At 40.8% G+C, this 59927-nt stretch overlaps 3 protein-coding genes and 2 long non-coding RNA genes across 9 annotated transcripts in view; all 5 read left to right on the top strand.

Moving 5' to 3' along the window:
- The first annotated feature begins 4306 nt into the window (after positions 1–4306).
- LOC113007040 (uncharacterized) lies at positions 4307–24614 on the top strand. 2 transcript variants are annotated; one of them, XM_026143365.2, is made up of 12 exons: positions 4307–4524; positions 5093–5274; positions 5433–5534; positions 5612–5640; positions 13205–13252; positions 14755–15063; positions 15506–15787; positions 15926–16039; positions 22488–22516; positions 22710–22751; positions 23981–24052; positions 24332–24614. In XM_026143365.2, exons 6-12 carry the CDS (start codon positions 14811–14813, stop codon positions 24416–24418), a joined length of 879 nt encoding a protein of 292 aa, XP_025999150.2. In that variant the 5' UTR covers positions 4307–4524; positions 5093–5274; positions 5433–5534; positions 5612–5640; positions 13205–13252; positions 14755–14810; the 3' UTR covers positions 24419–24614. The 2 variants fall into 2 exon arrangements, with proteins under 2 accessions (XP_025999150.2, XP_080145808.1); XM_080289682.1 differs by lacking the exons at positions 4307–4524; positions 5093–5274; positions 5433–5534; positions 5612–5640; positions 13205–13252 and adding an exon at positions 13700–14407.
- A 1286-nt stretch (positions 24615–25900) lies between these two features.
- Positions 25901–29564, top strand: LOC113037583 (uncharacterized). Its single transcript, XM_080290071.1, has 5 exons — positions 25901–26621; positions 26696–26706; positions 26953–27231; positions 28324–28543; positions 28965–29564. Exons 1-4 carry the CDS (start codon positions 26281–26283, stop codon positions 28473–28475), a joined length of 783 nt encoding a protein of 260 aa, XP_080146197.1. The 5' UTR covers positions 25901–26280; the 3' UTR covers positions 28476–28543; positions 28965–29564.
- A 1363-nt stretch (positions 29565–30927) lies between these two features.
- Positions 30928–36702, top strand: LOC113006569 (uncharacterized). Of its 2 annotated transcripts, none has more exons than XR_003269777.2 (4): positions 30928–31632; positions 32411–32576; positions 32650–32820; positions 36574–36702. It is a non-coding gene; the product is annotated as an uncharacterized LOC113006569 (long non-coding RNA). The 2 variants fall into 2 exon arrangements; XR_013901737.1 differs by lacking the exon at positions 36574–36702 and adding an exon at positions 32900–35722.
- A 10678-nt stretch (positions 36703–47380) lies between these two features.
- LOC113037221 (uncharacterized) overlaps positions 47381–59927 on the top strand; it is a 29007-nt gene continuing 16460 nt past the window's right edge. The window contains exons 1-7 of one of the 3 annotated variants that reach the window (XM_080289680.1): positions 47381–48668; positions 49138–49231; positions 49779–49898; positions 50352–50441; positions 50545–50573; positions 50712–50759; positions 51582–51638. In XM_080289680.1, the coding sequence (XP_080145806.1) occupies positions 49216–49231; positions 49779–49898; positions 50352–50441; positions 50545–50573; positions 50712–50759; positions 51582–51638 (360 nt within the window). In that variant the 5' untranslated portion in view covers positions 47381–48668; positions 49138–49215. Of the gene's footprint in view, positions 48669–49134; positions 49232–49778; positions 49899–50351; positions 50442–50544; positions 50574–50711; positions 50760–51581; positions 51639–59927 lie in introns of all 3 variants that reach the window. The other 2 variants (XM_080289679.1, XM_080289681.1) reach the window with 2 other exon arrangements.
- On the top strand, positions 51714–54287 carry LOC145420429 (uncharacterized). The gene is made up of 4 exons (XR_013901736.1): positions 51714–53155; positions 53239–53401; positions 53515–53707; positions 54003–54287. It is a non-coding gene; the product is annotated as an uncharacterized LOC145420429 (long non-coding RNA).

The following is a 59927-nucleotide window of genomic DNA, read 5'->3' as shown; positions in this document are numbered from 1 at the left end:
AGGGCAATTTTTGTTGCTCACAGTGAGATATGTATTTGTATTCTACAGTCAACAGGATAAAAAAATGGGGGCTTGGTGCTTTTTATACTCCTTTTTCATGGTGAACAGTGATATTGGAAGTCTTTTTTCATTAATTATGCCCTGATCAGCTTTTCTGAAACCAAACTTTCTGAAATTTCCATCTCACAGTTAAGACCTCAGGATCCTGCTTGTGCATATGTGTTGACAAGTGATCAACACATATGCACACATGGTCACTGAAAAACCATGTGTCTCTAATTTGAGTAAAACTAGGTGCAAGTCAAATTTTAAATAACTTAAAAAAAAAAACTTTTAAAAACGTAAACACATCATTGGCCAGCTAAATCGTTTTTTCCACCAATAACACAAATAAAATATAGTCAGATGCTTTTTGTGTCATTAAAGCATTTTCACTCCAACAAGCTTAAATGACATACATGTAAGGCAGAACCTGCATTTTTTCCTTGGACTTAATTTGCTGCAAACTACACTGCTGAACTAAACAGTCTAGTTGAAGGCCATTTATTACTAAGAATAACCTTTGACTTTTTAAATAGATCAGATTTAAACGTTCAGAATTCCATCTATTCTCTTCTGCTCATCCAATTCAGGGTCACAGGGGCACCAGAAGCCTGTGCCAGCTGCAATAGGGCAAGAGGCCGGGTATACTCTAGAGAGGTCACCAGTCTGTCACAGGGCTAACACAGAGAGACAGACAACCATTCACACGTTTTTTTTTCTTCTAAAAAAAGAGTCTATTAACTCATTCACTGCCATTGACGTCTATAGCCGTCAATTGCAGTGAATGAGTCAATGGGTTTAACTCATTCACTGCCAATGGCTGGCAGTGAATGAGTTAAACAACTGTTATAGCTGCTAAATTCATGGCCCAAAGGGCCAAAAGAGACAGGAGGGAGACAGTCAACAAAATCAGGTTTCTAGCTAAACTAATGGAAAAAAAAAAACAAAACTAGATTGTGATTAACTTGTAATTAAAATACACAAATAAAACAAAAAGGTAATACCCGTGGTGAGGGAGGAAGAGAAAGGGAACAAGATGTCAGCTGCAAACTTCCACGCTCTGACTTCTCTGGCTTTATATACGTGGACGAGTATTCTGCAACCAACAGAGCTGGTTAATGAGATGACAAGAAGACAATAAAAGGATGATGAATAAATCAGTGGCCCACATAACACCAGTAATCCCAAAGGATCACTGAAGCATTGCTCTGACCTATAGTGCCACTAGTGTGTTTTTTTTCTCTTCTTTTTAGATAATTTATTAATTAAATTTATCAAATGCATATGCATGCGTTTGGCGTATTGCATTTCCAGGGAAGAACTTTAATCTAATTTAATACAGAGAATAACAGAGTTCTCAGCATATTTTGCCTTTCCTTGTGTCTTATCCTGTATATGTATTTAATTGCAGCCCAGAGTTTGAAATAATGAGTATGTGCAAAGCTCACCTCAGGCACACAGCTCTGGATGTGACAACAGTTGTTCGTTCAACTTTTGGTACATGTGTTGATGAGGAGCAGCCAATCAGAAGAAAGCTTATAAAGGTATAAATGAAGACGTTTTCTGTCAGACAAAAGATAAAAAGGGGCTATACAAGGAGTAAGTATGTATAATTTGGCCTTCTTGTCCTTCTTTTGTGGCATGTATTTTACAGACTTTTAGAAACTCTACCAGGTTAAATTAACCAAGACCTGTTTTTTCTTTTGTTTGTTTTACTTGCCCCTGGGCTTCTATTGAAAAGCCAGTTATACACCGCACTGTCCCCATAGCTGATTTAGCATCTACTGTGACATAAGATTGACCTTGTGGGTGAAACACTTCAGGTAACATGGTAAATGAATGGCAATGAGTATGTTGGGGTCCTGGGTCATTTTGACCTAGCACTCTCAGTTTTGTTGCGTTTCTGTATCATGCTAAGATCATTTGTCATTCTAAGGAGTTATTCTTTGTTGTTCGGTTTAGTTGATTGGATTTCCCCTTGTGTCTTTACCCCCTGTGTCTCCCTCTGTGTATTGGAGTTCTGGTGCCTTATTTTCCCTCCTTGTGTTTTATTCCATGTTTCCCCAACCCATCATGTCTGTGCTCTCCCTCGTGCTCCTCAGTGTTCTCTCTCCCCCTCCAGTCTGCCTCTCTGTGTATTTCCTGTTTTACTTTGAAAGTCTGTGTCTTACGTTAGTGCATTCTGCTTTGCTTCCTTGTCTCTTTGTGCCCAATCAGTTCTAGCTGTGTTGCCACCTGTTCCTCATTCCCTCATGTTCCCATCTGTGTATTCAGTGTGTGTCATCTTGTGCTCATTGCTGGTCCGTCTGTGTTGTTTCCCCAAGTCTCCCTGCGTCTCTGTTTAAAGGTTTCTGGTATGTTTTTGTTAGTTTTTCCAGTTTAGGTTATCTTAGTGTAGCCAGGTGGAAGGTCAGTATTATGGGACATGCCACTGGATGGCGCTGTTTCTTTTGGGGTACCTCTGAGAGCGCAAGAGATGATGATGGGGATCTACAGAGACTAGGGTTGCCAACTCCCTGAAAAATAAATAAGGGACACCTCGTGGCCAGGGCCGGGCAACCCAGTTGTCTTCACCCTTCCCAGTGTGGTGAATTTTCTAGCTCTTTTTTTGTGTGTGAAATTATTTTTTTTAACCCTTTGACTTGAAGTTGATTTAAGCAGATGCATATTCTATTCTTTGTGATATGAACACATGTGAAACAAGTGATCATTTAGCCATTTATTTTTAGCTCAAAATGACAACATTAACACAGTAAAACAGGTCTCTTTCTTAAACAGAAGCCTGTCATGCTTAACTTTTGAGAATATAAGTAAATCTTTCTTTAAAAGCACTCTGTCCTGCTTAACTTAAAATAATAGAAAATAATAGAAAGAAAAACATTCTTGTAACAGTGCACATTTAGTGCATTTAGTACAATTGGCTTCAGTTGAGGTATTATTTCAGCTTTTCTAATGCTAATTAGCTGCTCCTGTTTGTAAACCCGCTTGTTCCCATGATTATGCATCTTAACTCATCATTATTCACCTATGTATTACTTTTATGTATTAGTCATCTATTTGTTGTAATCATCTATCCTTGCAGTTGTTTATTACACAAAATAAATTATATTATCACACTTCTGGCCACATAGCGCTGATATTCACTGCACATGCCCATATTAACTTTTTCCAGCCAGGTGTTTTCCTTTTCCCATTCTTCCCTTTCTCTGAGGGGAACAAACATTGCTGCTCTAATGCTGGGCTCACACTGTGCGATTTTTGGCCCATTTTGAGCCGATTTTTGAGTGATCGGACCGATTTTGGCCTTCATCGTGCGTCGTGTAGTATACGTGGGGTAACGAGAAGTGATTAACACCTCACGACCAGCTCCCGATCATCAATCGCTCGTGAGGATCTCACCACAGCCGCTCACACTGCTCACGCGCAAACACGTAAACGTCGGTGAAAAAGACGGCGCAGCTCGGCAGTGCAGCGTGTGATCTGGACACAAGCGATGGAGGCACAACTTGTAGAACTTTGGAAAGCTCATCCGAGCCTTTTTGATGTGGCATCACAAAATGATCACGACCACAACAACCGTGAAAATAGTTGGATTTACACTGTTGCTCAATCACAGCTGCCTGATCAATGTTTTTCATTAGCAATTTAGCAAAGTTGATGGTGGTGGTGTGTCTGTGTGAGTGAAAGACAGAGAGAGCGAGCGACAGATTTTCTGTTATAACCTTCATTTTATGGACGCACAGGGTGAGCTCTCAGGTCGCATCAGAGCATCGGGCGGTATAGTGTGAGACCTGCATCGTGACCTATGAACTTCTAACCCCTGCGAGTCAATCGTGCAGTTTGAGCAGGAGCTGAATATCGCGACTGAAAAAATCGCACAGTGTCTGCCCAGCTTTAGGTGTACTGTCGTCCGAGACTTGCACCGCAGTGTCGGCGTTTGTTTCCCTGTTGGCCATGCTTCTTGTTGTGGTCACCTGTTGTCTTCCGGTATTTTCTCCGCAAGCGACCTTTCCTCGACCAATGAGATGAGCGGTAATCTGAATTGTCATACTCGAATTGTCATAAGTGTGCTGTCAGCTCATTGGTCACAAAGCAGGAGAGAGGCTGGGAATTATGTTTTCAAACAAAGCGTTAATTCCATTAAAAGTTATAGACTACTTTTGATTCTCACTGTATTACGGGACAAAGTGCGTCCCTTATTAGCTCAATACGGGACGTGTACTTTTTTTTCTAAATACGGGACGATTCCGTATTTTAAGGGACGGTTGGCAACCCTAACAGAGACATTCACGGAAGTGCTAGCTTGCATTGGTGTAATGTGGGTGTGCAATGCCCACAATGTAATCACGACGGTTTTTCGCTGCGTGATCTGTTTGAAACGCAAAGTGTGGAACAGTTAAAGCACCAGAAGTGTCTGCAACCGACTTCAACCATTCATCTCAGAGGGATCTGTATTCCGTTTTTCTACTGGATTAATGCACTGTATGTATTTGAGTTCACACTTGTATTATAATATCTCCGTGGGTAAGAGGGAAAATGTACCTTTGTTAACTGTTTAATCTTGGCTCTGTCTTTCAGCAGGAGAAGCCACTACAATTATTTTTGCACTGCTGAGATTTTGTTTCTGGATGGGTTTATATCAGTCACACATTGACGCTAGACATCTTTGAGTTACAGATGCTGACAAAGTTGAGAAAATAACCTGCAGTAGCAGTGGGTTACCAGTGCACAAAGCTGTTACTGGATAAGAAATAAATGCATTTATTTTTACAACCTTTTTATTTCCAGCGCTTACTTTATCATTCAGATTAAAAGAACCCCAAAGATAATCTGTGTTCTGGGCTGGTTAATTTAGCCAGGCTACGTTCTGCACATGCTATCACCACTGCTGTTTCTACCCTCACCATAAAAATGAATCTTGCATCAGAAGCAGAAGCCTGCATCTTGGGTCCTAATCAGTGTTGGTCAAGTTACTTGAAAAAAGTAATCAGATTACAATAATGCGTTACTTCTATCTCTGCTGTACTCTCCCTCCTTGCAAACAAAACAGTATGCGTTGGGTGGATGAGACAGGAAGTGTGCTGTGGGACAGAGATGTGAAGAACACTGGACACACGTGTGTTTCTCTTCTGACTGTGAAGCTTCAGAGTGGCAACAAGAAAAGATACACCTGCCAGTTTGAAGATAACAATACTGTGAAGATAGAAGCTCACTACACACCTGTCCTCATAGGTAGGATTTGTATAACAATTAGATCAGTTTGACCCATGACATTTGAACTCCTAGTATAAATAATAATTTGGATTTTTACAGCAGTTAAAGTTATTTAAATACTTTGACTAAAAGATATCAAATTTATAAAGAAATATTTTGAACTGTGTGTTCTCTAGGTACCCCAGATCGGTCTCCTCTGAACTACATCACGTGGGCTCTTCGCTTTGTAGGACTCACAGTGATGATTGTAATCACGGTTCTTGTGATCAGACACAAAGGTGAGACAATTCAGATCAGTAATGAGACAGATTACCAACAAAAAGACCTTTGAATTTATTCAGTGCTCTTGTTTTAGGAAGGAAAAAGCCACCTGAAGACACGAATGTGAGTTAAAAAAAACCTGAATTTTAAACACACAGGCTTTCTGTGGCTCACGAGTTGGGAGTTCACCTTGTAATCGGAAGGTTGCCGGTTCGAGCCCCAGCTTGGACAGTCTCGGTCGTTGTGTCCTTGGGCAAGACATTTCACCCGTTGGCTACTGGTGGTGGTCAGAGGGCCCGGTGGCGCCAGTGTCCGGCAGCCTCGCCTATGTCAGTGCGCCACAGGGTGGCTGTGGCTACAATGTAGCTTGCCATCACCAGTGTGTGAATGTGTGTGTGAATGGGTGGATGACTGGATGTGTAAAGCGCCTTGGGGTCCTTAGGGACTTGTTACGACCCGTCTAGGGCCAGGCCATAACATGAGCGAGGCACTCGCTTCCCTCCCCAAGACCCAAGCAGTCACACGCAACAAATCCGTTAGATGTGAAGTGATTTATTTACAAGGTGAATAAAGAGAACCAAAACGGGAGTGTCAACACTTCAGGGTGAGCCAAGGCCAAAACAATAAACAAAACAAACCTACACAAATCCCGCACCCCTGACCTTACCAAAACAAAGTCAAAAATAAAGACAGAGTCTGACCTCCTTAACTAACTCAAAACAGGAGAAAACGGGTGATCAAAAGAAATGGCAGCTCACCCCTACCCACTCCACTTCCACAACTTTCGCACGTATACTGCAGCCAGCGGCTACCACAGGACTACTGCTGGGTGATGAGGAGAAACGCGAGGGCCTCTCCCGCTGTAGCACTCCAGCCGCCTTTTATTGGGCGGGTCCTCCAGCTGGATCCAATCACGCCGGGGCAGTAAGTCCACGCACCAATCGGAACAGGGCCCTGGCACAGCTAAATTAACATAGACAAAAACACAGCACCTGCACAAACAAACACACGGACATACAAGTTCGTAACACCCCCTTCCATAAGAATTAAACAATCCTTCTAGTGTTTAATCCTAGACTACAAAATTGCTCTCGACAGGGCGTCCGCGATGACATTTTCCGTCCCTTTCTTATGCCTAATCTGCAGGTTGAAGTCTTGCAAGAGAAGGGACCAACGCATAAGTCTCTGATTTGAGTTCTGCATCTGGGAGAGAAAAACCAATGGGTTATGGTCAGTGAACACTTGAACAGGGATAGAGCTGGATCCGATATACACCTCGAAATGCTGTAGGGCTAACAACAAGGCAAGGGCTTCCTTTTCAATGGTACTGTAGTTCATCTGATGTTTGTTGCATTTTTTTGAAAAGTAACAAATTGGGCGATCCACGCCGCAATGGTCTTCCTGCATAAGGACAGCTCCTGCACCAACCGCACTAGCGTCAACCTCGAGCTTGAAAGGGGACATGAAATTCGGGGCCGTAAGAACAGGGGAACTGCACAGTAATGCTTTCGCAGACTCGAAAGCAGTCTGACAAACAGGCGTCCACACAAAAGGCTTCATCGGACTGATCAAATCGGTGAGAGGAACGACGACAGTGGCAAAGTTCTTACAAAACCCTCTATAATAACCACACATTCCTAGAAATCGGCGCAGCGCCCTTCTCGTTTGTGGGACTGGAAACTCAACGATCGCCTGTATTTTCGCGGTCACCGGCAGTATCTGTCCCTGACCCACCTGTTTTCCCAGATATGTGATGGTGGCTCTGCCAAATTCACATTTGGCTAGGTTCAACGTAAGCGAGGCCTCCTGAAAACGGCTGAAAACAAGAGAGAGTGTTTGTAAGTGGTCAGACCAGGTGGATGAGTAAATGACAACATCGTCCAGGTAGGCATCGCAGTTATTCACGCCCGCCAGTACTTTGGCCATAAGGCGCTGGAATGTAGCGGGTGCATTACGCAACCCAAACGGCATAACCGTATACTGGAGAAAATGGTCCGGTGTAACAAAAGCAGATATTTCAGAGGCTCGGGGAGTTAAAGGTACTTGCCAGTAACCTTTTAACAAATCAAGTTTGGTTACAAACGATGCCGATCCCACTCTATCAATACAATCCTCCATTCTAGGAAGAGGAAATGAATCAGGTTTGGTAACAGCGTTAACTTTCCTGTAATCATTACAAAACCGAGGAGTGTTGTCAGGTTTTGGTACTAGCACACACGGTGAACTCCATGCGCTGGCGCTCGGAAAGGCTAAACCGTGTTCTAAGAGATAGTCAACTTCCTTCTGCATTATCGCCCTTTTCACTGGGTTCACTCGGTAAGCATGTTGCTTAATCGGTTTATGTCCTTCCACATCAATATCGTGGCACAGAACCGCAGTTTGACGAGGGTGATCAGAAAAAAGTGATAAGTTGTTTTCTATCAGCTCAGTGATGTCAGCTCGAGCGGGTTCAGACAGGTGGACTAAATATGTGTCTAAATCATTTAAGATCTCCGAATTTTTCAACCGGCCGCTACCCAGCGCTTCACTTTTCTGGAGTAGCCCGTCATCAGAGGGTTCATAGGGAGAAACAGTACTAGCGGCGCACACTGGAGACGGCGCACCCGAAGGACTCCTCGAGTGAAACGATTTTAACAGATTAATATGACAAACCCTAGACTTTCTCCGGCGGTCTGGGGTCTGGATCACATAGTTGTTGTCACTGAGTTTTTGTTCCACCACATATGGGCCAGCGAACTGAGCTGATAAGCTGGACCCTACCACAGGCAACAACACCAACACTTTCTCTCCCGGCTGAAAACTTCTGCAAACAGCTTTTTTATCATAGCGAGTTTTCATTTTAGCTTGCGTATGTGACAGATTCTCTCGAGCTAACTGACATGCAAGGTGAAGCTTTTCCCGAAGTCCGCTAACATAATCCAGAACATTATGCTGAGTTTCAGAAGTTTCTGACAACCACCTCTCCTTCAGAAGGCGGAGGGGACCGCGGACCACGTGTCCAAACACCAGATCCATCGGACTGAATCCCAAGGATTCCTGAGTGACTTCTCTGACTGCAAACAACAATAACGGCAGACCCTCATCCCATTCTCTATCCGACTCTGCTCAGAACTTGCGCAGCATAGCTTTGAGGGTTTGATGGAATCTCTCCAGAGCACCTTGACTTTCTGGGTGGTATGGACTGGATTTTACATGATTTATGTGCAACTCCTCCACGACCTGTGCAAACATTTTTGAGGTGAAATTCGTTCCTTGGTCTGTTTGAACAACCTTTGGAAGCCCGAAAGTAGAGAAAAATTTAAGTAGTGCTTTTAGCACCGGTTTTGCTTTCAGCGTGCGTAGTGGAATTGCCTCTGGGTACCTTGTTGCTGAACACATTATTGTAAGTATGTATTGGTGTCCGGATTTGGTTTTTGGCAGGGGACCCACACAATCCAATATTACTTTTTCAAACGGCTCACCTATTACTGGAATAGGATGTAACGGAGCAGGTGGAATGGGTCTGTTAGGTTTCCCCGCCATCTGACATGTGGTACAGGTACGGCAATATGCCACCACATCAGCTTTCAACCCTGGCCAAAAGAAGTTGCGCAACACCCGATGATATGTTTTGTTCACCCCAAGATGTCCAGCCATGCTGGCATCATGCGCTAAGCTAAGCACCTGCCCTCGATGTGGCTTCGGCACCACCACCTGCGTAGCACCAGGCAAACCACACCGGTCAGAGGACCACCTCCTCATAAGAACTCCATCTCGCAAAAAATAAGAAGTGGGTGATTCCCTTCCTGCACTCTTAGCTGCAGATAGAAAACAGGGAGCCAGTGATGAGTCATTCTGCTGAGCGGTTATCAATGCATCCCTATTCAATTTCTCATCCAGCTCTGGCATCAGTTTCATCACATCGCTTTTTGTTCTGTCACTCTCACGGCTGGGAGATATTCTCCCATCTGGCGTCGCCATAAACGTGTCAGCAACATCCACAACGTCATCAAATTTGCGTGACTGCGCACGAGTGATTGCACAAACAGGAAACACATTTAACAAAGGGGCGGCAACCTCAGTGACAGAAGAAATAGGCGTTTCCACCACTTCAGGCGGTGGGAAAACTGTTCCCCCAGCCAAGTCATTTCCTAAAATAAACGAAACCCCTTTAATCGGCAACTGGGAACTCACCGCAACTTTGACATGCCCCGTTTTCACGGGCGAATGTAAATGGACTTTGTGTAACGGCGCCCGAAGAACGCTCATCTTAATTCCCCAAACCAACACATCTGAATCACAAGCAGTTTTATCTGACAATGGTAGTACACTATCCAACATAAACGACTGATGCGCACCTGTGTCCCGAAGAATAGTAACAGGCACTTTGTCCCCCTCTTCTCCCGTCACAGAAACAAAGCCTTTCGTGATGAACGGTTTAAAACGTGGCTCTATTTCTGCATCCACATGGTGCAAATCACGGGTGAGAGTGGAATGCGATTTAGGCAAAGGGACAACTTTGATGAGACCTACGCCCGCTGGATTTTTAGAGCCTTTGCGCTGCTCTTTCCTCCGGAGCGCAGGACAGACAGCGATCAGATGTCCGGGTCCGCGACAATAAAAACAGTCGCGATTAACACCATCCTCCTGTCTATCTTTCAGTCCTATCTTTGGTGACTTTATCTTCCTTTCCTGTCCCACCCTAATATTCTGTGAGACAGCGGCCGAAAATATAGTTTTGTGGGTGAGAGTAAACTCATCAGCCATCACTGCTGCTTTAGCAAGTGAGGTCACCTTTTGCTCATTCAGATAAATAACTACTTGGTCCGGCAAACATTTTTTGAATTCCTCTAACAAAAGAAGCTCTTTCAGCCCCTCGAGATCCTTTACTTTACTGGCCTGCAACCATCGTTCAAACAGGCGACTTTTCTCACGGGCAAACTCCACAAATGTCTGATTGGCGGTTTTTTCACACTTCCTAAATTTTTGACGGTAGGCTTCTGGGACGAGCTCATATGCCTGCAACACAGTCTTCTTCATGACGTCATAATCCAGGCTATCCTCAATTGATAAACTGGTACACACCTCCTGGGCTTTGCCAACCAATTTGCATTGTAACAGCAGCGGCCAAAATTCCTTCGGCCAACTTAACGCGGCCGCTATACGCTCAAAAGCGTTAAAATAGGAATCCACTTCGGCCTCACGAAACGGGGGAACCAGTTTAACGTGTTTGGTGATGTCAAAACCTGTCGGGACCGCGGTGGACGTACTAGGATGACTAGAGGCAGATGTGGAGGGCTTTCGCTCCAGCTCCAAAGCTCTGACACGGAGGTGCATTGCTTGTACCTCAAGCTCTTTAGCACGGGCTTCCACCTCCCTAATACGGAGGGTCAAACGGAGATCTTCCGTAGACCGCCCCGCCAGGGGTTCCCCGGCCGTACCAGACCCAGCTGCTTCAGGCTTCGCCCCAGCAGCATCAGAGTCCGCCTCGGCTGTGTCAGAGCCCGCCTCAGCCGCATCAGAGTCCGCCTCGGCTGGTAGCACGTTAACAGGCCCTTTGGCATCCGACCCCGGCTCAGCCTCCGGAGCCACCTTCACACCCCCGCCATCAGGCTGCTCTACAGCTGCCTGCGGGGCAGGAAGAACGCCTCGCTCCACCAACTCTGCACACAAAGCGTCCCTAACCACCGCTTTGCGGGCACCATAGGACACTTGAACATCATAACAACTAGCAATGATAAGCAAATCCGCCTTCCTGCACTTCACAATTCTATCCCACGAAGGCGAAGTAACAAAATCATCCAAAGAAAACTCCATAATTCCACACACCTACCACCCCCACACCCAAGAAAACCGCCAACAGACCAAACACACGCAAAAACCCACAGAAAAAGGCAGAGGACGAGCCCCCAATTCATGTTACGACCCGTCTAGGGCCAGGCCATAACATGAGCGAGGCACTCGCTTCCCTCCCCAAGACCCAAGCAGTCACACGCAACAAATCCGTTAGATGTGAAGTGATTTATTTACAAGGTGAATAAAGAGAACCAAAACGGGAGTGTCAACACTTCAGGGTGAGCCAAGGCCAAAACAATAAACAAAACAAACCTACACAAATCCCGCACCCCTGACCTTACCAAAATAAAGTCAAAAATAAAGACAGAGTCTGACCTCCTTAACTAACTCAAAACAGGAGAAAACGGGTGATCAAAAGAAATGGCAGCTCACCCCTACCCACTCCACTTCCACAACTTTCGCACGTATACTGCAGCCAGCGGCTACCACAGGACTACTGCTGGGTGATGAGGAGAAACGCGAGGGCCTCTCCCGCTGTAGCACTCCAGCCGCCTTTTATTGGGCGGGTCCTCCAGCTGGATCCAATCACGCCGGGGCAGTAAGTCCACGCACCAATCGGAACAGGGCCCTGGCACAGCTAAATTAACATAGACAAAAACACAGCACCTGCACAAACAAACACACGGACATACAAGTTCGTAACAGACTAGTAAAGCGCTATATAAATATAGGCCATTTACCATTTTTACCATTTCTAATATAAAGACTTTAAATGGCACAGAAAAACATAATCTGTATGTTTACAATTTAATCTGCCATGATGCTTGATCGCAAATGTTTATAGGATTACTGGGTAGTTTTTTTTTATTATCTTGTTGCCCCAAATAAGTCTAGAGCGTTGTGTACTTTTTTTTTTTCCATTATGCACCAGAAACAAACAGATAAACAAATAAACAAGTAAACAAATAAAAAAAAATCATATTCAATCTAATTTAAATATCGTAAAATCACAACGGCAATCACCTCAAGATGGTTTGTATTCAAAGGTAAAGACCCTACAACAACTAGAGAGAAAACCCCAATGATCAAACAACCTCTTTGAAAAACGCGCTTGGCTACAGTGGGAAGGAAAAACTCCCTTTCAAGAGGAAGAAGCCTCAGACAGAACCAGTCTCAGGGAGGGGCAACAATCTGCTGAGACCAGTCTGTGACCCAACTGATCTCAACTGATCGTTGTGTCCCTGTCACACACTTATTTCTCAGCTCTTTGGGAGATTTTTTTCTTTCTGCTGTAAATGGCAGGAAACACTATGACCTCATTTTTGGTTGCCATAATTATTTTTCTTCAGTGGCAGCAGAACATGTTTTTAAGACTTCAGAAATGCTCACAGTTAATTTAAATCTTTAAGTGATAGTGAAATAGCCATTAGTAAGTAAAGTAAAAAAAAACTAACAGTTGTATGTAAAGCATTACTGTCTCCATTCAAAAACAATCTCATACTGTGAGCAGACATGCAGATACTGCAGCTAAGCATCTGGTGCATGCACCTCAAAGGTCAAGTGCTCTGTTTCCTGCACTCTTTAGCTGGGCTAAAAAAGATTTTCCAAAAACCTAAGACAACTATTTCCTCCTGTGTACTACACCTGTTATGGAGGACATCTTAACCTGAGTCTCCCAAAATTATCTGACATTTGTGTGAAAATTGCTTAACGATGGCAGTAGTACTAGTACTAGTAGTACTGTGAAATTATGTAAATGTGCTACCCTCAGTCTCCACCAGTGTGATCATTGCTAGCTAATTTAAACTAGCTAAGGATACCTTTTAGATGACCTAGTATTTTATTTTAAATATAATTAAATTTTGATCTCAATGAGTTTCCCTTGATGATTTACCTGTGTTGTTTTTCGCAGGTACATTATGTTGGTGACCGTGATGATGACACAGTGAACTATGAAAATGTGAGAAACAGGACAGCTGATCGTGAACTGGACTGAACGTCAGAGCACCACCTTCTGTTAACCAGAACAAAAATGAATCTTTGTTTTTAATTAGATTTTTCTATTTAAAAAAATAATATCTTTCACTTTCCCCATAAGTTTTTTTTTTAATGCTTCATAATCTCATGACATCTTTTTGAATATTGACCAAACTACGTATAACAATATTGCTTGCGTAACAAAACATTGCTTATATGAGCAATGTCCTGAAATCAGGTTTCGTCATTTTCAGTCGAATTTGTGTTGCACTTACTGCAAATAATATGCTTCAAAACAAGGAAGTTCTCACTTTCCTATTTTGTAATCTGTTGTTCTCTTGCATTTCATTTGAAAGTTTACCTCTCCACCTGTGTTCAATCAGCCAGTCACTCACCGACCATACACTTTGTTGTATTATTACCATACTCTTTGTTTAAAAGTAAGCAGCGACTGTGTCCTGCACTGCTTCTGAAGTCCTGCTTTGGACTGTGGACCCTGTTTTGGACGGTCACAACCTAAATAAGTTCACCACTAAAATAATGCCCCCCCCCCCCCCCCCCACACACACACACACACACACACACACACAGGGGAAATTTCATCAGCCCTGTAGTTCTGTAGCCTTCTTTCTTTTCTGACTGTGAAGCATCAGAATGGACACGATAATAGATACACCTGTAAATTTGGTGAGGAAAAACCATGGGACGATAGGATCTTGCTATCCACATGTCATCATGGCCAGGATTATTTTAAAAAATTAATTAACCTAAGATATGCAAATTCAGTGTGGAGTTTTACTCTAGTCTCCAAGTGCTTTATTGGCTACAATAGTACAAGGAAAAGAGATGTATGAAAAAAAAATGTTTCAGCGATCATTGCAGCGATCAGGCCAAACCAGTACGGTTTTCATCCATCTAATTAAGGTGAATTTTTTTTAAGCTGTGTTTGCAGGCACAGATGTTACATAATCCAAGTTCTTTTAAAATAATGTTGGTGGTTTGTGATGATGTCAAAGAGGAAATGGAAGCATCAGACAGACCATCGGCAGAGAAAAGCCTCATAACGTTTGCGCGCTGACAGAACGGCACAGAATGGTCCTGCTTACATTTATTCTAATTCTTGTGCTTCAGTGTGAAGGTAAAGCCTCCTTTATTTTTATTGCTTACTTTGATAACCACTTTGATAGCTTCATACAAGTTTTTTTTGTTACTTGTTAAAATTAGTCAATATTTCGGAAGACAGAATTGTGGCATGAGCGTGAGTTCAGTTTGGAAACAAATTTAAACTTGATTTGTGATCTTCTGACAAATCCAAAGCCATTTCAGTATAATACAAAGAAATCTTTGGACATTGAATGATTCTAAAAAGAAAAAAAGGGGGGGGGGGGGGACAAACCTCTTGCACTCAGTTTATTCATTTTTTTGTTTGAAGATGACCATGTGTGCTATATACACATTTTTCTGAATGTGCTCTTTTCTTTGCAGTGGGGGTCAGTGAAACCAAACACGTCTTGTATCTAACACCTGGAAATGATGTCATTATGCCCTGTGACAATGTGCCTGATACATGCTCCATGGTTATCTGGGCTTACAGCAAACATGAGTCTCAGACAATAAATATGGTTCATAATGGAATTGTTGAGAAGAACTCAGCTCAAGCTGACAGACTGAGTCTGCACAGTAACTGTTCACTGAGTATTAACAACATCACTGCAGAGGATGCCGGTCAATACTTCTGTCGGCCTGAGGGGAACGCTGATCAGGACACAACTGTGGACCTAAATATTTTGACCAGTGAGTATTTAGACTTCCATGGACTTCCATATATCCATATCTGTGAATGACACCGTACATTAAGCATTAAACACACCCATTATCACCACACTTACTATTATACAGCATTGATTTCCCTCTACACGTGTCATGTAATTGAATGTATCACCTTCTTGGGGAATTAAAATTCTCGTGTTGAAACATGGAGACAGGTCCTTAAATGAAAAGAGTTTTTATTTCATTGGATGAGAGCAGTAAATCTGGCCATGGCTTATGTATTCATTTCAAATTTTATATTCTAAATTAGTAAAACTACTATTAGATAATCACTTATTTAAGCTATTAAAATACCAGGAGAAAAATAGAACTTATTTGTAATGTCTCATAAGGTTTCTCACATTTAGGAAGATAATCCAGATGTTTTGAACTTGCATAACTGTTTTCACTCGTGTTCTCTGCTCAGTTTCAGCATTTCCATCAGACACTGATCCAAAGGACGATGGAAACGTCACGTTAGAGTGCTCTCTGTTTAGATACTATCCCTCTCCTTGTAAAGAAAACAGTATGCGTTGGGTGGATGAGACAGGAAGTGTGCTGTGGGACAGAGATGTCAAGAACACTGGACACACGTGTGTTTCTCTTCTGACTGTGAAGCTTCAGAGTGGCAACAAGAAAAGATACACCTGCCAGTTTGAAGATAACAATACTGTGAAGATAGAAGCTCACTACACACCTGTCCTCATAGGTAGGATAACATCAATAAGAAAAGTAAATTAAGATAAGATGGGATATAAGAGTGAGTCACTTTTAAAAAAGTGAATTACATACTTTTTAATGACTTTTGAAAGACTTTTAATGCTGACTACTTTGAATCCTCTGACAGATTCCACCCCAAACAAGGCTTTCATCATCATTGGTGCTGTGATGCTGGTGCTGGTGGTTGCCGTCATCGCTGCTGTTTTCATCAAATACAGGAGGCGTGCTAAAGTGACAGAGGGTTAGTAATTATAGTACATATAAATGTGGTCATTCTTGGGTCATCTACTTATCATCTAGTTCATCTAATATTATTATTACTATTATATATTATTACAAGAGCTCTGTCCCATTTTGAGCAATCTGCAATAATTGCAGCTTAATGTTAACTTGTGAAAATGCTACATTTTCACTGCGGTTACTTCAGTCTAATATACTTTGCACTGGAAAATTGATTTAAGAAGCTCTTGTTATGTCTGGTTCGGTTTGGGTAAGACGGAAAAACAGCCGAGTCCGTGTAGGTGACAAACATAGTGATTTTATTGCACACTTCTAAGACAGAAGCATGGGAAGACAAGCGTACAGCCACAGATCTCCAAAGAGTGGACCGCTCCCCCTCCTTATATAAGCTATGATGACGTCACACAGTCAGACCTTACTGGAAATGATAACAGTTTGGGCCTGTTCAGAGAGTTTACCTAATATGGACATCAACTGCTAGTTGTTAGAGAAAAACAAGTGTGTATTACATTGTGCATTTTGTGAAAGTGTATCTATCAGAAAACTGTCCTCAGATGACCCTCCTATTATTACTAAGTGTGTGTGTACACATTCATGTGTTGTATAAGAGCGTGCATGTACTTTCCAGGCCTGTGTACGTGCAGAACGGAACATAGAACCAAGGCAGGGTCCAGCAGGCCCCACAGGCTTCTGAGTGATTACAGAACTGTGAAACAGCTTTAAGCAAATAACATGAATAGTACAGAACAACAATAGACTGATTAGAGTACTGATAATCTGTGTAGATTAATGTTAACCTAGATATGGTTCAAAGATTATTCTGTCAACTGGTTCAACAATGGTAACTGATTAATGATTGATACTTCTGATTATAACTGTGATCATAAGAATACAAAATAAAATATCTCCTGGTCACATTCCTCCTCTTTGGGCTGGCTTGCCAGCCCAACTCACACCAGGATTTATTTCCAAACCAAACAAACACGTTATGACACTTATCAATCCCAACGCCTCCGTTGTTTTCCAATTTTCCCACAACCCAGCTGTTCTTTAAGCTTCGGACTCGAGTTTCAGGCTGACACGCTTCAGGCCCCTTTACCACCTCCTCTTGGAGTGACGAAACGCCCTCGGATTCTTCTTTCTTCGACTTCCGGGGTTAGACCACCCCTCAGTCGCTACACAGATCTGTGTGTTTGGTGTCCGTTGTGACCGCCGTGTCCCCCTTTTTGCCAAAAGCCTCTCGAACCACGTCGGTCTCTGGTGTTCCTAGATTTCGCCAACCCCTTCCTGGTTATCGCTGTGATTATGGGATCCATCTTCTCAAGGAGCCCCAAGGCCATGACACTTGACCCCAGTTGCTGTGAAGGGTCCCCATATCTCCGTGTCCCCGTCTGGTGTCTGCTCCCTTGTCTGCAAGAGACAGAAAACCAACACCTCTCCTGCGCTGGCTCACCTAACCTAATGTTGTTGACTTTGTTTATTCCAATCCTATGCCATGCTTATGTGTGTAAGCGTGCATGCTTTCAACCCTCTGCACGTGAAGTCAATAGCACCAATATATCAATCCGATCCGTTGTCGGATGAAGCTTTTGACCTTCACAGACTAAGTGCCAGCTCCTTATAAGCACATTTGCAAGGTGTGTATAAAAATGAACAACAGACCTCAAACAAATTGGGCATTCTTAATTCTAACTTGAGTGTAATACTCAGTTTCTGATCATCTAATTATGCTTCTCACTCGTTCCCTAAATTGTCTAGAAACCTTTAATTTTGCCATACCTAAATTATTAAAACACAGACCAAATGATATACCCCCTATATAGCTTTTACCTTTATGAGCACACTTCAATAATGAGCAACAACTTGCAATCTGTACCAAAAAATCTTCATGGTCCCACCTGCAATTAAAGATCAGATGCATTTTATACCTGTTTTAATTCCTCCTTATATAGAACCTCCTCAGTTTCAGGTTAGTAGCGATTAGTCTCAATCAATCGTTCTAGTTGTATTTTGCAATTCAGCTAAAAAGCAAACCTGTTAAAGTAAACAGCTTATTTACAACCACCTGCAAATCATAAGAGTAATAAACGGTTCAGCACAACAGACAAGTATCATGTTCAGGTTTCTCCAATCATTAAATCACTATTATTGCCGGAATTTGCTTTATTCACCCTTTGGGCAATGTTATTCCAAGAGAGAGAGCCCCTAATGGCCAGCTAGTGGGCTCTAGGTCAAACTGTCCCCAAATTTGTTATTTGTTATTATTACTTGTTTTCATGTCACTTGTCTGTTTTCTACTGCACCCTTCTCACCAAAGCAAAGCAAACATTAGCAGCACATTGACCGTAGTCAGGCATCCTCATTCCATAGGTGCTATAAAACATTTCCTGTAAAAGAATCACAGTTTTCAAGACAGGGTGTGTCTCCCCCAACACTCTCACCAGAATACAGTGTAATAGCATCCCCCACTCCTAACCCATAAACACCGTTTCTTCACACATCCGCCCAGAAATCCTGTAATAGAAAAACATTAAAACTGTAACCCTGTAGGGAAGAAAATGTAAATGGTTACGCTGCGCAGTTACCTCTGTAAACAACACAAGACACAAAAATGGCATTTACAGGTTCACTCATCCTCGAATATTTTGTCATCCTTCTACTCCTGTAAAAAAAAAGAAACACACATAAATTCATCCACCCTTTTATCCTATCTAGGTGGAGGTGGTTAACCTTGAGTCATGGTCAAGTCTGGTCATCTTTTACCAGTCAGTCCGTTTGTTTTTATTTCCAGTCTTTCATCCATTCATCCATTCTTTCTTTCTTTCTTTGCTGATAGTGAAACCTGTCGTCGCATTTAGTTTCCACACTCAGCAAAATGACGTCATCTCAAAAAGAAAACAAGAACTTGAATTTGGATTACCTCGCTGAATCCTTTTTTCAAACAGGGACTCTCGTTTCTAATTGTCCCCACAAGTGTTTCCTCCAGAACCCATTTCAATGCGGAGAAACTCACTTACAACAATTTTCTCGCCGACGTGTAATGCTTGTAATTTCCGTTGTGCAGATCTGCTTAAAGAAAAGATTCACAAACAAAAATCAGTGCACTGTTCAAAATATAAAACAAAATAAAATGAAAAATAACAAAAACAAAATGCAGACGCCCGGGTCTTAGGACTTGTCACTGAATATTCCTCCCATCAATAAAAATACCAAACCTAAACCTACACAGAGTCAAATCAACACCACTGCAACCTTTTCATATTCATAAACCTATATGTTTTGCGTTCGTGAAACAAAATTGAACCATTAAGTAAGTTGAGCTCTTGAAATGTTTTAATTCTCTTAATTCTGCCAGTTTATTTCAACACTTATTCAATGACTTTTATTCAACTACTACTTGGTCACTCGAATTTTACCTGTTCAAATTGCCTAGGGTTCAACAAAGTCTAGATCCCCGTTATCATGAACCTGGAACGGGTGTACGATGATTTCCTTACAGTAATTTAGAATCATCACTCAACCTAGCTCTACTACTGGCACTGCGTGACTTTTTTCCCACTGGAAACCCGAATTTAGTACAGAACTTTAATGCCTCAGGCAATCGTGCTCAAGGGCTGTCCCCCCTTCTCTTCTTCTTTGTCCGTGTGTTCCTCCTTTATTAAATCTCCATCACAATGACGTGGCGCTCTGAAATAAAACTCACACTGTTAATTCCTCGTTTTCACTCTGCACCACTGCTCAGAGGGTTTTCTTTTCTTTTTAGTGTACAGTAAACAATTAAGTCGAGGCCTTAAGCCCCAGATATCTCGCACGGGCATCGTTTTCATAACCAAACCGCTCCGGACTCTGCTCCCCAGACCACACAAATGCCCTCTGGGCTTATTATTATAGCAAATTCTGTATTTGACGTTGTCGTGTGCAGCATTGAGCCTTTGTCAGTAAAGCATTCTTCATTGCAGCAGCTGGAGCATTGTGTGTCACTTCTTAGTAAATTAAATCAACATTTTGATTTTAGTGCATGGGTATGTATCAGTTTTTACTCCCTCAACAAGTGCATAAGTGTTCATGTGTGTGTTTCCCTTCATTCTAAGTAGGCGCATGCAGAAGTGTGTATTCGTGTGTTGGTGTATGTTTGTGTTCATCACCTTCCTGTTCTGTAGTTTAGGTAAACCAGCGGCCTGACGCATGGCCTAGGGTCCTCCCCTCCTCTTTGGGTCTGTTTTCATCCGCTGTTGCAGCTGCCTGCATCTTCTCCTTGTAACTTGACCCTTTTGCTTCTGTATGGTCTTTCATGGTTTACTCCTGCTGTTGGAGCTTTGCGTCAAGTCTGACGACCTCCTGCTCCAGCAAGCTTGCGCCTGATTACAAGTCCTGTACGTGAAACTCCAAGTCTGACTGATGAGTTCAACTAGCAGCCAGCTCCTCCGGAGCCATGCTCAATTTCTGTTCTGATGCCTTGAGCTCTTACTGAGGGCAAACACCTCAGAGTCTTTCCTTCCACGTCAGATTGGAGTCTGTTTATGTTGTCCTTACTCTGCTCCACGGCCTTCTGCAGCTCTTCCGTTCGGCTCTTCTCAGAGGTCAGCATTCTTTTGCTCACCGTCCCTCTTCCTCCGGGCTTAATGCGCGTCTCGTCACAGCTCTGTCAGCTGACGCAGCCTGGGAATTTCCCCCGTGTAGTGAAACGGGCTTTAGGTTTAGTGTTCTCCGTCTCTGCTGCATGAGATCGCTCTTTTGCAGCACTGTTGACATCCTCAAATTGTTGTTGTGAGTCCAGCTGCTGTGGCCTTCAGGGGTCAAAGGGTCAAAGATGGTCGATGGTAGAGGGGAGGGTAGGAGTCCAGGTCAGCTTCGGCTTTCAGAAAAAACAAAAACAAACAAACAAAACTGCTTCCCCGCCCGGACACCTGGAACTCCACCAGCTGCGTGAAAGGCAATGAAATCCTGGCTCACGCTTTTGGCTATACTTAAAGTTCACAAGCTCCTGACGTTTAAATAGGAGGCAGCCAGGTCTAACCTTCTTAATCAATCAATGCAGTAGAAGGCAATCACTCATAGATTACCTGGCCATTAAGGGCGTCCCAAAATTCCCTCGGTAGGCCAACCGAGCTTAAACATACAACGCGTCCGTTGCATGTGGCGTCTGCCAAAACGCTGAACAACTGCATTCCTAGAGAGCCTAGCTTCTCAGTCCTAAACGAATTTACCTGTTTAAAAGCCTCACGGTGAGCTCTGAGCCCCCCCTGTCAATTATCTGAAGCCCGAGACCGTCTCTGCTACCCTATTAAAACCAAATTAACCCTACACTACCGATTGACTGGCTGGCATTCCCAGTCAACCCACATTTAACCTCTTAAACCGTATTTATTTATTTCCACACACCTTAAACCGTATTAACTTAAACACATAACTTCTTAACTCAAAATTCACCCCCAAAATGAACAACAATGAATTTAGTCAGACTACTATGCCCTATTTTACAACTAATTAGTCAAGATCACTATGGACCAACGCCAGAAGCCCAGACTGAGTGAATATTATTTAATTAAATTTAGTTTTAACTTCCAATATAGCGCCTTTGGATAAAAATCAACAGGTGGCACTCACCTTTTCTTATGACGCCTGGCGTCACTCAGACAGGCTGCTGGCCTCCGCCCCTGTTTGTCACCCACACGATAGCTGCAAGCTCCCCTCCTCTCCAACCGGAGTTTCGGCACCAAGTTGTTATGTCTGGTTCGGTTTGGGTAAGACGGAAAAACAGCCGAGTCCGTGTAGGTGACAAACATAGTGATTTTATTGCACACTTCTAAGACAGAAGCATGGGAAGACAAGCGTACAGCCACAGATCTCCAAAGAGTGGACCGCTCCCCCTCCTTATATAAGCTATGATGACGTCACACAGTCAGACCTTACTGGAAATGATAACAGTTTGGGCCTGTTCAGAGAGTTTACCTAATATGGACATCAACTGCTAGTTGTTAGAGAAAAACAAGTGTGTATTACATTGTGCATTTTGTGAAAGTGTATCTATCAGAAAACTGTCCTCAGATGACCCTCCTATTATTACTAAGTGTGTGTGTACACATTCATGTGTTGTATAAGAGCGTGCATGTACTTTCCAGGCCTGTGTACGTGCAGAACGGAACATAGAACCAAGGCAGGGTCCAGCAGGCCCCACAGGCTTCTGAGTGATTACAGAACTGTGAAACAGCTTTAAGCAAATAACATGAATAGTACAGAACAACAATAGACTGATTAGAGTACTGATAATCTGTGTAGATTAATGTTAACCTAGATATGGTTCAAAGATTATTCTGTCAACTGGTTCAACAATGGTAACTGATTAATGATTGATACTTCTGATTATAACTGTGATCATAAGAATACAAAATAAAATATCTCCTGGTCACACTCTACATTGTGATTATTGATTCTACTTTTTCTTCCAGACATTCAAAAACCCACCCAACCCAAACATGTAAGTATATTGATACACACTATATATGATATGTTTTCACATATAACAGAAATACCTTTGTTTAATATTAATATAACCTTTACAAATGAACTTTTTTCTTGCACATTATTGCCACTGATCACTCGGAAAATTGCAACATGCTGACCGTGCCACAGTATATGATGACAATGTGTTCTTCCCTTTTCTTGTTTAGAATGAGGAAATACTTCAAGGAGTCTTGGGCCAGCTGATCTCGGTAAATAGTTCATGTATCTATAATAAATATAGTAATGAACATAGTAATAAATTAAATTATCATTTATATAATTCATTGGCTTAATTTGCTGTCTAAAGTATTCCAGTTAAACCTGGATTCATCAGATTACTGTGTATGCTGAACCCGAATACGGTATTCGGAGAGGCACAAATAACGTGTTTTTTTACGAATACTTATTTCGAACAAATACTTTAAAAATATATTTGTATTCGGGAACAAGAAAAACTTTATATCAAAAAGCTGAGTTTCCTTATGAAACCGCTGTGCATGACTGGATGAGTGAGTGACGTGTGAAAGAGGTGACTGACACAGGCTGCTCCACACAACTACAGAGACAGTTCGGCTGAGCGAAAAAAGACTGAACTGCATCACTATTCTTGTTGAATAGATTTTTTTGTACCTTAACTGGGTTCCGGACGCTGTTTATAACTTTCGCGAAGATCGGGAGACTATTCCATTACGCTGCATTACTGACGACTGCAGTCTTCGTTCTGTTTACATAGCTCTGTTAGCTCGGTCATTTACAAATAGGCTGTTGACAGAGTAACGTTAACGTTCGGTTAAAAGGTTAGAACAATGCTTGTGTAGTTGTGTCGAATTTTATGCATTTGTGGAAACATTTTACAATCAGTACTGTAGGTGAAACCAAAGCGATATGTAATGTGTGCAAAAGTCAAATCGACAGTGGCAGATATATCAAACATCTGTCAACATCTGCTATGCATAATCACATGCATTTAAAGCATCCTCTCTTGGTACTGTCTTCATTATATTAAATTATTAAAACCAGGACACTACATCCATCTGTTATTTAAAGTCTGTATGTATAGAGAGGGGAAAAAATACATACCTGTGACTAAGTGGACAGGTGCACTTTGCAGCAGTTTAAAGCTGGTTTGAGATGCAATGAGTAACTGAGGAACAACAATTACTTTTTTTTGGCACAATGGCATAATAACCTCAGCCTGCTTGTAATTCCTCTTCTCTGACTTCACTGGTTTTAGTGGACGTTTTAAAAGGGTTTTTTGGTTAGTTTCACCCTTTTATACAGAATTTTACTAAAATAAGAGTAAAGCCAAAATCAAGTCTTTATTTGAAAGTTAACATTTAGTTTTTGAGACTATGTTTGATCATCATGTGTCTGAAATAGAACCTAAAGTAGTTTTCATTCATGTCTTTGCTTTTTGAACCACTGTGTTTGCTTTCAGGATGAGCCAGAGAGCAGCATCACCTATGCTACTATTGACCACACTGATCAAAATGCCTCACTGAGGAAAACTGTAACTATTGTTTTTTTGTTTTTTACTTATATTCCATTTTAAAATTACTTTTGGGCTATATAACAGTTGTAGATTCATGTTTTATTCATTAACCCATTTGATTTGAATCAGTGAATTTTTTGAGAAACAAAAAAAGCAAAAAAAAAAAAAAAAATCTACTCTCTAGTGTCTGTGAAGGTTCTCAGTCATCCAGGTCATCTTTGCAAGCTCCTTTGACTCTACTCTCTAGTGTTTGTTATGGTCTGAATTATTTAAATCCTTTAATTTTCTGTTATACAGGTTAAAAAGGAGGAAGCGGTGACTTATTCTGCAGTGAAGACAAAGGTAGAAAGTGACCCCAGCGGCTTCTACAGTATCATCAGCTAAACTTACCAAAAATAAATCAGAGGAAATAAAACATCTCATAATGTCACTGCTTTTATTTAAGCTTGCTGTTGTCAGAGATAAACATAACCCTACATCTTTGTCAGCTTCAAATACATACAAACATGAAATATGGCAGCATTACCGTAAAATACATGAGTTCATCCAACTAAAGAAGTAAAAAGTTGTTTTTGTATAATTGTGTGTGTGAGTGTTTTTGACATGTTATTTAATTTTTTAGTTTAAGTCATCCATAAATTAAATTGTTCTCCTCATGGTCCTGGGTATTTGACCTAGGTGTTTGAGCTTGGTTGACTTGTTCTTGATTTTTGCAGAATATTGAGTTTCCGATGTTCAGTGTAGAGTGCCTCTGTTACTTAAGTTCTAGTTCTTAGTTCCTGTTTAAATTAATTCCTTCTCCGTCTTTACTCGGGTTGTCCTCCTCAGCGTCCACAGTGTGTAGTCAGTCATGTCAGAATCATAGAACTATGAGGAGGAATAACAATTAGATGTCCAAATGGGGAAACAAGTCAACAAGTCCAGATTCAAAACAACTGATTTTATTTTTAGGTTAAGCTTAAGGTGCTGATAAAAATATATAGGAAAAAGAAAAAGGGGAGATGGCAGTCCCAAAATGGCAATAAACAAAGGAAACAGAAATAACAAACTATGCAAAGAAAAATTTTGCACTAGCAACAGTTCCTCACAACTGAACCACAACACAGTACTCAGCTGGGTAAATGATACTGATGTATATTTTAATTTTGGAAGACTGTCAGAGCAAATAAATCAAACAGCCTGTTAGCAGTGTCTTTCATTGAAAGCACTTGCGTGTAGTCTATTTGCAGACACGGATGTGAAGAAATCCAAACTCATGACAGAATGGGTGGCGTGTGATGGGCTCAAAGACAAAACAGCAGCAACATAAAGATAGAGAAATACCTCACAGTGTGTGCCTGCTGACAGGGAATGGTGCAGAATGGCTCTTTGGAAATTATTTCTGGTTTTTGTGCTTCAGTTTGAAGGTAAATCTGCTTTTTTTTTCATGATGCTAGGCCAAAATAAAAGGTTGTTTTGTGTTTCTTCAGTTTGTCACCGTGGGTCTGCATTTGGGTCCTCTATCCTGCAATGCCATGACAGTTTATGTTAAATTTCTTTGAATAATTTTGCAGAAATGATAAAGAGATGCCACTTTCATAAGCTTCAGTAACAGTTTTTAAAAAGTAGCCAGTATTTGGGAGAAAAAAAAGAATAGTAATAATGACTGAGTTATATTTGGAGTGATTCTCAATTTTATGTAGAATTTATTTTTAATTAGTCTTGATTTTGGATTACATGAGATGTACAGTAAAGTTAGATATCATTGAAAGTTATTCATATAAGAACTCATGCACTATGTATGCATGTTGCAAATGTTAAGGTCTACGTTCATTATTTGTTTAGTTGCATTTGCATTGTTGCCTCACAGCAAGAAAGTCCTGAGTTCAATTCCACCATCAGGCTGGGGTCTTTCTGTGTGGAGTTTGAATACTCTGGCTTCCTCCCACAGTCCATAGACATGCAGTTCGGTTAACTGGTCACTTTAAATTGCCCATAGGTGTGAATGGTTGTCTGTCTCTCTGTGTTAACCCTGATGGTGACCACTCCAGGGTGTACCCTGCCTCTCACCCTAAGACAACTGGGATGGGCTCCTGCTACCCTGAAAAGGACGGGTGAGCGGGGAAGAGGATGGATGATGCGTGTCATTCATCACAGAAACTTTCCTTTCCTTTGCAGCAGGAATCAGTGGTGAACCATACTTTCTCTATCACAGACCAGGAAATTATGTCATTTTGCCCTGTGACAAGGCGCCTGATACGTGCTCCATGGTTACCTGGTTTTACAACAGAGAGCCATCTCAGACAACACAGGTGGTTTATCATGGAGATGTTAAGAACTCAACCCAAGCTGCCAGACTAAGTCTTCACAGTGACTGCTCTCTGTGCATCAACAACATCACTACTGAGGATGCTGGTGTTTACAACTGTCGGCCTGAGGGGACCACTGGCCAGGACACAACTGTCTATCTAAATATTTTGACTAGTGAGTACTTGAACATAAATTATTTGGGTCTTTGCAGAGTATCATGGTCATTAATATCCTTTAAAAAAAAAAAAAAAATCTCTGAGGCCCTTTCCCTCAAAAACAAATTTGTGCATGACACTCCGCACTAAGGATTAAACATCCATCATCCCCACAGGCTCTGTGAGGGATCCAGCCTTGATTTTAATCCATCATTAGGCATATTTGGAGTAACTGAATGAATCCATTTTGGTGGAGTCTGAGCTTTAACTCGATATGCCTATGCAATAAAAGGAGCAAGATTTTACAGTAACATCTGGATGAAAGTTACATATATTCAATGTGCAAAAGTACTTTTTCTACAGGACAATCACTCAGTAAACCTGTGACAGTAAGAAGAAATTACAGAACTTGCATTTAAATTCACATTCCACTTTTTTCTTAATGCTGAGGTAACTGTCGTCACTCATTTTCAGTTTCAGCATCTCCATCAAACCCCGACCTACAGATGAATGGAAACATCACATTAAAGTGCTCTTTGTTCAGACTCAGTAGCCTCCCTTGTGACGAGATAAGCATCCGCTGGGTGGATGACACAGGAACTGTGCTGCTTAATAAAGTCAGATACACTGGACGCACATGCATTTCACTTCTAACAGTGAAGCTTCACAGTGACCACAACAAACGATACACCTGCCAGATTGTTGAGGAAAACAATGTGAAGATGGAAACTCACTACACACCAGTCTTCATAGGTAGGTTATATATAACGATTAGATGATTTTTACCTATTAAACACTGATGAACAGAGTCCACAGATTCCATAGCTCATTACACACCTCTAGGTAGAATAAATAAGCTGGTTAATTCTACCTAATATGTGCAAGTCGCTGCTATAAATACATTTTTAAAAAGGCAAATTGCCTTAGATTTGAAAAGACAATAAGTTCTATCGGTGACGAGGGGAAAACCACCATGGTAACTTGTGGGTTGGAAATTAAAGTCTGGCCAGTTCAGGGTTCAAGGACACCACACTCAGGGTTGTCATAGGTCTTGTGGTAGTGGGCTCCATGCTCCGACCTGGGAGTGTAACTGTCAGTCTTTTCCCACCCAAGCCTGCTGCCTTCCATCAGGTTGGCCACCACCTAAAATTGTGATTCAAAGAAAAAGACAAAAAGACAGTAGAAGCCAGACCAGGTTAAAACGATAGTAGTGTTTTGGTCCACAGCTGAAACCAAGGTTTCAAAGCAGCTGCTTCTAAACTCTACAACGCTCTTCTTTTTACCTTCCAGGGTGTCCTAATTTTCAAACAATTTGTAACGTCATTGGCAGATCTTACCAACATACAGGACCAGGTCTGAATCAAACTCTAATTAATGTTTTGGTCTGGTGAATCCCTTGCTATAGGAGGTGATTAAAAAAAAGCATTTAAGACTTCTTTCCTTAGTATTTGAAGAATTCAAATAGCTTTTAACCTGTCCAGGATGAACCCCGCCTCTCACCCTATGGCAGCTAGGATTGGCTCAAACCCCTCCACAATGATGACTTGGATAAGAAAACAGATTGATAGAATAGCTCTAATAATCACATTCCAGTTAGGAACATTCAAGAAAAATTGACTGTTATAATGTACCTCTGGAGTACAGTGTAGTCTCCACTCTTACAGAAAATAAAGGCATACAATAACTTATATAGAAAAAAAACCCCAACCCAATGTTTAGGGAAATGGCCTCTTTTATTCCACAGTGCTGCATTTTGTAAAAATAACTTTGAGTCCTACTTTAGTTTCCAAATATTCAAACGCTGAAATGCATGAAGAAATACTGTGAACCATGTGCTTTGTGCAGACTTTAGAGAGTCCATGGACCAGTCTCCGCTGAGCTATGCCATGTGGCATCTTCGCATGGCAGCACTGATCCTAATGATTGTCATCACTATTTTAGTCATCAGATACACAGGTGAGCCAATTCAGATTACACATAATAACTATAATTACTGAAAGTATACGTTTGAATTAAATTGCTGCTCTTTTTTTAAGGAAACAGAAAGCTTCTTGAAGAGAGCAACGTGAGTTTAAAACGATCTTGTTTTAAATGTTATGTAGGATTTTTTCAATAAACAGTACACAGTAAGTGGCTCTGATAAGCAGATTTCATGTATACACAATTTGTCAGTGTGAACTGGCTAGTTTGAAACCTAGGAGGAACTAAAATAGCTTGTAAGACAGATGATGAGAAAGTTGGTTCACCGTGAGTTACCATTAATATAAAGCTGTTTTCACACCTGCATGGCAGTATTGAATTTTTCTAGGACTTACCTGATAAAGATGCATGTGAAAACATAAATGTCCTAAACAGTTAGACTGGACTTTAATCTTTAACCTGCCAGATCCTTGGTAACAATTATGTGAAGTATAATGAATCCTCAAGTTATTACTTCAGTGGCCACCCGAGTTTCCCTTAAACATCTGCTTGTGTGCTTTTTACAGGTCCATTATGTTGGTGACTGCGATGATGGCACAGTGATCTATGAAAATGTGGCAAGTCTGGCTGACTCTGAACTGCATTGAACTTCAGAGCACATACTTCAGCTCAACATTTTCTTAATCCGTTTGCAACTACTTAGATTCTCTTTAAGTCTTTTGTATATTAACAATAATGTAATGTACACCATCCAACTAAAAAAATAGACCTGTAACCAGGTTTAGTCTTTTTCGGTCAAATCTTACTTTCTACCTACTGAAACTGCAGTAATAGAGTGATCCTGAATGAAGTTATGCTGCTTCTTGCTTATATAACTTTGGATTCCTGAAGATAAATAAAGCTGAAAACTGTGAATGGAGAAGAAATGCTCAGTGCATTAGCAGCCTTAGCCTGTAGCAGCATAACTAAAGGATAATTCAGAGTCATCTGAATCATCCCTATGAGATTTATCAAAAATGAAAATTAGGAGTCTAATCCTAAAGCAGTGATGGCATCTGACTTCTGAAATCCCAACTGGCAGCACAGGAGAAGAGGCCAACAGCTAAAAGCGCTGCCTCACATTCTTCTTTTGGAAACTCTAAATGCTGAATCTCAAAAGGTTGATTCTGTTCGCCTGGACCCCACCTTTTCAATGGGAGAAACGTTTCGTCACTCATCACTCTCAGCTGAGACCTTATAAACAGTGCATTTGGACAATAACTGAAACAAGCCAACTAAATGAACAATGGGTTGTGAGGTCAGTTCCTTGATCATTAATATGCAAATTGTCATGACCATTGATCAACAACCACTGATCAAAGATCATTAATCAATATGCTATATGCTGAAAGCAAAAACACTTGGGTGCACCTCTCCATCATTGAACACAGCTTTTCTGGCAAGCCTCCAGTCTTCTTTGTCCTCCAGATGTATTTTAGCAATTGAGATATCATTCACAACAGATACTGAAACTGATCTCCATGTCACTGGTAGAACAAGGAGATGAAGCTGCGCAAATTAGAAAAAAACCCTAAAGATAGGATTGAATAATCCAAAAATGTACCTCCTTCTGAATCACATTTCTTTGATCCCCATGAATAAGGAGGTTGCTATCCCACTTTTACCATCGGCATGCTCTGCATTTAGAGGTAGCTTTGTCTAAGTGTGTCCAGTGTTGGGTGCTTTTTTGGTTGAGCCAATTTAATATAAGTTTGCTCTGATGATGTTATCTCAGGATGTTAGTGCAGGAGATGAGCCCTCATTTTTTTTTAGCATTCACAGATTATTTTTTAATTTATTTAATAAACTATCATATCCCTGTGTGAATACATAAAATAGCTACAAAAGATATTATAATACCATCAACCCCCCACCCCAAACTCTAGTACTCACAGGAATGGTCACATTTTTTTTCAAGATAACTGATTGGTCAGTAGGTAATGACATCATACTGTAAAGATTGACCCGACAGACTGTGATGCTGTTCACTTGAGGAGTGTTTATTGAAGCACCACACATGTGGCTTTATGTTTTGGCACACTGTTCACCAACTTTTGAGTTAGTCATCTGCAAACACCCCTCCCTCTAGCTTCACTATATAAAAAGGGAGAAACCTTGTTAGGCAAATCATCGCCACCTGTCCCTCCAGCCTCCTTGGCACCACCCACTTGAGCCTAACTGCCCCAGTCCTCCCCTGCAGCTTAGCTAGCGATCACACCGCCGCCACACATACCTGTTGATTTCAGGCAGTAGAACCTGTTCTCTAACAATTAGAGATCTCTAAGATTAGTAGTTCAGTCCCAGGTTCCATCTGCTCTTGACTAGGTTTGATCTCCTAATTGTCCTGGATGTAGCCGTGAGTGTGTGTGACTGCTAGAAAAAGTGCTTGAAGGCCTATTTGAATTAATAATAATAGATTGCATTTATATAGCGCTTTTCAGGACCCCTCAAAGCGCTTTACAATACCACTATTCACATTGAAGGCAGGCTACAGTTGTCCAGCTGCCCTGGGGCAGACTGACAGAGGCGAGGCTGCCATATTGCGCCATCAGCCCCTCTGGCCATCACTAGTAGGCGGTAGGTGAAGTGTCTTGCCCAAGGACACAACAACCGAGACTGTCCGAGCCGGGGCTCGAACCAGCAACCTTCCGATCATAAGCCGAACACCCAACTCTTGAGCCACGATCACCCTTGGTGGTTTGTAGTAAAAAGCAGTATGAGAGCAAGTCCAGTTATCATTACCAAGAAAGAGACACAAAGCTAATTTTACAGAACAGAGAAAGATGAGGCAGAGAGCAGGAAGAGTAACACATGGACAGTAAAACAGACAAAGACTCAACAGTATCATTAGAAATTACTCTTACAAAAATAACAAAATCAAAATGGGAATTCAAATCTCAAACAATAAAAAAATAAATGAATGTAGAGCACAAGAACAGCAGTAAAATCAAACAAAAAAGTGCCCAATGCCAGGGACTGTGACCCACATTCAGATTCATACATACCCTGTCAAACTGCAGATACATTGGGTGACGAATGGGACTATTTCACAAGTTTTTCTCTGAAACCAGGAACAGGAAATGTTATCACTTCTGTTCTTCTGTGCCAGAGAGCCTAATTTGAGCCTGCAGAGAGAGATGCAACAACACATTTCTTCACTTTTAACAATCCTGATTTTTATGCTTCAGTTTGAAGGTAATTACTCAGATTTTCTTTTCTTACTTTTGTGCTTGACTATGTTGCTATGAAATATGAACATTTAAATTGTTGTAGCCATGAGGAAAATTATCATCAATTGCCAACACAAAATGACAACATCTTTGTATTCTTAGATTTTGGACCTTAATTTGATCAATTCCATTGACTTTAACCGCAACAGAAAACTGAAAAGGTTATGATCCAGCGCTTCACACAAAGCAGGGCTACTGTAGATTCTGCTATGCACATAGCAATCAATTAAGTGTTCATTCTAGTTGAATATACAGCATATTTCTCTTGTTTATTACTGTTTTTTCTATTGTTTATTAATTATTAATTATAGAATGAAATCTGCATATCAGTGTTAGAATAATGTTTACATCTTCAGTTGGCTGAGAGGTGCAAATGACAGGATAGAAGCTACTAGAAAAACACTGATCTTTTCACAGGTCTTGATAGGGACGATGTAGAGTTAAGAACTTTATGGACAGATAAGATTTTTGTAGTTTTGCCTCTGTACATCAGTACCAGTGGATTTTAATTCAAACAGTCAAGATGTGATTGCAATGCTGACTTTTGGCTTTAATTTAAAGGCATCTTATAAAAATTGTGCATTAACTGTTCAGAAATCATAGCTGTTTTACACTTTCAGAGGCTTTGTAGAGGCAATTGTACAATTGACTGGCAAGTGGTTTCATGGCCGGGGGAGACTTTTTTTCTTTCTTTTGTATCTCATGACGAATAAAACAGATAATATATATTAATTTGATTCAAGGTGTCATGGTCTGGTTGGGCACCTGCAGGTCTCAGACAGCGGCTCCTCCTCCTTTAGGCGGAGTCCGGTTGCCCCTCCCTGGCTGACCACCTGTGAGCAATCGTGCCAGCGGTATATCAGACCTGCGCTCTCAACCACTCATCGCCTGAGTATCTCCTATTCCCATGTTAGTTCAGTGGAGCATCCTAAACCTTGTCTTAACGCCGTGTGATGACTGACCTGTCTTTTCTTGTCCTCAGCGATAGCACCCGGAGTGGAGATCTTGTTCCCCTCGCTCCCGTCCTCCTGGACCTGGGCCGCCAGCTGCTTACACAACGTGGCCTGCCGGCCCACCGCTCACCTGCCTGCCTCCCCACGCCTCGACCGCTTCCGGGTTTTCCGCTCCACCTGTCCCCTCCATCTGAAACCAAGTAAGGCAATTCAATTCAACTGCGGAGGATTATTGGTTGTCTGCTGGATCCCTCTGATCGTGATCTCCTCTTGTTCCAGTGCCCCCGGCCCCTACCTAGTCCTGTTTCTACCTCCCCGCTGTCCCCGCTGCTCAGCCGTCTCCTAGAGGTGTCTAGGTCGCCCTCATTATCACCGACGAGTCCTACGCACCACTAGTGTGGTGGCGTCGCTTTGTGTTTCACCTTTGTTTACCTGTGGGCGGAAATAAATCATTTGTTTTCTGTCACCTCGCTTCCGGGTTGGTTTCTGCGCCTGTGTCCATCCCTGTTCCCTCGTGCCGTTGAGCCGTGACACAAACTGTTGCTTTCCACTGGATTTCTAAATATGAGGCCCAAATAGAAGAATGGAAGTGATGGAGGACATCATTAGGCAGAAAAACAGAAACCTGTCAGAGAGCTGGTAAAAACTTCAAGGGCATGCACAGTTCAGAAAAAAAACTTTCAACAGGTGAAACCATTATATCCTTAAACTTATGTACATTAATCGCACCAACCCAAAATTATGGTAAAACGTGCAGTAGAGATGCCAGTCCACCTGAGTTTTTTCATATCCCATATGCCTTGCCATGGAGTTTTAGAGCCGACGGCGATATCATTTTCTGGCGGCTTTTAGAAACCAACAACTGGGAATGTCATGACTCACTCTATGAAGTCTATCGCTGATCAGTACAAAATGCTGGTAGGTCAGCGCTGCATCAGGGTGTACCATGTGACCATCAATTTTTATCCATTGGTCAAAGGCTGAGTGCAGGGTGTTATCATGAAATTGTTCTAGTAGGAAATCTCCTGGGGCGAGCAGGGCCTTGCTGTCTCCTCTCCCGGACGAGCCCGTGTCACTGCTAGGTGCAGCACAGCTGCTACATACTGTTAAAGGCCATGCATCCCCGCACACTGCCCCAGCAGGTTATTAAACCCTGGCCAGTCTGTCCCCAAAATTAAGGGATGCACAGTCTTTCCTCTAGCGTCTTGCCCTTATGTTTAATTTGCAGTGGCACTATGGGATATTTGGGTATGTCACACATCTAACTTCCACCAACTCAGCCTCCAACCTCCCTGGCTGAACCAGCGTTTGTTAGACAAGGGTCTGTGTACAGCCCGTGTCAACAATAGCCTGGCGTGTACCCCCTTGGGACCTTACTGGATCCCTGTACATGCCTCCTGAGCCAGGGAGTCTGTTGGGACTTCAGCAACACCAAACACATGGCTGGCTTCCATGAATGGGCACTCCTGGTGGAAGTGTCCACGCCCAGTCTTGACCTACAGGTCCTCTAGCTGCCTCCCATTCACAACTGCCTGCATCTGCCCATCATCTGGGCCACCTGAACTGGCTGCGGTACCTGTGGGTTTGACATATCACACCTGGAAGTTGGGCACCACTGTAACACTCGTTACCAGAACCCCGGCAGTTTCTGGGGCCTCTTCCTCTAGGCCCCAGCAACTACTAGAAATAGGGAAGGTGTGGTTAGGATGATGAAAATCAACTGCGCCAGCAGGCCTTCCCTGGCACTGTCCATTGAATGCACTACTCCACCCCTCCCCTGCAGCTGAGCTGCAAACCACATCCTGCCACAGTAGCGTTATTCATTTGCCAAGTCAGGCATCTGATCTCAACCCAACAGAGCATATTTTTCCATTATTAAAAACAAAGCTGAATGCAGAGAGACCCACAAACAAACAGCAACTGAAGGCTGGACTAGCAGAGGATCTCAAAGGAGGAAAAACTGCATTTGTTGATGTCCATGGGCTTTAGACTTCAGACAGCCATTGACTGCAAAGAATTTTTAAATGTTAAAAACAAGTGCTATATTTCAAATTATGTTAGTTTGCTCAATTATTTTCACTAACTCAAAATAAGGGGACCATATTTATAAATGGCTGTAATTCTTAAATTCTACAGAGAAATACCTGAGCTGGCCAGCGGATTCAAACCCAGGACTTTCTTGCTATGAGATATACCAACATCATACAGGTTTTATATACATGGTCCCCTTATTTTCAGGGGCTGAAAATAATTTAGCAATATAACATCATTTGAAATGTAGCAATTGCTGATGATCACTGTTGTGATATTTTGATACCATGGTAGCATTTACAGGATATTGTTTTATAGTGATATTATACAGGAAAACTGTTACTCAATAAGGCCCATTTACTAGTTGTTTTTCTCTTTCTCTGTGACCCAAGAATTAATGTGTAAGACTCACAGGCTGGTACCCCAAGGTCGAAAATACCACAGAGACGAGACCACTTCCTTACTCCCATCCTCCCTTCCTTATTCTTTAGAAAAGAGCTTGTTAAAGGCCAGGTGGTTTGTTTCAGAATTCACTAATGAAAGAACTCTGTATTCTATGTCTAGGAGTGTATTTTGCTGGGATGATCATAAATTGTAGCTGAACTGATAAACTACACAAAGGATACTTCTTTGCTCAGAAGGCAGGAAGACGTTTCCTTATTTGGTCTGTACCGGTTTGAACTGAGAACCTGCTGACACACGAACCTTTTTTTCTTCTATATAAACTGTTGTATACTGAATAAACCTTTGAGTTGATTGTGGGAGAGCAACCTGAACAGTCTCTGTATCATTTTGTTCTCCTAACTGCTCCCGACGTCGTAACTAACCCAGCTGAACGGCATACCTGAGCGTTACTTTGAATAATTAGGAATCTTATAAGGAAAGGACAAAACTCTGCTTATCGGTGCTCACGCCTTGGAGGAAACCCGATCCACGGAGAAACCCGGGACGGAGATTTCTTTCAATCACAATATCATGCCACCCTAACTTAAGCCTTCAAATAAAAGTCAGAAAAATAAGTGAAGGAACGTAACCTACATCACAGAAATGATTATGAAAAAAAAAAAGAAAGTTCAAATTAGCATGAGTATGAGAGGTTCCTATTAGTCTTATAGGCTGTGGGCAAAAAAATGAACATTTAAGTTTCCTGTTTCTTGGTATTGATTGATAGGTAAATACATGGATTCAAAGAAAAAAGAAAGTAGAATAAACATATTTATTTCTTTGCAGCATGCATCAGTGAAACCTACATCGATGTTTATTACACACTGGGAAATGATGTCGTTCTCCCCTGTGATAACACATCCTCATTGAACTCATCATGCTCCATCATTACGTGGTTTTATAACAGAGATAACTCTGAGACAATAGAAATGGTTTGGAATGGCGCTATTATGGAGAACTCAGCTCAAGCAGCCAGACTGAGTCTGTACAGTAACTGCTCCCTGGGCATCAGGAACATTGTTGCTGAAGATGCTGGCCTTTACTGGTGTTGGTCTGGGAACACTACAGCCCAGGATACAATTGTGGGTCTGCATATTTTGAACAGTGAGTGCTTAGACTGTAATGATTCTGAGCTTGGACAAATCTCATATCCTTTTCTTCACTTTGACTCTCCTCCCAAACACTACAGTTATGTTCACTACATTTTTGTCTTAATAAATTAACTGCGTACACAGAACATTCAGCAAGCAGTAACTGCAGACTAACAAACTGTGAAAGAGGCGAAGATTTGACCAAACATCATATAACAGTTTTAGTTTGGGAATTTAAAAGGTTTCAGATTCATGCCGACCTCTGAAACAACAGATTAAAAGGGAAATCTCACCAGTGAATCCAGTGAAATTTGTTTGAAATGTGGGAAAAGTTCTGAGGACCTGTTACAGAGTTTTAGATTTCTTTTATCACCTGTTTTCTCTCAGTTGCAGCATCTCAGACGCAAAACTGGGATGGATACATCACATTAACGTGCACTCTCTTCAAATACTCTGACTCCCAATTGTGTGGCGAGAACAGCATCGTCTGGTTGAACGAAACAGGAACTGTGCTGCTCGGCAGTGGTGCGAGGGACATTGGACCGATGTGTGTTTCTCTTTTGACTGTGAAACCTCAGAGGGCCCACAACAAAACATACACCTGCCAGTATATCAAGAACAACAGTGTGAAGATAGAAGCTCACTACACACCTATAGGTATGATAAGAAGCTTAAATGAATTTCAAAATAATCTGAATTATGCACTTCAATAAATAAAGCTTTGGTTTTATTTGTAGAAGTAATTTACTGTAGTTTCCAAATGTTCAAACATTAATTTGACCAGATTTTAATAATAAAGTTACAAAAGCATGACATTTTTTTGTACTGTTTTTCATAGAGTACACAGATCAGTTTCCTGTGAGCTACATCATGTGGACTCTTTGCATTGGAGCAGTGATCCTAATGACTGCAATCACTGTTTTTGTCCTCAGAGACAGAGATGAGACGATTTAGATCCTGATAGAGCACTGATAAACAATCTGACATTTGAATCTAATTGCTGTGCTCTCTGCCTTTTCAGGATGCAAAAAGCCACTTGAAGACATAAGAGTGAATGAAAAAAAAACTCAAAAAATTTGAAATTTATATCACGTGTTCTTATTTCAAAGTAAGCTTTGGACACCAAACGACATCTTTGTGTCAATATGAGCACTTTACTAGTTGTGTCAGAGTTAAATTAGAGATTGTTTGTCTCTAATGTAATAATCATACTTCTCAGCTAATCCCTGAACTAGGACTGAGTTGCACTCACCTGGTCAGAAAATGAAATGATGAAATGCTCTTTTGTATGAGAGCAGAGTCTGAGGGCCTGAGAGCCTGGGTTAGCAGATAAAGATAATAACCACGCTCAATCCCTGTTATTTCTGACTTGGATTTTTGGTTTTGCCCACCCATCTAAGACAAATAAACCTGACCTTGCTTCACTATATAAGAATTTCCATTTTAATAATCCCCCACATTTCTTCCCCATCTGTGGTAAATTATCCAGTCATTCACCCCGGTATTGTTACCTGCCTTTGGACTGTCACAATGATAAGGATATGGGCTTTTGTTCACTGCAGTTTCAGTTCTTCTTGCTGAATAAAATGTAGCAGCATTGCACATTGTGAGTACAAGAAAATAATTATTAGAATATAATGTGTTAAATTTGCTTAGATAAGAGGGTCCAGCAGTAGATGAGAGGAACAGGGAAGGATTTGTCTGTGTGTTTTAGTTTGGCTTAGCTGTAGGCCTGAGAGTGTGTAATTGTTGAGGGACAGGAATTTATGGACACTGGGGGTCTGCCTGTCATAAAAGGAGACAGGAAGCTACAGTTGGGGATTGCTGATGCTTGTACCTTTAATAAAAACTCATAATTGTTATAAACTTAGAAGTAGGTTTGCAGGAGACTCTCCACACGCTTATCTGTAACTGTAAGACAACAAGGGGCCAATGGCCCAGTGGATGCAGAGTGGGGGTCTCAGTGTTTGTAATCTGTTAACTCTGTTTTGTATGTTGTCTAAAGGAATTTGGTTTAGCTTGGGCGAGGAGATTACTTTTATGACCGGCAGGAAGTCACACACACAGTGCTTTGGCTGTTACGACACACCCACACCTACATGCACACTCACTCACGTGCACTCACATGGACACACGGGTATGTGCACACACAGGCACTCACGTGTTCGTGTATACACACACAGACACAAGTTTGCAGCACACCATGGGGGTTTTATGATAGGGTCGCTTCTACAAAGCTATGTTTCACAGACAAAGGAGGGAAGATTTGCAGAGGGACACTGGCCTTGCACATCTCCTCTTCTAGAAGTGCATGCTTAAATGAAGATGAATAAAGATTAATAAAGGTTTTTGTGAAAATGACTACTGAGTCCGGTGCCGTCTCTGGATGCCCGAGGAATAAAAGAACCGGGGTGAAACTGATTTCGTAACAACATCTACACAAAAGATACCAAATTAAGGAATTAAAATGTTATGACTAAATTTAGGATCTTGTGTTATTTAAATGGTAATTGGGCAATAGTAACTATATAACTTCCTCTGAAATTCTGCCTTTTAATTCATAAGAAATAGGAAATGGCATCACCTTTTCTGATGTAAAGCTTGTTTACAGAAATCCAGCGACAAATGTCTTCACCAACCTTTTATAGAAGACTGTAGGCGGCCCAATGAACATAAGCTTTAATGCAATACTGATTTCATCATTAGGTTCTTTTTCTTTTGTAATGTCTGAATAATTTCCATTTAGAAATACACAGAGACCCCAACAATTAAACACTTGGTGAAAATGAAAAAGAAAATCTCCCTTTTCCGGCTCTACAGGTTTATTTATGATTGCATTTAATTATTAGTTTATTATTAGTGGCTAAACCTATAGACTATAGTGTAACATCTTGTTTTCAAATGGGTCCACATATGCTGTCTATTAGTTTCTGCTAGGGCTGCCTTGCTTAACGTATAGGTGTTTCCCATTAAGTAGCTGTTGGTAGAATAAAAGCACTGAAAAGTACAGCGGTATTCAATAAAGCCAAGTTATGATTCTTAAGCTTTAATATTTGTCATCACTTGAACAAAGTAATTCATAATAATTCCCCTGGATCTTCTTGCTGTGAGGTAACATTGCTACCTTGATAAATCTTTACGTTATGGCTTTGAAATATTAAATTTACAATTAACATATAGTAGATATTAGCTAGTTAGGTAATATCTATATTAGATAGATATCAACATTAATCTGATTAATCTGCATTTAAAAATATGATGGACCATTTTGAGGATAAACTCCAAATTTTTGGAAAATAGTTTACAACACCTTACCATGCTTCCAGGATTCTCCTCATAACTATCCATCCATCCATCTGCTTCCACTTCTCCTTTTCAGGGTCGCAGGGGGTGCTGGAGCCTATCCCAGCTGTCATAGGGCGAGAGGCAGGGTACACCCTGGACAGGTCGCCGGTCTGTCGCAGGGCACTGACCCCAGGAGCATCTACAGTAACATCTGCTAAGCTTACCAAAATTAAATCAGAGGGAATAAAACCTCTCATAATGTCAGTGCTATCTACCCATGCTGGTTCGGGTTTTAGCACCACCACAGGCAAGGTTATTATCGTTAACGAAAACTAACGAAATAACGAAAACTAGAAGTGAAAAAACATTTTCGTTAACGGAAATAAAAATAAAAACAAAAAAAGGAAAACTAACTAAAACTGTAATATGTGTTCACAAAACTAACTAAAATTAACTGAATTTATAGCAAAAATGTGTTTAGTTTTCGTAGATGTGTGTGTGTCATAGTCAAGGGTGAAAATGAAGTTTAGTTTCCAGATTTTTTTCTTGCTATGTCTCATTATGCCAGCAGGTGGCAGTATGTTAGTCGAGTCGTCTGTGTTGCTGCTCCGTCCACGCGCAGAATCATGTCAGGAAAAGTCGGGAGAAAGCGCCGGAGTCCAATTTGGGATTACTTTGAATATGACTGTGTTTTGGATAAAGCAAGTGTCTTGTAGTGGAAAGAGACAAATTATGAGGGACATTTCTAAAGGGGAAAAAAATCCCACAAACCTTAAAGTGCACTTGAAAAGCTCACACAAGAAGGCTAACCTAGCTTACCTTGAGAAGGTAAGGGAGCGCACTCAAACCTCATCCCCAGAAAACAGAAGCTAACCCCAGGCAAGGCAGCGTGATGCATCCCGAGACAACAGGACGGGGATATCTACATAACTGTGTGAGTCAATTGCCTTCAAAAGGTTTATCAATTCACTTGAACCAAAATTACGAACACCCGGTGCTGCAAGAGTTAATAGTCTCATTGGGGCCAAGATATAAATTTTATATTTGCCTGGTATCAATGGTTGTTCATCTGCCTTTATTTATTTATTTAAAGAACCCATAGGTGGGAATGTGAGTTGTCTGTCTCTGCGTGTTAGCCCTGCGACAGACAGGCGACCTGTCCAGAGTGCAGGGTATGGTAGCTGGAATAGCAACATACCCAAGGATAAGCAGAAGAGAATGACTGATATGATGAAACTGGGATTTTGTTGCACTTAATTATTGCAAACACAACTAAAACTATAACTGAAACTAATCAAAACTAAACTGAAACTAAGGATTTTCAAAAAAATAAAAACTAAACTAGCAAACAATTGGTAAAAACTAATTAAAACTGATATAAAATTGAAAATCTGAAGTCAAAACTAAATAAAAATAAAAACTAATGAACATTGCAAAACTATTAAAACCCTGACCACAGGCACCAACCACTTTGCAGCCACAGCTGAGTGCAGCAGCTTCAGCAATGGAGGTACTACCTTTTTATCCCAGTAGAGCACTTTGCTCTCAGACTGTAGGTTTACTTGCTGTTCCTAGAGTTTTTAAAAGACCCCTGCCATTTTAGGATTCAGGAGACAGACCATCTCTACATTTTAGATCAGGCTTAAAACCAATTATTTCTGTCCCAGGTATCAGAAAAAACAACCACAAAAAACAACAACCCAACACAGAACTTCAGAAGCACAGTGCCGAAGCTCGGTTCATCTGGTCAAAGTCACGTGATCAGTGATATCCAAAGCTCAATTCAGTATGTCACTGCTTCAGTACCTGATTCAATGGTTTACGAGGAAGTGAATCATTGGCGGGATTTGTGATGTGTTTAGGTATGTCCATCCAGAGATAGCGAACCAGTGTGTGACTTAATGACATGGAGCCAGTGAGGACTTTCGGCCTGTTCATAAATAAACAACAAAAATAATAACCTTATATCTGTTATGTTTGTATCTGTACAAGAATGACAACACCACGGGACAGAAGTTTGATACCATCATGGGGAGGCTCGCGGTTCTCCAATGGGAGATTGAGAGACCAGTGTCGGAGTGTTAAGAACAGCTTTGAAATTCTCCTGAGCTGCTCGCATAAAAGAAAAATCAACAACATCAACATGCGGACACCACGGCGCCAGCTGCACGGGTCCAAGGCTGGAGCCGAACAAAAACTCCCTGATAACAACTGTGTGATGACTATTCTTCCCATCCCATGCAAGGCCACATGGGTTGGCTAGTAGACTGTTTACTTAGCCTGATAGGGTGAAGGACACTGTCTCAGCTGAACTACGGACACGCACACACATACACTTACACTGATAAGCACTCACACATCCCCCCTCCCCTTCCAATGCCTTCGATGCTTGTTGCCTCCTGGGAACACGAGGCGGGTCTGGGCCCGTGCTGGTGAGTCGGCGCAGTGGCAGGATGGCTGCTGTGTTGCCTGGGATTACTCCTTATCCCCTACCCAACCCTGTTGCTGGTCATGTGCTCTATAATGTTGTACTGTAGACATTTATGTGCTTTCTGTGCAGAGGAGTTTTTTTGTTTCCTGTTCACATGCTGTCCTCCTGTAGCCCAGCATGAGTAGAGGTCTCTTTTTTTCCTCTTGTACTTTTCCCATTGTAGTGTACATTTCAGTGTTTTTTTCTGCAATGCAACCGTTCTTTGACTTGTATCCCCATGTGATGTCTGTGTTGTGTGTGTAAGGTCGGGGGGCGGGTTCATTTCACTGCAGGGCAACCTGCATGTGGCGAATAAATTTGAACTTGAACTTTTTATTTTACCCAGATTAAAAAAATAAATTAGAAATACATTATACATGTAAGTTATAGTATTTTATATATAAATGTATCTGTCCACTGGTTAATCACATAACCATGTGGGGGCAGAGACCTCACACCACAAACATACTCCCAACCTAGTATATGACTGTGTTGTGTATTATTATACATCATTGATTGATTTATTTTTAATTTATCATGTTTACAAATGTCAAGTAGTCACAGTACAAATGAGACCACATCATTTTACATGTTTAAACAAGGAAGGTTTATTAATTAATATTCAAATAGACATAACATTATTTTGTTTATATGTGATATTTTAAAAGAAGCTGTCAACTTAGATCTGTAGAGTGAACAATCATAATGAAAAAGTTGATTTTAATTTATAGACGCAAGCCGCACTTCATATTTCTGACCACCAGATGCTACTAAAGAAGACTGTGTTCAAAGGTTTAGAGTAATGAGCCCCTTTTGAATACACACTTCAATCCTTCAGAAAGCTTCATTTGCCCACCACTAGCTGCCCGTCCCTGAGACTGGTTCTGCTGGAGGATTGAGCATTCATCAAGACTGTTAAAGGGATGCTTTTCCCTTCCCACTGTCGCTAAGTGTTTGCTTATAGGGGGTCATCTGATTATTAAGGTTTCCTTTTGATATTGTAGGGTCTTTATCTTCAGGTGACTGTTGTGAATTGGCACTATATACATAAAACTGACATGAACTGTATTATACAGACACAGTGTGAGACCAGATCAGATGACAAGGATATTCTGCTGTTGTGGATCCTTGTACCAATGTCTAAACACAATGCACACACACACACACACACACACACACACACACACACACACACACACACACACACACACACACACACACATGTACAAAGCCTCTAGCAAATATTATATTTAGAGTTTAGCAACATTTTTTTTGCATTTAAATTTAATAAGTCTCACAAAATAATAATAGATCAGTTAGGACTGACATCATTGTTTTGATCACACCTGATGAATATCTTGTGATTTGTGACCACACTTGCCTGAGTGCTTCTCAGTTCTCAGAAAAACAGAAGCGGCATCATTTGTCACACCTCTAAAATAGTATCAGCATTGCCAAGTATCAAACATCCAAAAAATGGTAACTAAACAATGAAGTAAAATAATATGATTGACATAGACTCTTACAGCAGAAGCACAGTTTTGTAATGCTGTCTAATTATCAGAATCTGTGTGTTCATAGTCTGAGGCTGCAAATATAATTGCAATATGTCCACACAAAATATGCATGATTCCCATCTCCTAAATTCAACTGTCGACACATTACGTAAGTGCATGTGGATGTACTATGTTTCAGAACATTTTAAATAAAAATGTTGTTTTTGTCTTTGGTTATGAATCAAATCTGAAAGAGATACTATGAGCTTACCTACCTTAAAATAAACAACACTATAGTCTCATGGGGAGGAGACATTAACCACAGGAAGTAGATACCACATTTCTGCTCATGACAGAGTGCAACAGAAACCTTTGAGAGATGCTAGACTGAGAACAGGAGATAAAAGAAGAAAAAGCTGATAATTTGGAGCAAAGATTTTTAATATCTTTCTATTTTAGATTTTTTTTTTTTACTTAAAGGTAAGGAAACAAATATATAACATATATTTAAACAACAATCAAAAACTTGTATTTATATTACAGTTTACTTTGTAAAGTATTAATTACTGACAGAAAGTGTTGTGTTTGCTGTTTCCTCAACAGCAGCACCTGGAAGAAATTAAATTTATTGTCATAGTTGGAGGTGAAGTCACTTTACCTTGTGAAAATGGAAAAGATGTTCATGAAAGATGTTATGTTTGTAATATGTAATACCTGGCTCTAATTGATTAGAGAAACAATAAAACAATAATGCTGCTGTAACACAGGAATTTAGCACCGGCTGCCAAAGATGCCACAGCTAAATAAAGCAGCGCGGGTGTTACAGAAAACCTTTCTCACGTTATAAAAGGACAAAGGTGAAGATGATGGTCATTATGACTACAGACAGTCATCAGACCATCAGGTCAGAGGTCAACATTTAATTTTATTTTATTTATACAGCGCCAAATCACAACAACAGTCGCCTCAAGGCGCTTTATATTGTAAGGTAGACCCTACAATAACACTTACAGAGAGAAACCCAACAATCATATGACCCCTTATGAGCAAGCACTTTGGTGACAGTGGGAAGGAAAAACTCCCTTTTAACACGAAGAAACCAGAACCAGGGAGGGGCGGCCATCTGCTGCGACTGGTTGGAATGAGAGAAGGAGGACAGGATGAAAGACATGCTGTGGAAAATAGGGAGAGATTAATAACAAGTATGATTCAATGCAGAGAGGTCTATTAACACAGTGAGTGAGAAAGGTGACTGAAGAAGTAGTGACATGACATGATATTTTAAATCTTCACATAGTACTTCCATTGTGTTGGTAATACATACAACACTAAGTAACAATCTTAGTTTCTAAGTTTATAAGGCTGTTTGGCAATTTTCAACCAATAAATTATTAGTTGACCTTTGTAATGGGGAAAATTTTGGTTTATCCTCATATTTAGATATAAGCATGCAGATGGCAGCGCAGTGGCAAAAGCCCTCCTATCAGAGATCATCTCCAGATGGGGTATCCTGGAGAAAATCACAAGTGATGATGGCACCCATTTTGTAAATCAGGCACTGAAAGAAATCAGTGTGAGAGTGGGGTTTAGATTACAAACACATTGTGCATGGAGGGGCTGTAGAAATAGCGAAAGACTCCTTGAAAACCTCCAGCACACCTCAGTCCCTATGAAGAGTTGTATGGATGAGCTGCCAGAATGGGGGCTGAAACCCCAAAGTGGACAGGCGTGTCTACAGAGCTATGTAACAGTGAACTGATTGTGTATTGTCAAAATCTCCCCAAGACTCTCTCGCAGATACACCAGACAGCGAAGGCAGTCCCTCCCAGAATGGCAGAGGAACCCCTGCACCCTTTCAAGTCAGGTGACTGGTTGCTGGTGAAAGGCGTAAGAAGGAAACACTCGAAGGCAAAACGCTGGTTGGGCCCATTCCAATTCCTGCTGACCACACAGACAGCAGTGAAGGTCGCGGAAAGAGGCAAGTTGATCCACGTCAGCCATTGTAAGCTCTTCACAGGAGAATTGCCTGTGACACAGAAAGTACAACCAGACAAAACACATTGGGCAGAATAATCCTCGCACCTCATCCAGGTAGTAGGCTACCCTCTACCTGCAATGATGTGCCAAACCGAGAAGCAGCCCTTGTGCTATTCACAGGGCTGCCTTGTGGTCGAGCCTCTGGGGAGACCTGCAGCTGAAGACCTGCAGCTGAACACCATGCCAAAGCCCAGAGACATCCGTACAATAGGAGGAACTGCCAACAAGCAGAGAGACAAATCTCTAAGTATGGCGGATGCCTTGAACTACACTATGTATACTCAACCACTCAAGATTTAAGTTTTGATCTGTGTAATGTGATTAATTGTAAGGGAAAGGGTGACAGTTGGAGAGGGTATGATTTGTATTTGTGTAGGCCACCAAGGGGATGGCCCGAACCTGGAGACCGAAGCTGGTGCAGTAGCTGGGACGATGTGTGGTCTCACTTGCAACCAAATTATTGGGGCCCAAACAAGGTACGAAATCTGCGCTTTTCTCATTAAAGAGAGGCCGGGTGGGACTGGGACCAGATCCAACCCCTTGCTATTGACCATAAATGGTCTGAAACAAAATCCCTGGTCCATCGCATATTCAGGACGATGTTATGATCTGTCTGAAGAATCATTTTACATGATTATCAGAGTAGACCAGGCAGGCACAGATAGCATGGGGATAATTAAGGTAGTTCTTCACTCTAAGGCGGAAACTGTCGGTGGGGATTACATTCCAGTCAACGGCACTTCAGCACCACAAAGATTAAGGGGTGAATGTCACGGATTTGGCCTACGAGACCTCCAGAGACCTATTTGTGAGGTATGTAAACATATCCTCACCAGAGGACATGATACAGGTAGAAACAGGGTACATAGATAAAAACACCTGGCTGGATTGGATAACATACACAGCCAGTACAAACAACATGATAGAGTGTGTGGCCTGCTCTACAGCGCGCCCCACACTGTTCACTGTGACTGCCCCTTTATTGTTCAGGGAGGACAGGCCAGGATTTGACTGCATGTTACAGCTCCACATGAAGGAGGAGGTGGGTCATGACTAACAAATTTTAAGTGCACTTTTCCCAGTAGTCAGGAAGGGTGTCACTCCTCCTCTGTTTTCCCCAAGGGCCGGAAATTACACCTGTTTAACCAGGGTAAGTGTCACCCCTATAGGAAACTCAGACGCTGCATGGTGCAATGAGGTCATAGATGTCACTGAATGGGCAAATATGAGCAGCATTAATGTTGCTCGTGCTGACCGCTCCTGGTGGTGTGGAGACAAGACCGTGAGAGACACTCTGCCCAGTGGTTGGTCAGGAACTTGTACTATTGTGAGATTAGCGCTCCCTATAGTGTTAATGGGATCTCATGCTACTGCAGAGACCGTTGTGAGTAGAACTGGTAAAACCATGTCAGAAGATTCTGATTTGACTAAAAACTCTCCAACTTACATAGATGCTATAGGCGTCCCTAGAGGTGTCCCTGATGCATACAAATTAGTTATTTCTTAGATGAAGGATGTGTGTGTGTGTCAATATGTCCTGGTGAAAAATGCTTAGCTATGCTTAATGATGTTTCAATATGTTATCTGCTAAATGTTAGATCGTAGAGGGACAAATTCTAGGAGGTTCCTGAAGCAATGTTAGTGGAAAGTCTTCCCTGCCCAGCAATAACCCAGGTGGGACGAAGTAAGCCCTTGTAGCTAAAAGATAGAGGGATAGCATTTTACATTTCCAATAAGTAGGATTGTGGGTTTGTGACTTACACGCAATTTAAAATTAGTTAGATATGACAGTGTGGTTGAACCTGATGCTTATTTTTGTCATGTGTATGGCACGCAAACAGAGCTGACATTAACCACAATGTCATCAAAACACCTCCTACCCTAGTACCCTAGTTCGCTTTCCTGACCTCAACAGACTGTTCTCTCTGTTGAGGTCAGGAAAGCGATTCCGCTCCCTGAAGACCAACACAGAGAGACTGAGGAGGAGCTTCTTCCCGCAGGCGATACGGTCTCTCAATCACACCACCACACAGTACTGACCCACACATACAGTTCTTACACACACACTGGACTTTCTGGACTTTGGTTTTGCACAACACTGGTCACTATATTCTTCATTTCCGGTTAATACTTGTACAGCTGCTGTTATTGTGTATATATTTATTTAGATTTAGATTTCTTCATACATTCTTATATAGTTCTATATTGTGTATTGTGTATTTTGTTGTACAGTTATTTTATTTTCAACTTTAATTTATATATTTATCTTTATCTTATTCTTCCCAGTTAAATTTACCCTTCATTCTAATTTGTGTTGTACAGTTATTTCATTTTTAACCTTAATTTATATTTTATTCCTTCCTAGTTAAATTTACCCTTTTTAATTTTTCATATTTATTTCCTATCTTATTCATAGCCTTTTCCTTTTTTGTTTTCTTTAGGTCACGAGCAGTTGTCCAAGCATTTCACTACATATCGTACTGTGTATGACTGTGTACGTGACAAATAAAAATTTGAATTTGAATTTGAGTTCTCAGAAAAAAATAATCTCATGACCACAGTTCTCAGACCACTAAAATATCTCGTCCGTGTTATCCTCTATAAAACATTAATGTGTTACATCTAGGAGTCAAATATGGTTTAGAAGTTCAACTCCCTCATAGTTCCGTGTGCTGTCCGTCATGCCATGAATCCTGCTGTTTAAAAAGCACAAATGTCAATTTTCCCAAAGAAGCACACATACTGTATAGTGACACGCTTTTGTGCTAGCTGGTTGAGTATATATGGTTAAAGGATAGAAATACCCTCATTATATTGTGTCGTAATGCTAATTTTGAAATATAAAAGTAATGCATGGTCGATTCATTAGAGACTAGTTCTGAAACAAAACATTTATATTCTTAAAATGTATTCATTCATCAATATTATGCTAAAAAAATACAGTGTGAATTCGATTTAAACAGGATATAAGTTTAAACTGAACAAAATGAAGACGTTAATGTGATCTGCCTAGACTGAAAACCACCAGTCACAATGAGGTGGAGACAGGAAGTAGGCTGGATTCTACACTTGTCTTGAGACACAAGTACAGCGACATTGAGACTTGAGGTTATAATAAAGAAGAAGACAAAGAAGCACAATGGTTGAATTTGCAATATTTAAAATTCTTCTTATTTTGATGCTTCTATTTACAGGTAAAGAAACATATTTAAAATATGTATCAAACCTATACTGACATTGCTAATGATGGTTCAGGACGTAATAGTCATGTAACTGAAACTGTTTACTATTTTTAGTTAACACGATGAGTTTAGGAAATTCTTGAACCATGTGCATTTTATATATATAAATATAAAATTATGCCCTACATACAATATAAAAGCTGTGTTTGAGTCTAACGTTATCATTTTCAGTTATCTACTTTTGTCACCAGCAGTTACTCAAATGACCAAATTAAGCTCTAAAGTTGGAGGTGAAGTCATGTTGCCTTGTGTAAATGGAAAAGATTTTCACAATAGCTATAACAGTACTACTTGGCTCTTCAGTGGTTCAGGAAGCAATGAAACAGTGTCACTGTTTGAACATGGGCAGTTTAACGGTGGTCTCAGAGCTAAATCACACAGGTTGAGTGTTACACTGGACTATTCTCTGATTATAAAGCAGGTCACATCAGAGGATGATGGTCATTACACCTGCAGACAGTTCAAATCAGGAGAGCAATTTACAGACTCTTTGGTTTACATGTCTGTTATTAACAGTGAGTATTGACATTACTGTTTTCACCTTTAACTGCTTTGTTACAGCGCACTCAAAGTACAGTAAATAAGTACATTATCTTGGCCTATGCTGACACCTGTATATTTAATGAGAGCTTAAAAAAATCAAGGAAAAATCTGAACATTAACGCCTACAGTGAGTGGATCTAATAGCTCATTTATAATCATGGATAAGTTTTCTGATCTAATTAAGCTCAATATGTTCCCCTCCATGATTCAGTATAAAGATAAAACATTAGTTTTTATTCTTTACAAATGATTTAAAATAAAAAATGTGATGATTTCACCAGTCTGGTCTATTTGTTCTGTTTGAGTGATTTACAGTATATACAAAGTATTGCATATCTTATAGTACAGTAGTGCTGTTGCATACAAGTGAGAATATGATAAAAAGTTTGAAGAGATTTCATACTGAATTGTTTTGTTTTTATATTGATAGATTTGTAATTTTTAGACCCATTGTTTTTTGTTTAATGACTGTAGATAGTAAATGTGTATATTTTCTCACTGGATTTTTTAACATTTCAGAAGGGGACACAACAAAAGGAATAATTACATTAACAACAACCAAAACTGCAATATCAGCAAATGCCCCTGAATCTAAAAGCGCTACATCAACCACAGAACCAGAGAAACCCTCAAAAACAGGTACAGTGTGAGCATCTAAAAATTAAAACTGTATGTGTTTATTTAATAAAAAAGCTGTTTCTGAGTAAATAATACAGATCAAACCATCACCAAAAACAGGGTTAACATTACTCTGGTAGCACATTGTCTCAATCAGGCAAAATGTTTTTTAAAAAACTAAAAATACATAAATTATTTCCACAATTTACATAGGCTGGAAGTAGCAGTCTTTTTTTTAGCAAGCCCTATCAACACTTATCAAATCTTATGAAATACTGACAGGTAGTGCCACGTGCTGCCATATTGCACAGGTGCAATTAGAGCAATAAGAAAGGGTATCTCTCTCGCTCTCCCATTTAGTGAAAATACACTGGATATAAATCATTTACCATGTTGATAACTGGTTTAATAAATACATAGTATTGTAATTAATAGCTATATTTTGTTAATTTCTGAATAAAATTTTTTTTCCAGTTCAAACCAAACACATGCTGATCATTTTAGCAGGTGGTTTTCTAGTACTCTTCATAATCCTGGCACTCATTGGATGGAAGAGAAATAAAAGTGAGAACACCACATTTATATTTGAGAAACACAAATATTTTTTTTAAATAAAGTTGTTGGACTTAAATTGTTGTTGTTGGAATTCCCTATTTTGTCTCTTTAGGGAACAAAACACAGAAGAGTGATGAAATTGTGAGTTTTAAACTGAATAGTCAAAGATGTTTATACAGCGAGGACTTCTATAGTTAATTTCTCTGTGGCTATAACATCACTTTATTTTAAGTATCAGTGGTTTAAATGAAAAATATCTAACAACCTCTATTTGTTCAGGAACTGAGCATGAATTACTGCGGTATACCACAAACCAGTCAGAAGGGGGTGAGATCACACACCAGTGCAAATTACACCTGTTTCATATTTTACTTATGATATATTTATCCTCTAACACACACACACACACACACACACACACACACACACACACACACACACACACACACTATACACTGAACCAATTATTAAAAGTAATGGTACTCATTACATTTCCATTTTCCTTAGTGTCAGGGGTAGATGGTTGGGTGTCCAGATACAAAGAATAATAATAATGGACTGGATTTATATAGCGCTTTTCAAGGCACCCAAAGTGCTTTACAATGCCACTATTCATTCACACACTGGTGGAGGTAAGCTACAGCTGTAGCCACAGCAGCACTGGGGCAGATTGACACCAGAGGGGCCGATGGCACCAGCACCAGAGGTTCCTCTGGCCAACACCAGAGGCACCATTGGCCCCTCTGGCCAACACCAGTAGGCGGTAGGGTAAAGTGTCTTGCTCAAGGACACAACGACCAGGATAGAGAGCCCGGGGATCAAACCAGCGACCTTCCGGTTACAGATGCACTTCCCAACCCCCTGAGCCACGGTCGCCCCTTACAAATTCCTTATAAATGTTTATAAGGAATTTGAAATCTATATAAAACTGACATCAAAAGACATTTGTTGCCTAAATGCAACTTCACAAAAAATGCAAATGATTAAAAAAATGTGTCACCTTTTTTGAATGGTGTTGGAGTAAAAGTACAAAATAGTTTGAAAATGGTAAAAAAGTATATACTATAAATGTACCTCTAGAAATTAAGTAATGAGGTGTATTTGAGTATTTATGTTCATTTTCTATATTTTTCTGACTTTACTGAGTAGGCTGATCCTGCTTACTATCATACCATTGGTAACAGAAACAAGACCTACAAAGCCCCAGTAAGCTGTCTCACTGGTTATACTTAATGTTAGTTTTGTTGCATGAAGACAAATTTCAACAATTAGAATTTGCTGTGTATAATTGTGTTGAATGAAAAAAAACTTACATTATGCGTTAGGATTTGTGTGTGTGTGTGTGTGTGTGTGTGTGTGTGTGTGTGTGTGTGTGTGTGTGTGTGTGTGTGTGTGTGTGTGTGTGTGAGTGCGTCTATGTGGTATGGATTGACATTTGACCTGCGCTGTACCTGGGCTCCGGGGACATTTCGACTTTTTGCTGTGTATTCATGTGTCCCCCTAAAACATGACTTGTAAATGCATTTTTAAGTGTCTAAATAATAATTTTTTCTACTTCTTATGAGGTCATTATTTATCTTTTGACCTGTATTTGCTTAAACTGTAGTGTAAATTCATTTATTAAACTATAATTAAAAGATTTTCTGATTTTCTTAAAAGTCCACCTATACCCCTCACCTGATTTTTGTGTATTCCAGTGTATTGCACAGCGACGTTTCGAGTTAGAGTGGATGTGTGTAGGTACTGCAATTTAATACACATTTTCAATACACACGGCCGGAAGTCATTGTGATTGGTAGGCTATATATATAGGCGGTACCTACAGGAAACGGCGCCACAACTTTCGCGCGCGTGCCCTTTAACAAGTGTATGTCGACGGCAATACGAAGACGGATTAAAAACACAAAGGTAAGCCTTTTTTAATGTAAAATGCACCATGACTTTAATACTATATGAAATTATAGGTGCACAGGCCTATATTAAACTGGTTTAATTTATGCTTTATGGACTGTTAGTGAGTCTTTGAAGAAGTAAAACGGCCCCAGCGTTTGTCATTGAGTAAATAAAATAGGGCTGACGACTAACCGCGTCAACGCGATAAAGCGGGCTAACCCGTGTTAGGATTTACTCGGTGTTAAAGCATTATTGTGGCTTAAACGTGTTAATGCCGACATCGCGACTAACGCGATTAACAATTAAACCAGCGCAGTCTGAGTCAAAATCCCTGATGTCGCTGTTAGCTAATTTCGGGCAGTTTGTCCAATGTCTGTCCATTCTGCTGACAGCCCTAAAATAAAAGCAAGGGTATAAGTGTATTTAGTCGTGTATTTATTTATATGCCTGAAGAAAAAACTTCTTACAGTTTTGATGCCTAAGCTTTCTCAGTACTTGTATCACTCTCTGCAGTCGCCATTACAGAAATGTCACGTGTCGCCATTTTGAGTACTAGGCCTTTAACATTTTAAAAGAAGGCATAAATTAGCACTATGAATAAGTCAGCTGTGTTTATGCTGTAAACTACACTACTGCTAGTTCTGCTACTACTGATGATGATGACAATGATGACGATAATCGTAATACTTTATATGCTTTGGTAATACAGCCAATCGTACAGGAGAACATGCGAAGGAGACGCATTCCTCCACGGGAGGATGCAGTCTGTCATGTTTCTGCTGGAAGGGACAAACTGGGACTTGATATCCACTACATAAATGCCTTCAAAGGTAAGTTGGTCTTTAGTTTGGATTAGATTTGGAGTTTGTCACTTTGTCTTTTGTCACTCACTTGGTATGCCTCTGCAATTCAGGTCGGGGCATTTTCACGACTGTTCCATTCCAAAAAGGAGACTTTCTTTTGGAATACAGAGGTAAACTCATAACAAAAGAAGAATGTGAGCGGAGACACAGAGTTTATCATGACAGCCTGAAGGTGTTCATGTTTGAATTCAAGTTTGATGGAAAACTCTGGTGGTGCGTATTATATCAGTGTAGTTTGATTAAGATTAAATTACACATTGCTTTTGATTTATGAAAAAAAAGCTTCCTAACTAGTTAAGCTAATACTTTTTTGCCTAACCCCACAGTGTGGATGCATCTCAAGAAGATGGGTCATTAGGCAGACTTGTCAACGACAACCACATCAGTCCAAGTGCTAAGATGAAAATATTAAATATCAATGGAAAGCCCCATCTATGCTTATTTGCAAGCAGAGACATAAGTCCAGGTGAAGAAATAGACTATAATTATGGTGACTCGGATTGGCTCTGGAGATGCAAGGTATTTCTACAATTGTACTTTTTGGAACTGATAAATTGCATACCCTAAGCCATTTTTACATTTGTACCTACTCAAATTGGCTTAACGTGACTTACGGCATCTAGTTTTTCACTGAAATTGAGTATCACCTACTGTGCCTGGGGTAACTATAGCAATGCAGCCGAGCATGCAGTGATATAAATGCCACAGCAAGCATGGACGTCAAGGTGACAAAATGCCTGCTGCTCAGTCTATACTTTAGTGTTCAATTCAGGGATCACGCTGTTAATTTTGGTCGCTATTTCAAACATTTCAGAGTTTCAAAAATGATGGCTTGGATTTTCACGAAGGAGGCGCACTCATAACTTATCGAGTGACACCATTGACCAGCCACCTGGTGGCATTCAGTCTATGTCAAATTTTCTGATCACTTTGGATCACTTGGAACCTTGGTGCAGTAGTTACTGAAAAACTACATGGTACTATAACCTACTGGAAAAACAGGGGTAGGTACTAATGGAAAACAGGCAATTGTGATGGCTGCCACATCAAAGCCCTCTAAAAGCACTAAAAAAATATCAGCAGGTATGCAGAAATAAAAAATGGCTTTTGGTTTCTAAATTTTAACAGTGATTGATGTTTAATGTGATTCTACACAGCAAAATCTCCAGTGTTAAATTAACACTGGAGAGTGTCTATAAGGGTCCACACCTCTGAGTGTTAAATACAACACTGTTGAGTGTTAAATTAACACTTTTGACAGTGTTATATGTTTAAAAGTAACCTAGTCAGTTTTGAAGATTAACAATGGCTAACACTGAGCAGTGCTGATTTTCTAACACTGGAAAATAACTCAAAATGTTAGAAATATTCCAGTGTTAGAAAATCAGCACTGCTCAGTGTTAGTCTTTGTAAATCTTCAAAACTGACTAGGTTACTTTTAAACATATAACACTGTCAAAAGTGTTAATTCAACACTCAACAGTGTTGTGTGGACCCATATAGACACTCTCTAGTGTTAATTTAACACTGGAGATTTTGCTGTGTAGCCTCTTTAGTTAGATTCATTTTAAATTTTGTCCCTCGAAGATAAATGGGCCCTAGTGACAGTTCGTTGCTGCTACAGGTGATTGTTTTACTCCTTTAGCAATGGCTTAAAAAATAAAGAAATCACACTGACTATTTGTCTCTTAATCATAGGGCCTTAAATTCTCTATACATGACAGTGAATATTTTAAAGACAATAGCTTGAAACTTATCTTTCTCATACAGTTTATTTAATGTTTCAAAATCCTCTTCAAAAATGCACTGTATATTCATTTTCTATCTGTTACACACGAAGACGGAGACCAGCCAGATTCAGAAGACTGTGAGCTGCCTAAAGCCGCAACCAAACAGCTTTCCAAACAATGATCTGGACCTGAAACATCCAGAGCCTGAAAGGGTAAATATAATCCAGTGTACCACTTAATGAACTAATAATTTAATCTATCATCATTCTTTATGGATGCTGTGTGTGTGTGTGTTTGGCAGTCACCTGGGTGTGATGTGATTTACATGGACTGTGGCTTGTAGGTCCTTTTCATTGTTTCAAAGTGCAAGTCTGGATAACATCTGAGTGTGTGTGTGTGTGTGTTAACCACCCAAATGTGACTTAGGAGGACCACACTGTTATTGGGGGACTCCGTCAAAGTTTGCTTCATGGTGACATCACTCTGGTTTTAGGAGGGGTCTTCTCGTATGTCTTGACAGTTTGACCTACAGCATGCAGAACTGACTGCATGTGCTTTGTTTCTATGTTGAAATTTTTTGAAACTCAGGCTTGAACATTAAGATAGATAGTACTATACAACTTCTTAACTTGTTTTAGGCACTTTTTACTGCTTTAGTGCATGGGCTCTCTCTGGCTGTGTACTCTGGCTTCTTCCCACAGTCCAAAGATGTAGCTTATGGGGTTAGGTTAACTGGTGATTCAAAACTGCCCTTTGGTGTGAATGCAAATGCTTGTCCTTCCATGTTAGACTGGTGATCTGTCCAGGTTGTACTGCCCTATGGTAGCTGGTATAGGCCCCAAAACTGCTACCCCACAATCCTGATAAGGATAAGTGGAAGAGGATGGATGATTGCAAAGGAATCAGTTGTTAATTATTGTAGCCAGTATTTTTTTCAGAAGAAAACATTTCTTGAGTGGAAAGCCCCCCCCCCCCCCCCCCCCCCCCACACACACACACACACACACACACACATGCAAATTAAAAACAGAAGCACAGGCCTGCCCAGTACAGTTGCAAGAAGAGCACTTGGTCTAATCTTTGTGCCATCTTTTCTTTGTTGCAGGATCTTGATGAAGAAATGCCTCAGCAAGGCTCAGAAGCCATGCATTCTTCTTCAGTGCAAGATTTTGAAGAGGTAACATTGACCTAGGACAGATTTTAATGAATGTTTCTCATGCACGATGTGTACCTTACGCTATTTGCCGATAGTGAAATGGTTTATTCATCCTCTTGAGTGATGCATTTTTAGTAACTGTCAGATTACTGTTCTTTTGTCTTCATTCTCTATCTGTTACACACGAAGACTGAGACCAGCCAGATTCAGAAGACTGTGAGCTGCCTAAAGCCGCAACCAAACAGCTTTCCAAACAATGATCTGGACCTGAAACATCCAGAGCCTGAAAGGGTAAATATAATCCAGTGTACCACTTAATGAACTAATAATTTAATCTATCATCATTCTTTATGGATGCTGTGTGTGTGTGTGTTTGGCTGTCACCTGGGTGTGATGTGATTTACATGGACCGTGGCTTGTAGGTCCTTTTCATTGTTTCAAAGTGCAAGTCTGGATAACATCTGAGTGTGTGTGTGTGTGTGTGTGTGTGTTAACCACCCAAATGTGACTTAGGAGGACCACACTGTTATTGGGGGACTCCGTCAAAGTTTGCTTCATGGTGACATCACTCTGGTTTTAGGAGGGGTCTTCTCGTATGTCTTGACAGTTTGACCTACAGCATGCAGAACTGACTGCATGTGCTTTGTTTCTATGTTGAAATTTTTTGAAACTCAGGCTTGAACATTAAGATAGATAGTACTATACAACTTCTTAACTTGTTTTAGGCACTTTTTACTGCTTTAGTGCATGGGCTCTCTCTGGCTGTGTACTCTGGCTTCTTCCCACAGTCCAAAGATGTAGCTTATGGGGTTAGGTTAACTGGTGATTCAAAACTGCCCTTTGGTGTGAATGCAAATGCTTGTCCTTCCATGTTAGACTGGTGATCTGTCCAGGTTGTACTGCCCTATGGTAGCTGGTATAGGCCCCAAAACTGCTACCCCACAATCCTGATAAGGATAAGTGGAAGAGGATGGATGATTGCAAAGGAATCAGTTGTTAATTATTGTAGCCAGTATTTTTTTCAGAAGAAAACATTTCTTGAGTGGAAAGCCCCCCCCCCACACACACACATGCAAATTAAAAACAGAAGCACAGGCCTGCCCAGTACAGTTGCAAGAAGAGCACTTGGTCTAATCTTTGTGCCATCTTTTCTTTGTTGCAGGATCTTGATGAAGAAATGCCTCAGCAAGGCTCAGAAGCCATGCATTCTTCTTCAGTGCAAGATTTTGAAGAGGTAACATTGACCTAGGACAGATTTTAATGAATGTTTCTCATGCACGATGTGTACCTTACGCTATTTGCCGATAGTGAAATGGTCTATTCATCCTCTTGAGTGATGCATTTTTAGTAACTGTCAGATTACTGTTCTTTTGTCTTCATTCTCTATCTGTTACACACGAAGACTGAGACCAGCCAGATTCAGAAGACTGTGAGCTGCCTAAAGCCGCAACCAAACAGCTTTCCAAACAATGATCTGGACCTGAAACATCCAGAGCCTGAAAGGGTAAATATAATCCAGTGTACCACTTAATGAACTAATAATTTAATCTATCATCATTCTTTATGGATGCTGTGTGTGTGTGTGTTTGGCTGTCACCTGGGTGTGATGTGATTTACATGGACCGTGGCTTGTAGGTCCTTTTCATTGTTTCAAAGTGCAAGTCTGGATAACATCTGAGTGTGTGTGTGTGTGTGTGTTAACCACCCAAATGTGACTTAGGAGGACCACACTGTTATTGGGGGACTCCGTCAAAGTTTGCTTCATGGTGACATCACTCTGGTTTTAGGAGGGGTCTTCTCGTATGTCTTGACAGTTTGACCTACAGCATGCAGAACTGACTGCATGTGCTTTGTTTCTATGTTGAAATTTTTTGAAACTCAGGCTTGAACATTAAGATAGATAGTACTATACAACTTCTTAACTTGTTTTAGGCACTTTTTACTGCTTTAGTGCATGGGCTCTCTCTGGCTGTGTACTCTGGCTTCTTCCCACAGTCCAAAGATGTAGCTTATGGGGTTAGGTTAACTGGTGATTCAAAACTGCCCTTTGGTGTGAATGCAAATGCTTGTCCTTCCATGTTAGACTGGTGATCTGTCCAGGTTGTACTGCCCTATGGTAGCTGGTATAGGCCCCAAAACTGCTACCCCACAATCCTGATAAGGATAAGTGGAAGAGGATGGATGATTGCAAAGGAATCAGTTGTTAATTATTGTAGCCAGTATTTTTTTCAGAAGAAAACATTTCTTGAGTGGAAAGCCCCCCCCCACACCCCCCCCCCACACCCCCACACACACACACACACACACATGCAAATTAAAAACAGAAGCACAGGCCTGCCCAGTACAGTTGCAAGAAGAGCACTTGGTCTAATCTTTGTGCCATCTTTTCTTTGTTGCAGGATCTTGATGAAGAAATGCCTCAGCAAGGCTCAGAAGCCATGCATTCTTCTTCAGTGCAAGATTTTGAAGAGGTAACATTGACCTAGGACAGATTTTAATGAATGTTTCTCATGCACGATGTGTACCTTACGCTATTTGCCGATAGTGAAATGGTCTATTCATCCTCTTGAGTGATGCATTTTTAGTAACTGTCAGATTACTGTTCTTTTGTCTTCATTCTCTATCTGTTACACACGAAGACTGAGACCAGCCAGATTCAGAAGACTGTGAGCTGCCTAAAGCCACAACCAAACAGCTTTCCAAACAATGATCTGGACCTGAAACATCCAGAGCCTGAAAGGGTAAATATAATCCAGTGTACCACTTAATGAACTAATAATTTAATCTATCATCATTCTTTATGGATGCTGTGTGTGTGTGTGTTTGGCAGTCACCTGGGTGTGATGTGATTTACGTGGACCGTGGCTTGTAGGTCCTTTTCATTGTTTCAAAGTGCAAGTCTGGATAACATCTGAGTGTGTGTGTGTGTGTGTGTGTGTGTTAACCACCCAAATGTGACTTAGGAGGACCACACTGTTATTGGGGGACTCCGTCAAAGTTTGCTTCATGGTGACATCACTCTGGTTTTAGGAGGGGTCTTCTCGTATGTCTTGACAGTTTGACCTACAGCATGCAGAACTGACTGCATGTGCTTTGTTTCTATGTTGAAATTTTTTGAAACTCAGGCTTGAACATTAAGATAGATAGTACTATACAACTTCTTAACTTGTTTTAGGCACTTTTTACTGCTTTAGTGCATGGGCTCTCTCTGGCTGTGTACTCTGGCTTCTTCCCACAGTCCAAAGATGTAGCTTATGGGGTTAGGTTAACTGGTGATTCAAAACTGCCCTTTGGTGTGAATGCAAATGCTTGTCCTTCCATGTTAGACTGGTGATCTGTCCAGGTTGTACTGCCCTATGGTAGCTGGTATAGGCCCCAAAACTGCTACCCCACAATCCTGATAAGGATAAGTGGAAGAGGATGGATGATTGCAAAGGAATCAGTTGTTAATTATTGTAGCCAGTATTTTTTTCAGAAGAAAACATTTCTTGAGTGGAAAGCCCCCCCCCCACACACACACATGCAAATTAAAAACAGAAGCACAGGCCTGCCCAGTACAGTTGCAAGAAGAGCACTTGGTCTAATCTTTGTGCCATCTTTTCTTTGTTGCAGGATCTTGATGAAGAAATGCCTCAGCAAGGCTCAGAAGCCATGCATTCTTCTTCAGTGCAAGATTTTGAAGAGGTAACATTGACCTAGGACAGATTTTAATGAATGTTTCTCATGCACGATGTGTACCTTACGCTATTTGCCGATAGTGAAATGGTCTATTCATCCTCTTGAGTGATGCATTTTTAGTAACTGTCAGATTACTGTTCTTTTGTCTTCATTCTCTATCTGTTACACACGAAGA

The sequence above is a fragment of the Astatotilapia calliptera genome, chromosome 15, assembly GCF_964374335.1.
Source record: "Astatotilapia calliptera chromosome 15, fAstCal68.1, whole genome shotgun sequence".
Classification (NCBI taxonomy): Eukaryota; Metazoa; Chordata; class Actinopteri; order Cichliformes; family Cichlidae; genus Astatotilapia; species Astatotilapia calliptera.
The sequence above is the reverse complement of the archived record's forward strand: the minus strand, read 5'-3'. Positions and strand labels throughout refer to the sequence as shown.

Bases quoted from the DNA above. Each gene is read 5' to 3' on its own strand.
- LOC113007040 (XM_080289682.1), top strand. From the start codon at position 14,362: ATGGTCCTGCTTACATTTATTCTAATTCTTGTGCTTCAGTGTGAAG. The intron at 14,408-14,754 runs GTAAAGCCTCCT...TTTTCTTTGCAG, and splicing joins TCTTGTGCTTCAGTGTGAAG to TGGGGGTCAGTGAAACCAAA. The intron at 22,752-23,980 runs GTAAATAGTTCA...GTTTGCTTTCAG, and splicing joins TCTTGGGCCAGCTGATCTCG to GATGAGCCAGAGAGCAGCAT.
- LOC113037583 (XM_080290071.1), top strand. From the start codon at position 26,281: ATGGTTACCTGGTTTTACAACAGAGAGCCATCTCAGACAACACAGGTG. The intron at 27,232-28,323 runs GTAGGTTATATA...TGCTTTGTGCAG, and splicing joins CTACACACCAGTCTTCATAG to ACTTTAGAGAGTCCATGGAC.